Raw genomic sequence first — 63,701 nt, 5'->3', positions numbered from 1 at the left:
ACAGTATACTACTACAGAGGGATCTGGATAGATTGGAGGCTTGGGCAGATAAGTGGCAGATGAGGTTTAACACTGACAAATGTAAAGTTATGCACATGGGAAGGAATAATGCAAGTCACCCGTACATACTAAATGGTAAAACACTCGGTAACACTGACATGGAAAAGGATCTAGGAATTTTAATAAACAGCAAACTAAGCTGCAAAAAACAGTGTCAGGCAGCTGCTGCCAAGGCCAATAAGATAATGGGTTGCATCAGAAGGGGCATAGATGCCCGTGATAAGAACATAGTCCTACCACTTTACAAATCGCTAGTCAGACCACACATGGAGTACTGTGTACAGTTCTGGGCTCCAGTGAACAAGGCAGACAAAGCAGAGCTGGAGAGGGTTCAGAGGAGGGCAACTAAAGTAATAACTGTAAGTTGGATGGAACCGGCACTCAAACAGTAGGAATTCACGTGGAACTTGAATATTGTTGATATTAAAATATTTATTAAACAACAAATAATGTATCCTATGTGCACTAGGTTAAAATTCTAAAACATCTAAAAAGCATATACAGTCATGTGTATCGATCAGATGTCTATAACTGGAACACAAGAATCTGTAGACTCCGACACAGAGGGATGCATCCGTATTTCCCAGATTATATTTGGCTATTTGGATCGCAGCCGTCCGTGACAGAGCAAAACAGAGTAAATAGTATAAGTGTGCCCCAGATATAGTCAAATATATATAGTTACCATCCAGATTTCACAAACTTATGCATATCAATAAAATCTTATGCCACCTTATAGGATATAGAATATAAGATATTCGGAGTAAGTCCGTAGTTCACACCACGTGTGAATAGTCTATTTGTAAGGGACGTCTCAAAGGTCTGAGTACGCCTATGTATAAAAAAGTCAATTGTCCAGAAAATAAGTAGCTTCCGTACTTATACCGCCTGTTATTCCGTGGTTTAGTACAGCTTCACTTAGATTATATCTTTACTCACTGTGACCCCATTTGGCTCACTGAATGGATTCCGCGGAAAGGTTACTTCTCGTGGCGTTGCACGCTTCAGCCTTTCTCCGCTTGATTTGTATCCGGTCAGGTCTTGGTTTGAATCCCGTCTCTATTCTCGCGGGAGACCTGTATCAGGTATTTCACTTTCGTGAGTCCTGCAGTCAGCCTTGGTCTTACGTGAGCTCAAAGTGGGTAAATCTGTTCGTTCTTTAGTACATGGCCATGCACCGCTGAGATAGTTGCTTCACAGGTGATACGCCCAGACGCGTTTCGAGAGGAAGAGATAAGATATCTCGAAACGCGTCTGGTCGTATCACCTGTGAAGCAACTATCTCAGCGGTGCATGGCCATGTACTAAAGAACGAACAGATTTACCCACTTTGAGCTCACGTAAGACCAAGGCTGACTGCAGGACTCACGAAAGTGAAATACCTGATACAGGTCTCCCGCGAGAATAGAGACGGGATTCAAACCAAGACCTGACCGGATACAAATCAAGCGGAGAAAGGCTGAAGCGTGCAACGCCACGAGAAGTAACCTTTCCGCGGAATCCATTCAGTGAGCCAAATGGGGTCACAGTGAGTAAAGATATAATCTAAGTGAAGCTGTACTAAACCACGGAATAACAGGCGGTATAAGTACGGAAGCTACTTATTTTCTGGACAATTGACTTTTTTATACATAGGCGTACTCAGACCTTTGAGACGTCCCTTACAAATAGACTATTCACACGTGGTGTGAACTACGGACTTACTCCGAATATCTTATATTCTATATCCTATAAGGTGGCATAAGATTTTATTGATATGCATAAGTTTGTGAAATCTGGATGGTAACTATATATATTTGACTATATCTGGGGCACACTTATACTATTTACTCTGTTTTGCTCTGTCACGGACGGCTGCGATCCAAATAGCCAAATATAATCTGGGAAATACGGATGCATCCCTCTGTGTCGGAGTCTACAGATTCTTGTGTTCCAGTTATAGACATCTGATCGATACACATGACTGTATATGCTTTTTAGATGTTTTAGAATTTTAACCTAGTGCACATAGGATACATTATTTGTTGTTTAATAAATATTTTAATATCAACAATATTCAAGTTCCACGTGAATTCCTACTGTTTGAGTGCCGGTTCCATCCAACTTACATTTATACTAATCAGAATCAGGGGGCGTTTCTTTGAACTAGTGCACCTGTCGTGATAAATCAGAGTGAGCCATCTGCTTAGCACTTTTTTGTAAAGTAATAACTGGAATGGGGCAACTACAGTACCCAGAAAGATTATCAAAATTAGGGTTATTCACTTTAGAAAAAAAGACGACTGAGGGGAGATCTAATTACTATGTATAAATATATCAGGGGGCAGTACAGAGATCTCTCCCATCATCTATTTATCCCCAGGACTGTGACGAGGGGACATCCTCTGCGTCTGGAGGAAAGAAGGTTTGTACACAAACATAGAAAAGGATTCTTTACGGTAAGAGCAGTGAGACTATGGAACTCTCTGCCTGAGGAGGTGGTGATGGTGAGTACAATAAAGGAATTCAAGAGGGGCCTGGATGTATTTCTGGAGCGTAATAATATTACAGGCTATAGCTACTAGAGAGGGGTCGTTGATCCAGGGAGTTATTCTGATTGCATAATTGGAGTCGGGAAGGAGTTTTTTATTCCCCTAAAGTGAGGAAAATTGGCTTCTACCTCACAGGATTTTTTTTGCCTTCCTCTGCATCAACTTGCAGGATAACAGGCCGAACTGGGTGGACGAATGTCTTTTTTCGGCCTTATGTACTATGTTACTATGAATGTGTGAAGGCCAAGTCAACACTTTGAACTCTTTGTCATGATCCTCAGACCATTCCTGAACATTTTTTGCAGTGTGGCAGGGGCATTATCCTTCTGAAAAAGGCCATTGCCCTTAGTGAATACCACTGCCATGAAGGCTGCTGCTTCTTCTGTACATTGTTAAGGTAGGTGGTATGTGTCAAAATAACATCAACATGGACTTGAGCATGACATTGCCTCTGCCAGATTGTCTTCTTCCCATCCTGGTGCCACCTCTTCCCCAGGCACTGTCCAGTCTGTTGATATATATTTTGTAGGTACTAACTTCTGCATACCAGGACCTACTCTTTTGGAGATACCCTGCCCCAGTCATCGAGCCATCACAATTTGGGCCTTGTCAAAGTTACTCAGGTCCTTACCCTTACCCATTTCTCCTGCTTCCAACATATCAACTTCAAGAACCAACTGTCTACTCCCTGCCTGCTATATCCCACCCCTTGGCAGAAGCCATGAGATAATTAAAGTTCTTCATTTCACCTGTCATGGTGGTGGGTATATAGATTTCATCTTAGTAGTTAACATCTAACCATGCTGTTTTTCCTGCTACTCATGGCAACATAAAAGAACCATGGGAGGATTGCTTGTAAATCGAATGTCTTGCGACTGACTGATCTTAATATACATATGGCTGTCATTACAAGACCCGAACGTTGGGTTGTTTCTTATGCACGAACCAATCACGAATACGAACGGCACTTGGAGGGAATCTAGAAAGTTCCATAAAAATGCTCAAAATAACAGAATTCTAGAAACTTGCAGTCCATCTGACTCCATGTAACTCATATCTCTTTAGCTGTATATCGTATAACGTTGCCGAACGTGGATAAACTTGTTATTATTACGCACCAGTAAGTGACGGGGTACAATGAAATCCTGTCTGATTATTGACGTAGCCGTGCGGTAGAAGAAGAGACACGTCAGGCATTTCTTCAGGGACTGAATAGATGGGTGGGGATCTGGAGACAGTAATGACAGGTCTAACATTCAAGCTGTCGGTAATCCGCAGTCATTCTTCGGAGAAGTTATAAAATAAAACTAAAGCATAAAACCACATCCCTATCTAATAACACACAATGAAATCCTATATCTGGCCACCTACTAAAGAATTGTTCAGTTGCCTGGATTCATACATGCAGGGTTTTTCTTGCAGTTTTTTATACGATGGGTCTCAAAAGTGTCCAATAATGACTTAATGGGGTTCTCTCTGGGCTGCACACTGTGTTTCCTGTCAATATGTCTGATGGAATCGTTCTGAACAATGCCTCAATGACAACGTGTACAAAGCCAGAGGCTTGGTTCACATCTGCTTCTGAGGCTTCATTCCAAGCCTTTATCGCAAATTGTATAACTTCTGTTAGAAAATATAATGCAACTTTTAGCATGATTTTTTCCAGTAAAATGATGGCCACCATGCCAGTAGCCAGTGGATCCCATTTGAAGTCAATGGGATTAGACAGATCTGACACTGCTGTCATTTCAGGTTTTCTACGCTATGAAAAAATAAAGGAGCCATAATGTACCAAGCCGTGCGTAGACTTTTATGGAGCCTTACTGTACATCATCTGACTTTATACACAAGCATATGGAAGTTTCATGCAGAATATGACAGAAAAAAATGTGTGCAAAATTCCATCGGATGCAGTGGCGTAAATAGAGAAGTAAGGGCCCCATAGCAAGGATCAAACCAGGCCCCCCACACAGGACAGAAGGGTTTCTGTCTAAACCCTTTTCAATGACCCTTGGGCCATTTTTTGAGAGTCCCAAGTTTTCACCTCCAGTAGAGAGAATCCCAACTAAAACTGGGCCCCCTCTTGCCCTGGGCCCCATAGCAGTCACATGGTCTGCCACTATGGTAGTTACACAAGAAAATCACAGAAATAAGGTAATAATGCACTTAATAAAGTAGATACAAGCATTATATATGGACAAAGTCCTCACTCTGACATGATAAAATCTGAGACACTTAGCCAATATATTTTGATCAAAACACATCTGTGCCCGCCTACCAAGCGCCAAGGTGGTCTCAGGTCAGGCGGGTCCTACGCTAAACCTACCTAAGCCATTGGGATTCTATGTTCAGGAGCGCAGACCCCGCACATATGGTGTGCTCTTCCTAGTCACCTCCATGTGCATTAGGTAGGTTTAGCGTAGGACCCGCTTGACCTGAGACCACCTTGGCGCTTGGTAGGCGGGCACAGATGTGTTTTGATCAAAATATATTGGCTAAGTGTCTCCGATTTTTTGTCCATATATAATGCTTGCATCTACTTTACTAAGTGCATTATTATCTTATTTCTGTCATTTTCTTCAATAATATGGCCAGGGACATCCGCACATTTATATATCATACCGTGCAGGATGTTTTTATCTTAGTTTTTTCAGTGATTTTTATGGTAGTTACACCCCTGATCGGATGCCATAATATTGGGCTACACTACCCTAGAAGCATTGCTCCTATAGAAGACCATCTCCATGATATGGCACCATCCGGAAACACAAACTAGTGACACCAGGGCAAAATCTACCAAGTCTAGAGTTTCATACGCCAGTCCACTGATTTAAGATAACTTTGGTACATCTTACTAGTGACTGGGGCCTGGACTTTTAGGAAAGATCGCCATGCGAATATAGTCATAAATGGCAGATTAATTCATAAAATTTTAGAGGGAAATTTGTTGGTAAAGGTCAGTAAGGTTTCGTCGCTGGGCAAAGTAGTAACGGGCTGGGATTGGCTCTGGGCTGTTGCCGTGCTTGGGCAGAATTTGCCCAAGATGGTAACAGGTTTGCTATTGGTTGTAAAGGTGACCAATTGTTGCTGGTTCAGGTAGAAGTCTCTTTCTGACCCAGCAACAAGGGGCTGATTGGTTTAGATGTTCGGGACATGTGAGGTTTTAGGTGTATAAATTAAGGGGTGGGGGTGGGGGGTGAATTTGTCTTACCTCATCTGGAATCTTAAGAGGGCGCCGCCTTCCCTCTGTTTTTGTATTTGTCGCCGGCCTGTTAGTTAAACTGGATAAAATTGCTTAGTGATAAGCTAATTGGTGAAGGGGCTCAAGCCCTTACGGCTGAAAATGGCATTAAAATGCCGCAAATGGCCTTTCTACATTGCAACTTTCCGAAACAGGGGTGTAGTGTGGGCAGGGCCATCGACCACTTTTCTGACATAAAAAATGACTGAAATCTATGCCAGCTATGAGCTGGCGTAGATTTCATTCTAGGCGCACAGACTGGAGGAGGATGTTTTTTTTTTCTGGTGTTTTTGAGGGGTTTCACAATTATTATTTTTTTTGCTGCCATTTTTCACAAGTCTAAACACAAGACAAACAGGCTTTTTTGTAAGGGCATTTTTTTTTTACCCTTGATATGAGTTTTTTTTCTTTTAAACCACAGCATGCTCTGTCAGACTTATTTTCCCTCATTGCCTGGTGTTTTAACTCAAAGACCTCCATTGTTTTTTTCTTTTGCAGCGTCAAAAAAATGCATGTGCAATGTGTGCTGGGTGTTTTTTTTTTACCAGTGCTTTGTTTCCCATACAGCTCTGCAGAAGAAGTGACATTGCAAGGGCACATACTTTACTGTAAAGAAAAAAAAACGCTAGGCATGTAAAAAATGTCAGGTACTAAAACACTAAATGACAAAAATGACCCACAAATATCAAAAAAATGCTACAAAAAATGCTGATCAAGTCAGGATTTTTCAAGGTCTTTTTTTTCAGGCCAAAAAACACCAGGACCAAAACTGTGTGTAAAGGGACTCTTTTTGTTAGAGTACGTTCACATATGTGGCAGGCTGTTCCAGCAGAGAGCAACCTGTCGGATTTTGCCAAATTCGGCATTGCCAGATTCTATAGTTCACTGCCGGATCAACATTTAGTATAATAAGGTCCTTTGATCCCGCTGCTTTCCAGCATAAATGCCAGGTTTTGGCATTTCATTCAACAGTTTTTGTCTGCCAAGACCTGGCATTTGTGCCGAATCAGGCATGCTGCAGTTCCGAACATTTCCTTAGGGCTCATGCACATGACCATGTTTTGCGGTCAAACAAAGCGCTCATTCGCAAAACACGGATCCCAGCCGAGTGCATGCCATCATTTACGTTTTAACTTTAGTAGAAATGTCCTATCCTTGTCCGCATAACAGAAAAGAATAGGACATGTTCTATCATTTTGGGGGGCCATGGAACGGACACACATGAATATGGGTCTGCATCCGACCTGCAAAAAAAAAGGCGGATCGGATGTGGACGAGCCCTGTGCATGAGCCCTGAGGAAGATACACTAGGTCCTCTAGACTAGAGCTCAAGATACTCTTTATAACTGCTCTCCACTCCTCCTTTCTGGTTCTGGTGGCAGCAACCACCATTGCGAGGTTGGCCGTGACATGGACTATACGTACACACAGTATATTCTATGGCTTGGACCGGCTATACTAACAGTTTAGAATTCTTCCTCGCCATTTTACATCATGCGTGAAGTAGTTTGTGATCCTCTCCGGAGCTGCGCTTGTGTCACTGTTTACCTTCGTACCGGTCATTATGATGTCATTGTCAAGCTATGCTCCAGCATTCACTGCAGGACAATAGAGGGACAGGTTTGTGCGCTCTGTGAAAGGAGCGAGATGAAAGAGACTGAGTGTTGTCCGGTGTAGCACACAGGTAACTATGTGTACAGGAAAACAATGCTGCACTTGGCACAGTCATGCCCCGTCAGGGTTACCAAGGACTTGCCATTCTCCTTTCATCCGCTCCTCCAATAAATCACTTTACAATCAACGCCCCTGGTTTAATGGCCTCTTCCTGCATACCAGCTAGGCCACCTCACTTTGTCATGGGGTATTACCACCGTCCTCAGCCTAAACCAACAGGAAAACCATTCCCATTTCTTTCTGCTATGCACCACGCTGTGTGTTTCCTAAGGTCTATATGCTGTGAAAAGCACCATTATTGTGTATGTGTTATAATGGATGGATGTAGCAGTGCTGAATGGACCTCATTTTACAAGGTGGTGCGTGTAGTTCTGAGAGATATTTGAAAAAAAAAAACATGAATTTGATGGTTTTATAAAAGGAAAAAGAAAAACTGCCAGAAAATGAAACTGTGTGAAACCATCTTTTTAGAAGCAGCTAAAAAATGGCCATGAATGTATGAATTGCTTTTTTTTTTTTTTTGTGTGGCTTTTTTGAGTTTGTCAAAAACGTTGTCACGTTGCAGAAGTCTTTGTAGGCCAACAAGTTTTTTCCTTTCTTTTTTTCTCATTCCATAGTAAGAACTGATATTTGAAAGGAAAGAGAAATTTTTTGCAGACCTGAACTGTGCCAAAGTATTGTTCTGTGACTCCCTATGAGCCAGGCTGCCGCACCCAGGAGTATAAGGTTATCAGTCTTTACAGGAACAAAGACGTGTTATCTGCATCACTCCCAGCACAATGATCCCGGTATAAATACACTCCTCAACGCTGAAATTGTAACACCAAGAAGGACAAGACGTAAGGTTATGCAAATCAAGGAAGTAGTAGCAGTCGCTAATATCTGCAGATGATCAAATTTTCAACACCTAGCTCCAATCTCTGGTATTGGAGGGAAAGCTGGGGGTCAGTGTATAAAATCCTCCTGGAAAGCCATTTTTCTTTAGCCACATAAAATCTAAAAAATTCGATCAAGTCATCTGGGATGATTGCACGATGCCTCCCCTTCTTCAATGTGCCAATTTTTCACACTTGACGCAAACGGAGAAGTACAAAATCCTTCAACGGAGAGGCCTTGATTATCACTCTGGCAAAACGCTACGCACCTAGGCCAAGATTCGGCACTGTTCAACATTGCGTGTCCCAGTGGTTGGGAGAACAACGAAGAAGAGAGAGAGAGAACCTCTGCACTGACGGATCGTGTAACGATCCATTCTGTATTGCAAGTGAAATTGGGTGTCAAATCCCAATCCTAGGGCAGAAAACAGGGCCTACAGAAACCATCACACGGCTTTTGCACTACATTATCCTGTGAACCAGACGTCCAGCTGAAGGTGTTCCATTGACCTCACGTCACTGCTCTCACGGCGGGTTCACACCAGAGCGTACTGAAAGTATGCTCTGTATGCGCGAGTGTACGGGCGTTTACAATCGCGGGGCGGACACAAGCGAACGCCTGGAAGTCTATGTTCGGGAACGCGCGACACTACGCCCCAAAGAAGCTCCTGAACTTCTTGGGGCGTCGGGCGTTTTACAGCACGATCGTACGCGCTGTAAAACGCCCAGGTGAGAACCATGCTGATAGGGAAGCATTGGTTTCTCCTTGTTGAGCGTTTTACAGCGCGTAGAAACGTGCTGTAAAACGCTCAGGTCTGAACCGGCTGTCAAAGGCTATCATGGTGAACAGCATGGTGAACCACTTTTGTCTCGGATACAATGAAATTGGTCTGGAGACCACGATGGCAACACCATGAAGAGGCCTTCACAAGGGAACATCCCGGCATTACGGTATGGGGTGGCATAATGTATGGTAGTATTCATTAGCCATTAGTTACACTCACAGCTTAGCACAACATTGATTTGGTCATAGAACCAGTGGTGCAACCATTTCTCCAAAGTGTCTCAGGAGACGTTTTTCAACAGCACAACACCAGGCCGCATGTTGCTAGTGGTACAGTGAGCAGCCTTGCGTGGTCTAAATGTGCTACCACGGCCTGCAGCGTCTCCAGACTTGTTTCTCATTTAACACATCTGGGATGTCTGCCAGCAGCAGATCTTGATGATTTGCGTGCTCAAGTGCATTCAGCATAGCAGAACATTCCTCAATCAATAACCTCACTCACTGAGTTAAGTGCAAGTATTTCTGCTTGTGGCGCTCGTACTCATTACTGAATCGATGCTTTGAATATTTGTTTCCATTTCTTATCGTTTGCATATCATTAACATATCTATCCTGTGAATTTCCATAATTCCACGACTTTTCCTTCTCAATGTTGCAATTTCAATGTTGAGGGGCGTACATTTTCTTTTATTGTTTGGCTTGTGCAGTTTCCATGTAGTCTGCCTTATCAGTCTCCGGAGTGTTATTTGGAAAGAATAAATGCAGAAACCAGTTCATAAACGCAGAATGCACATAGCGCTATTTTGATATCCATCCATATATAACCCAATGTTCCTGCCCAGTTCCATAGTGAAGCTGAGCACTAGACCCGGAGAGGTTACACAGGCTGTAAAAAAAAACACATGCACGTGAAACAGGTTCAGCTATAATCCCACACATCTGGATACTGCTGGGGTGGTTTCTGGAAGTAGAAAAAAAAAAAAATCATTAAAGGGGTTGTGCAATTTAGGAAAACTATTTTCATATACCCTCTTAGGGCCAGTTCACACGACTAATTTTGAAGGAAAAAAAAAATAAAATACACAAAAAGCGTGCTTTTTTTTTTTATCCAATGGGTTCAATACAAAGCTGTATTCTCAGCTTGAGGATTTTGAAACAGATGTGCGCAAAAATGTGCGTTAAACACAAAAAATGCCTTGATTTTCTGCTTCCTATTCATTTCAATGGGAGAGTCAGCTCTGATTCTGCCCCAAGACAGAACATGCTGCTTCTTTTTACCATGTGTAAAAAAAAAAAGTGCTGCTTCCCATTGAACTGAATGGGCAGCTGTTTTGAGGAGTTTTTTGGAGCCGTTTTTTAAGGCAGAAACGCTCCAAAATCAGCACCAAAAAACTGTGTGAACTGGGCCTTAGGAAGTTCTGATTTATAGGAGGGGTTCTCCGTTTAGGATCCTTATTTCTTGGCCAGGGTGAAGAGAAGATGCAAAGAGCACTTCTGGAGGACCTCGCCTCCATTACAAAGATAGCCATTTATTTGAATGGGGGCTAATTCATTCCTCCCCACGGGGGGTGCTGTAGGGACTCTGAACACTTCCAGATTTTCCACATATTACAGCTGATCGCTGGGGGCTCCAGCACAGGGACACTTGGGGACATTTTTTCTCTAAGACCAACGCAGGCCTCTGCATATATTTGGCACTGCTGGCACCCTTGCCGATCCGCTGTTTGAAGCACTGTGTTCTCTTCTCTGTTTACCTGCTCTCCATCGATATTGCAGCGATGAACAGGTATAATTAAAGCTCCATCATATTCATTTTGATGGGATGGGTCCGGGTATATGACAGTAATCTGCCAAATTAAAGGGGCAGAAGCAGTTCTACTCTGAAGAATGTGACCTTAATTGCAGGAAACTTGGCATGCAGTTACCCTGGTGCTCTTGGAGAAAAGGTGCCAACCCTTGGTTCGTCCCATTCTCTTTGCTACTGGTTCATGAGACCCAGTGTGGTGGAGAATTGGCCTAAGGAGCACAAGCTCCCTTGACAATGATCTGTAATACACATTACACTAAAGGGGTTGCCCAAATTTTACTCAGGATAGGTTATCACTAGCTGATCAGTGCGGGTCTGATAACTGCAACGCCACCAAGTAGCCGGAAGTTCGCAGCTGAACTGCGGACATAAACTGTGTAGTGGAGAATGCTCATCACTGCAGCACAGCTCCCGATGACTTCAGGCCATCACTTAGTAAAAGTTGTGCAACCCCTTCAATGAAGGCCCAGTTTGATATTTTGATGCCTCCTAAGGGGGCCCCTTCTTTTCTATGCATATAACTAACAAATCCCATTTAAAAAAAAACATTAAAATGGTTTTGATCTATGGTAGATTCTCCTGGCAGTTTTTGTAGAACATTTGACGCATTCCTGTTGAAAAGCCACTGGTCTACGACAGTGGTCTCCAATCTGTGGATCTCAAGTCGTTGGGAAGCTACAACTACCAGCCAAAGATTAAATCGGGCACGCTGGGAGTTGTAGCTTCCCAACATTTCGAGAATAAGAAGTTGGAGACCACTGGTCTGGTTTCTGACCAACGCAACTGGCAATGCATCAAATATTTGGAAACTTTAGCCAGTCTATAAGTGCTGTAGGCGATAATTAAAATATCATTAAAAAAGGTTATATGAAAATTTGTATTTTTATTTATTTTTAAATAATTTCCAGTGTAAAATCTACCAGAATGACCAGCAGAATGTAACATAACCAGTAACTGGGGCAGTATGCCTAATATTTGCTAGGTACTTTTCGTCAGTGTTGTGACTAGTATAAAAGCATCTCTAAGCAAGCCTGCAAACTACCTACAGTATATACATTCATCGTGTTATAGGCGATAATGCTTTTACCTACAGTTTACAGAATATCTGTTCGGAGATCCTTACATACATACAGATTTAGAAAATCTACATTACAAAATGTAACAGTATACAAAAACAACAACCACCACAAGGGGTGTCTTGGGGACAGCCATCAGTCTTCAGCTGGTTGCCCATGCCATCGGTATCGTCAGCACATCGGCCTTCTCCCTTGTTACAAGATACATTAAATGCTTTACTTTGTACGATAAGTGCAAAACTTTCAAAAGTTCATTTAACGTCCGCGTTGAGCGTCAAGTCAATGTTTCGTGCAACGAAAAATCTGATATTAGTCCTCATGAGTCAGATTTCTCATGCAGTCTGTGTGTAGTTTCCAAGTTCCCTTTCTTTGTTGGTGAGCAATGGCGCAGGCACAGTGGTGGGACTTGGGGCAGAAGGTGGAGAGGCACTGTCAGGATACAGGACTGGATTGCTCAGGTGGTTCTCAATAAGCAAACTGGATTAAAAGAATAAAAGAAAAAAAGACAAAAGATTTTAATGGCTCATCTTTTCACCAGATATTGTATGTTGGACCAGAGCCATAACAAGTAACCATGGGGCCCCACAGCAACGTTTGGAAAGGGAACCAAACGCCACAATGACTATCAATGGGTGTAGGAGCTCTCAGTGGCTGAGCCTTACCTTTGGGACCCAAGAGAAATTAGGTCCTCTGACTTCTAATTACAGCATAGCAACTAAAGTTGGCATTACACTGCCCAATAAAACATCCCCTGGTGCTCGTTGGCACCTTCCTGATTACACAGGCTGATGCATACAGAATTCGGGAGGAATTAATCTTTCCTCCTTCATTTTGTTCTGATCATGATCGGCAACACTGATTAAACAGGGAGATGTGCTGCCAATAATCGAGCATTTTTCATCCTGAAGGATGCCCAGCAGCCGAAGAACGAGCGATTGCGAGCCAACCATCGCAGACGAGTGTCCCTATGAACTCTTGTTCTCAGAAATTCTGATAATCGTGCAGTCTAATAGTCCCTTATCCACAGGATAGCTAATAAGTGCTTGATCACTTAGAGGCTCACTGCAGGGACCACCACCAATCATAAAAATGGGAGTCTCGTGTCTTGCCATTTGGAGAGAGCAATGGTCAAGCATGTGTATTGCTGCTCCATTCATTCTCTATGGGGCTGCTGAAGGGAGCCAAGCACTGTACTAGACAAATTGAGTGGAGGTGTGCAGCCGGGCCCGTCGCTCCTTTCAAATGACGGGCTAAAGACCCCTGCGGTGATCAGTGGGTGTCCCACCAGCAATTAGATGCTTCTTACCCAAGATAGATAAGTGTTGATTATGGGACTACCCCTTTACAAACAGTTTGGCAGTTTCCATGCCAGTAAGGGCTCGTGCACATAGCAGAACCCAGCGCGTTGTGTCTGTATGCATGGGGATATTCCTTTATAGAAGCAATGCCTCTGGGGTAGAATCCTCCATACATATGGTATGTGATGGAACATGCCACAATTTTCTTTCAGACCACGCCTCTACGTAAGCCCATGAGTGTATGGAAAAGTAATTCACCCATGTGCACAAGCCCTAAAGCTCAAAGTCCAATTAAAACATGCCTACTATTTAGGTCTTACTATCTCTATGCAATTTTCCCATATTGCATCATTCTTCTGACTGACATGGCCTCCTCCACGGCCAATTATTCGTCAGAACTTTTGGTCATGTATGGCAATAGTATCCAAGGATGAATCACATGCTTGAAGTTTGAATTCAATCCCACTGCTCTTGACAACATCTGAAGATGATGGCTGTGCATCAGTGACCTGTGGTCATTTTCAGTTGCAGGTGATCACAGTGGAGTGCCCCAGAGACATTAGGTGGCAGTGGCAACCCAAAAGAATTGACAAAATACAAGTTTGCTAAACTGAACTGACATTTGCAACCTTTTAGAAGAGGTAAATGTAAAAAACCTTGAAATACATAGGATGAGTTTGGACACAAAAATAAAAAACCATCACCACCATAAAGTACATATAAACTACATTTCTTGACATGATCACATGTGTTCTTACCTGCCCTCAATCTGCTTTGGCATATTTCCAGTCACACCATTCCCTTTGCCCGTACTGGGGTGACTATTCTGCTCTGTCTGATGAGTGGACACCTCAGAGTTCTCCAGTAGCGTTTGTGTAGTCACCTCTGCTGGAGGGTCTGTTCTTGTTTTGGCGACACTACTTTCTGACACTTGGTCTTCCTTTGGTGACCGGGTCCGCGTACTTTGATGGTCCACCGACGTCTCATTGTCCAGGAAATCATGGCTGGTGATGGCCACTGTGGACACTCCATGGTTGGCTTTAGCACTGGTGCTCGTTCCCATGGACTTGGAGAGAACCTTCAGCTTGTGGGAGCTGGATCTATGGTGTTTCTTGTGCTTTGGTTTAGAGTTGTGTTTGATGAAGTACTCACAGGACTCCTGCAGGACTCTTCTGCTCTCGGCGACTGGGCTAAAACAGAGAGACTCACATCAAAACCCAGCAAACAGAAAATGTAGACATTTTTCTAGTAAGAGCGGCAGAACAATGGTCTGTGTAATAGTCACAGATTCTTAGCAGTAGGCAATGAGACAGGGTGAGGTGGGTATAGGAAACATATCTACCGATGTACCATAGCTTATATAGCACCAACATATTCTACAGCACTGTACACAGATTGTGATCATCCACATCAGTTCCTGTCCCTGGTGGGGCTCACAATCTAAATTTCATATTCAGGCACAAGCACGAATGGTGTTTAACCTATAGGGTGTTCTATTTTTTATTTTTTTTGGAGCGTGGATGGCAATCACAGAACTTGGAGAAAACCCATGCAAATACTGGGAGAACATACAAACTCCATAGAGAGGATGTCCTTGGTTGGATTTGACCCAAAGACCCCAGTACTAACCATTGTGCCCAAAAATGAGTGGATAACAAGGTATTTACTTGTAAGATGTTGTAGGTAAAAACAGAGTTACAGTGTACAATTGAAAGATCCAAGGGCACCCTTGGTGGCTGGAGGAGAAAAGGTGGAGCTTCCAACCCTGGAAAAAGGTCCTTTGCTGTAAGAGCAGTGGAGCTGTATAATACTTCAAAGAACACAACATAAAAACTGTATTTCTATGCAGCAATTATTGGTATGGCAACACGACATGGTTGTCCCTATACAGTTTTCATAAGTTGGCCTAACATTCCCTCATTACATGGTGTGTCATTTTAAAGGAGTTATGTCATCAATAAAACAGTCTCACCTGAGACATGGGCACTTAATAGTTGAACATCATGGTCTTGGTCCCAATCTTGCTAGGTGCCCACATTCTTAAGATAAATGATGTTTTGTGCAAATGAGTCCCTAGGAGCAACGAGGGCGGTGCTGCTGCACCTTGTTGCTCCCAGAGGTTCTGCTCACTGCCCTTCATGTCGTGCCTCCACCACTGACTGACAGATCCTGGCAGTAAGACATACTCATGCCTGGCCCTGAAGTCTTGTTCAGCGCCCAGATTGTACAGGTATGAAGGCCCATCCCTGTACAGCGTGTGCACTGAACGAGCTCCCATTACACTTCAGGGCCAGGCGCGAGTATGTCTTCACTGCCTGGCCCCATCAGTCAGTGGTGAAGGTGCAACATAAAGGGCAGTGAGCGGAGCCTCTGGGATGGCACCCTTTTTTCTCCTAGGAGCTCATCTGTATATTATAAGAAAGTCAATGTTCTCAAGAATGCAGGCACCTAGGAAGATGGGACCAAGACCGTGATGTTCAACTGTCAAACGCACATGTCTCGGCTGAGATGGTTTTATTGAGACGTATCTGATCACAGAACCCCTTTAAGTGCTGCATTAAAGATGTGATCACCCAACACACAAGTGTCTGCTCGTTCGCTGGGTGATCCATGGCATGTTTACATGGAGCATGGATCGGGTGCACAAATATTCGTTCCAGATCTAAGGCCCTTAGTTAAGGTGCCTATACAGCTGTAAGCCGGTCGAACCCACCAGAAGAATAAGGCATGTTGGATTTTAACATGCCATTGCCAGGTGTTTGCACAGTGTCTAGAAGCAGCTTTTTGCTTCTCCCCTTTGAAAACACATTCATGCTTGACCGAGCCAGTTGTGCACGTGTATGGAGGAGGTCGGGAAGAATAGTTGTCCGGCCAAACTAGTGTTCCAACGCAGCCATCTAAGGTGTATAGCTACCAATACACTAACAAAACAGGATCTGGAAAATGTGTGAACCTAAACATAGGATCTTCACCAACAATAGATATATGTCTCATATTGACGATGTAAAAAAAAAAAATTTAAACTAATTTTTCATTGATACACTTCCAGACCTTGTATAATGAAGTTTCAGTGTAATCCTGAAATTACTCTAATTTTCATCTCTGGTATCTAAAAGACTTTAAAGTTCTCAGGATCTTCTAAACGTAGAGTCTGAAAACAAAACAGAGCTCATGCCATGTAAGAATCCTACCACAACCTCCAGGTAAAAGGATTAGGTTTCAGCCGAACATGGAGAAACGTCAGAGACAAACAAAATATGTGCTGATTAGACAGACCGGGTGCACATTACTACATGAGGTTTATAATTTCTGCTCCAGGCGGACATGTCCCCTGCTGACATTAGCTGGAATATGAAGCAGAGAACGCACACAGGAAACACTAGCTGCCTGTGTATGAAGCTTCATTCAAAGACCGCCGCAGGAATTAACCGCAGGTCTGCCGACTAAAGCTGGAGGTCCAGAGGACAACCGGCCAAGAAGGTGCTGAGGGAACAAGCAAGCCTTGTGCCATGCAGAACGCGCCATCTGGCATGAGGTCATTTCCTAACGTACGCTCAAAAATTAAAAATGACTCCGAGATGGGATACAGTACAGGCATACATAAGAATCCAAGAGGAAGAGATTATCTATTTAAGGTGGACCTACACCGTAGATGCACAACCAAATATCCTGATTTAGGTGGGGTTGGCTGATCATTTAAAGGGGTTTTCCGGGGTTTCCATTCTGTTGACTTACCTTCAGACAAGGTCATCAGTATCTGATCAGTGGAAGTCTGACTTCTGGCACCTCCACTGATCAGCTATTGGAAGGCCTCTTCCAGGGTCTGTGATGTCACATCCCTCGGTCACATGGCCATTGTGAATGGGATTGAGCTGCAGTACCAAGCACATCCGCTATCCAACGTAAAGCGCTGTGTTTGGCTACGGCTGATTGGTGGGATGCTGCGAGTCGGGTCCCCACGATCAGATATTAATGACCTATCCTTAGAATAGGTCATGAATATGTAGATTCTGGAAAAAAAAAAACTCTTTCGATTTTTTTTTTTTACTATTTTTGTATTTTATTTTAGATCACCTGCACCAGGACGAGGTCTGTGGCCTGTTCACATTCTACCAAGCACAGTGCCCTAAAATATATATAGCGGCTGTACTTGGTACCGCAGCAATACCATCCACTGGAATGCAATTTTAGCTGCACAAATGCTGTGTGCTCAATGCATGCGACATCACAGGCCGAGGAAGAGGTCGTGCTAGTCACCGGTGATGCTGACCCCCACCAATTGGATACGGAGGACTTATCCTGAGGATAGCTCATGACTATGTAAAGATTCATTGGAAAGAGCTGCTCCAGTTCTGCAGGGCCTGGCATAACCATGTATAACATAGTCGCCCATTCATTTAATGGGCGCTGAGTAAGGGTCCATTCACATGTCCGTGGAATGGGTCCGCATCCGTTCCGCAATATCCGGAACGGGTGTGGACCCATTGCATCCATTCCTGCCCCAGAATGAGAGAGCACACTATGTGCTCTCCGCATCTCCAGAGCGCGGCCCCGATCTTCCGGTCCACAACTCTGGAAAAAAAATAGAACATGTCCTATTCTTGTCCGCAATTGCAGACAAGAATAGGCAGTTCTATGGGGGACGCCGGCCGGGTGTATTGCGGATCCGCAATACATCACGGACGTGTCAATGGACCCTAATGCTGCATTTTCGGCAGGGAAATGTATTTTTGACAACAGCCGGACCTGCGGCAATAACCGCGATCACCACGGGAGCTGGACTGGCGTTTGCCCAGGTAGGACAACTCCTTCAAAGGCAACAACACTGACAACCATTGTATTCTTAATTTGACTTTGCACTGAAGATAATCATCAAGGAGGATGTTCTTGGCAGACGCCGGAATAATATTTCTATTATCTGCATGTAAATATGTATTCTGCTTTCATGTGGTTGAGATGATACCGGCCTGCTGACACTCCAAGCATTAAAGGATCACAGCCGCATAATTCAACCCACTCAGTCCTCTTTAGGGGCAGTTCAGATGGAGTATTCCGACAGGGAATTGTGCACAGATTCTGCATTAGAAAGCCGAGGAGGTGTAAGCTCAGAAACCACCTCCCATTGTTTTCAATGGGAGGCACCAAGTTTTTTGCTGTGACCGCACCAAGAAAGGACGTGTCCTTTCTTGGCGTTCTTGTATACCGTCCTCCCATTGAAAACACACTGCCACCCACTGGCATTCCGGCGTGGAATATGTGCAACATTCGCAGGTCGAGAAATGCAGAGTGAATTTTTGCCGTTTTTAGCTTCATTTCACAATTTTTATGTATCCAGATGTCACTTTAGACTCTACAGTGAATGATGAAATTCACAACAGTGTTTTTCTGCATGGCGTTTTTTGTATTGTCTTTTTTAATGTTTTCGTCAAAATGCAGCACGTTCTGGGTATGGTGCTTCTATCAGACTCTCTATGGGAGTTGAAGAATGTCTGGAAAACTCTTGTATAAAAATTTCTAACATAAAAAGGCTGAAAAAAATAAAAAAGAACAGGAAAAAGAACAAACGCATGCCATTTTCTACCACAAAAGAAAAAACAAAAAAAGCCACAAAAACACCATTTGTGAAGGAAGCCTTAGGGCTAGGTTCACACTAGCGTTAGACATCTCTGGCAGGCTGGAGATGTAGGGATCCGACATTGCCAGACGCTACCTGACAGGGACGGACTGGCCATACACCCTGCAGGATAACTTCCCGGTGGGCGGATTCCCAGGGGGCTGCCTGAACCCTCCTCTCGGCCGCCATTGGCAGTTTTAGGGGGTTTATTTTGTAAAGCTGATTCAGTACTTTGTGACTACTTTAAGTTGCTAGTCCTCCCCTGCTACCCACTGGCTCCATTAACTATATAATGGGGTCTGGCGGAGATGCTGAGAATTACCTGGTCAAAAACGCATATTTGCCAGGTTGTGGCAGGATCTCCACCGGTTCCCATTATAATTGATGGGGGCAGACAATAGCACGGTAGCTTCTGGCAATGCCACAATACAGAGAGATCCAGAGCAGGGAACAGCCTGCCACATCTCACAACGCTAGTGTAAAACTAGATCTAGTGCGTTTAAATATTAGAGTCACACTATAATTTTGTGAAAATTACAACAAAAAACAAAAATTTTAATACTCTTAGGGATAGTGCTCCCTGGTCAATGGCCACTTGTTTGCTGCATTTACATGCAGCAATGATCGCTGCTGAAGGGATGAATGATCGTTACTGAGATTGGTCATCCCCATACAGTTTAATTGTTTTGTGGCAGACAAGACACCACAGTTTACACAGTACGGTCAATAAAGAATTATAACATGGAGCAGATCGCTCTACTGTTAGAATTGATGACTGCCTACTTTCACACTCGCGTTTGGTACAGATCCGTCATGGATCTGCACAGACGGATACGTTCAGATAATACAAACGTCTGCATCCATTCAGAACAGATCCGTTTGTATTATCTTTAACATAGCCAAGAAACACCATCGATAGTCTATGGAGGACGGATCCGTTTTCTATTGTGCCAGATTGTGTCATAGAAAACGGATCCGTCCCCATTGACTTACATTATGTGTCAGGACGGATCCGTTTGGCTCAGTTTCGTCAGACGGACACCAGAACGCTGTAAGCGGAACGGAGACGTAACGGAGGCAAACTGATGCATTCTGAGCGGATCCTTTTCCATTCAGAATGCATTAGGGCAAAACGGATCTCACAAACGGAAAGCCAAAACGCCAGTGTGAAAGTAGCCTTAGGGCTCTTTCACACTTGCGTTCTTTTCTTCCGGCATAGAGTTCCGTCGTCGGGGCTCTATGCCGGAAGAATCCTGATCAGGATTATCCTAATGCATTCTGAATGGAGAGAAATCCGTTCAGGATGCATCAGGATGTCTTCAGTTCCGGAACGGAACGTTTTTTGGCCGGAGAAAATACCGCAGCATGCTGCGCTTTTTGCTCCGGCCAAAAATCCGGAACACTTGCCGCAAGGCCGGATCCGGAATTAATGCCCATTGAAAGGCATTGATCCGGATCCGGCCTTAAGCTAAACGTCGTTTCGGCGCATTGCCGGAGCCGACATTTAGCTTTTTTAGAGTGGTTACCATGGCTGCCGGGACGCTAAAGTCCTGGCAGCCATGGTAAAGTGTAGTGGGGAGCAGGGGAGCAGTATACTTACCATCTGTGCGGCTCCCGGGGCGCTTCAGAGTGACGTCAGGGCGCCCCAAGCGCATGGATCATGTGATCACATGGATCACGTCATCCATGCGCATGGGGCGCTCTGACGTCATTCTGGAGCGCCCCGGGAGCCGCACGGACTGTAAGTATGCTGCTCCCCCGCTCCTACTATGGCAACCAGGACTTTAATAGCGTCCTGGGTGCCATAGTAACACTGAACGCATTTGGAAGACGGTTCCGTCTTCAAATGCTTTCAGTACACTTGCGTTTTTCCGGATCCGGCGTGTAATTCCGGCAAGTGGAGTACACGCCGGATCCGGACAACGCAAGTGTGAAAGAGCCCTAAGACAGTCTTTATTGTATGACGAGTCCTTGCTCAGTATAACTGTATTCCAAAATAAACGGAAAAAAATAAAATAAAAAAACAAACAAAATGCAAATATAATAGAACTATTTCTTACTCTTGTTTTTTGTTTCGGTGAAAAAAGTTGGCCCATTCAGAGCAGGTTTTTTTGCTTCCAACCCAGAAAATGGCAGAGATCCCCACGATTAAAGTCATCACATATTTGGTTAGAAACAAGCCAAGGTCTGGTCTGGACAAAGTCTTCAGCTGTAGTGAAAGAAGACATAGTTACAGATCGATATGACAGACTTGGTAAACTGTAAATCTGCCCTAACTACACTGCCGATGAACACGCTGATCGCCACTCGTTTGCATCAGACTATTACACAAGCTGATGCAAAGTGGATGGGGGAGGAATGATCGTTACTGCAGTCGTTCCTCCCTCATTCATTGCTAATGATTAAACCGGGAGAAGTGATGTGGATAATCGTGCACTTTTCATCCTGATGAAAAATGCAAAAGCAGCTGACAAACCTGCATTTGCTCGTTTAGTAGCAGTACGATTAATCTGGAAAGAACATTCCTATGGACACTTGTTTCCCATATCTGGCCCAAAAATCTTCCAGTCTAATAGACCATTAGGGTTATCTCAATACCTAATTTTCCTAGGATTAAATGTCCTATAATGTCATAAACTAGTTGTCCGGGCTTAAAGCTGAACCCCGACATATCCCCTTCTTCCCCCACTCAGCCCCTCTGACATGAGTATTGGAGCATTTTATGCTCTGATGCTCGCCCTTGCCCTGCGCTGAATCGTGCAAGGCAAGGGCTTTTTCTGGAGATCCGGTGATGTACCAGGCACTCCGTGGGCATGCTAGGTGGAGGTTTCCGCCTAGCAGTGAGCCTGGTGACGTCACTGGCACTAATAGGTGGGCTTTAGCGCTGCCCTAGCCTAGCCTGTAAAACGGATAGGGCAACGCTAAAGTCCGTCCATCAGTGCCGTGACGTCACCGGGAACACTGCTAGGTGGAAGCCTCCGCCTAGCAGTGTAAAAATGTAAATAAAAAAGCCCTTGGCCTGCGCGATTCAGCATGAAATGCTCTGAACCCGGACAACCCCTTTAATAGAAAAATGCTAAGAATTTTTTTTTTGCATACATTCAAAAATTGCATCTGCTCTCCCGTCTGTATTGCCCACCCATGTACCTTTAAGCTCATCGGCTGCCATGTATCATTTACACTACTAGTCTTTTCTTACATGGAAGAGTGACCTTTTGGGCACCCATAGGCTCCAGAGCTGTGTGGACTTGAACCACCCACCACAGGAAAAAAAATAAAAAATAATTAATAAAATCACAAAGATTGATAGTAAAAAACAAATTACCTGATGTGGGCAAGGAATATGGTACTCCTTGCAGTGGTCTGCAACCCAAGTCATTTCCCAAGAAGATCTCGAGAAGAGCTCGTAGACAGAACAGCACAGTAATATTCCCAGAGGAACAAGGTAAGTGCCACTGAACACACCAATGCGGATCATGAATTTTTTCAGTTTCTCTTGGTTCCTCTCATCATGCTGTATCACTTGCCGCACGTTGTTTAAAGATATAATCCCAGCAAGGAGCAGAGAAAGCCCAACGAAGATGCTAAGACAAAGAGGCAGGAGCACAAAATAGGTAGACACGTTTTGGTCGTAGAGTCCAACGAAACAGACGCCGCTAATATTGTCTCCTTCCACCTTGTTCATGGCCAGAAGTACAATGGTAAGAATCCCAGGAATGCCCCAGGCCACTGCGTGAAACCACATGGACTTCTGCTCTATGGCCTCGCAGCTCCACTTCTGACCTGCTGCCAAGTACCAAGTTATGGTGAGCATGACCCACCATATGGTCCCGGCCATATTGCAGAAATACAGAAGCATGAAAATAACAGTACAGGCTTTGTTCTGGGAACCAAGGACCACCGTGTCTTCGTCTGCATAGTCTTCATGCGCCTCGTTGCAGGAGACAGCGTTCCCCATGGCGAACCCAATGAAGTATATGAGTGATACTATGCTGTAACAGACGGAGTAGAAAATGATTGGCCTCTCTGGGTAGCGGAATCTTTTTACGTCGATCAGAAAGGTGAGGAATGTGAAGAGCGTGGCACAGAGGCAAATTATGGAAATAATGCCAATGAAGTTTTTGGCAAAGTCCAAATCTTCTTTTTTAAAGTACATGTTGGGGCACGGTGGTGCACAGTGATTTACCCCCAGAAACTTGTAGCCAGTCACTTGAAAGGTTTTCAAGTGTCGTGGACACCAAAACCCATAGTCTTTTTGGATTTTTTCTGCTGGTGTCAGTGTGCTTTGTTCCTTCTCAGGGATCTTTGGTACACTACAGTCTTCTAGCCTGGAGAAGAGAAAAAAATAAAAATTTAATTTGATTAAACTTTTCCATAACTCCTTTAAAGAGTCACAGTACCTTGACACAATGTCATTTCATTTAATAGAAAATGGTGTAAATCGCAAGTCTAAATCACTTAATTTAAAAAACATGCCTGCATCCACCTGAAAAAAAAAGCTGTAAAGTCATGGTCACTAGGGGTGTCGCTTTCACCTAATTTGCAGTCTACTGCCTGTTAGGCAAGATCGCTCCCTGGTAAAAGAAACTCAAAAGACAGCTGAGAAGAAGTGGGACATGTCAGAGCTAGCTGGGATCCTGAGCCTAATAAAAAGAACTGCTTCTACACTGCTTCTGAAAATCAAAAAGACCTCCTCTGTCTGCAAGTGTCATTTATCCCTCATTATCTGTTCTGTGAGCTCCAGAGCTGAAAACAAACATAGTGGGATGCAATGTAAAGGATAGTGCCGACAGATTCTACAGGAGAGAGACACCCCCTGCTCGTAAGGCCTCATGCACACGGCCATTTTTTTTTTGCGGTCCACAAAATGGATTTCCGTTGTTCAGTGATCCGCGACCGTTTTTTCTTCCGTGGGTCTTCCTTGATTTTTGGAGGATCCAGGTCATATTTTTTTCACGGACTGGAAACACGGATCACGGACACGGAAGCCAAACGGTGCATTTTCCGATTTTTCCACGGACCCATTGAAAGTCAATAGGTCTGCGAAAAAAAAAAAAAAAGGAAAACGGAACAACGGCCGCAGATGCACACAACGGTCGTGTGCATGAGGCCTAATAGAGAAATGCACCTAGCTGTGCAGCTGAAGAGTGGAATACTTAGGCTGAAAGACATTAGGGAAGCCCCTAAAAGCCCCATTTCCTTCACAGTTATGATTGTACAAAGATGCACAGCCATTACGCAAAATGTTTTTTTAAACCCAGGTATGATTTAATGATCTATTGTTTTTCGCAGCCCACCACTCACCTGTCACACTCTAGCTCCGGAGGCCAAGTAATGTCAAAAGTGTCAATCAGGGTCTTGCAGTCGGAGTAAACGGTCTCACATACGGCCCTGCAGGGCAGCACGATGTGCTTGGGTTCTGTACATTCGGGGACGAAAGCCATGCAAAGAAACCTGCTCACTTCTGGAGAACACTGGAGATTCATGAGCGGAATGAAGGGCTGTAGAGACACAAGCGTACATGGGTCATTAGAGAGGAGGGTCACACGATTTACACCTTGCAAGAAATGTCTACAGAAATGCCCCAGTTTTAAAGGTTTCTATATTAAAAAAAAAAAAAAAAAATACAGAGCAGAGAAGACCCGAAATGCTGATTCTTAAAGGGGTCGTCCAGTTTAAAAAAAAAGATACATCAAACCTGGTGTAAAGGAAAACTGACTTAGTTGCCCAGAGCCAGCCAAAAGTTTTCCTTTACACCAGTTCTGATAAATGTACCCAAGTTTTAAGAAAAAATACTGTAGAATTTTTGATTTATGGAAAATACAAACATTTCATAGACATAGTAGAGGAGCCACACAAAAAAAAAAATAAAAAAATTGTTGTACATCTGGAGAGGAGACTGGAGATCCCCATTCATCATAACATAAGCCAATGTGACATCTGCTGAACACCTGGCGCCAAACACGGTCTCAGGGCAGATCACTTGTGCTCTTTGATGGAAAGTCAGCAGTGGTTATGCACATTTAGTGGAAATAAACAGAGCTGTGGAATTGGAGTCCAAGCTGACTTTTGGTGGAGTGAGTCGGTAGAAATGTACTGACTGAGGCTTAAAAAAATATCTGCTGATATTAATATTGAATTCATTAACTTTCATAGGAATGTAAATTAAATATATAATTTTATGTTCTATCAATCCAAGGCCCTTATTTACCAAAATCAGCGATAAGCAGGGTGTTCTAGTGGTGATAATCAGTTCTAATCTCTCCTGTGTTCTCTCCGGTCCTTATACTACAGGGGGGCCCACGAAAAAGTAGCCCACCTCCAATATCTCCAAATTAAACTGCCTAATAGTAAATCTGTCTTACTTGTCCATAGCCACCAATCAGATCTTAGCTTTCGGTTTTCAGAGTCCTGTGGGAACTGAAAGCGGAGCTCTGATTGCTGCTATGGACAACTAAGACTAATTTACTATTAGCTTGATTAGGAGATATTAGAGGCGGGCTACTTTTTGTGGGCCATCCTATATAAAACAGTGATGAGCAGGGTGTTCTAGTGGTGATAGATAATCAGTTCTCACCTCTCCTGTGTCTTATACTATAAACCATGATGAGCAGGGTGTTCTAGTGGTGATAATCAGTTCTCATCTCTCCTGTCTTTTCTCCTGTCATTTATACTATACACAGTGATTAGCAGGGTGTTCTAGTGGTGATAGATAATCAGTTCTCACCTCTCCAGTGTCTTATACTATAAACCATGATAAGCAGGGTGTTCTAGTGGTGATAATCAGTTCTCACCTCTCCAGCCCCTTATACTAGGTATCTTCATGCTGCTCCAAGGCCCATAGTCACTATGCCTGAAACTATGCTGCACATGCTCAGTAGTGAAGACCATAGGAGGAAGTTCTCTACTGGGTATGCTAGACAGAACAGGAATATGGTATCAGAGAGGTTGTACCATGAAAAGAATTCTTCATTTTTAAAACTAAAATCTGAACACTTTTGTAACTGTGTGTAAATCAAAATCGAGTAAAGCCACTGAGTCAGGCTACTTTCACACTAGCGTTTTCTGCGGATCAGTCATGGACGGATCTGTTCAGATAACACAGCCATCTGCATCTGTTCTGAACTGATCCGTTTGTATTATCTGTAAGTCAATGGAGGACGGATCCATTTTCTATTGTGCCAGATTGTGTCAGTGAAAACGGATCAGTTTCGTCAGACGGACACCAAAACACTGCAAGTAGCGTTTTGGTGTCCGCCTCCAAAGCGGAAAGGAGACTGAACTGATGCATTCTGAGCGGATCCTTTTCCATTCAGAATGCATTAGAATGCAAACTGATCCGTTTTGGACCGCTTGTGAGAGCCCTGAACGGATCTCACAAACGGAAAGCCAAAACGTGAGAGTGTGAAAGTAGCCTTATTTATATAAAATCTATCTGTATAAACGCCACCTGCGGTTTGTTCTTTTCCTTATTTTTCTGTCCACCTTGCTTAGGTGGTCGCACATGCTCATGTCCTTTCTTGGTGCAGTGTGCAGACAGCTGCCGCTTGAAGTCATTCAATGGAGCCAAGCCACATGCAGGTCTGTAGCATCCAGAGTGAGCAACCGCAGAAGAAATAAAATCTGTTGTGTGAACGGTCCCCAAGTTCTATCTAAAGTAGCCCGATTACTTATGGTGAGAAGAAGCCATTTTAGTAGGAGAAATTCGTTATTACTAATTATTGGCCATTTATGAAGAAGAAGCGGAGGATCGGGACAGAGAACCGCCCGTCAAACGAGCATTTGGTCGATGCGTATATCATGGGTAGGGCCAGCTTTAGACTTTTAATGGGGTAATCGAAAACTTAGGGGCAACCTAGACTGTCCACTGCCCCAGCAGTGGTGTCATACCCACCACTGTTATGTACTGGTATCACTGGTGAGGCTAGTCATTGGCTACAGAGGTCACATGCTGGTAGGGCACATCACCGCTACTGACCGGCAGGAGACCACTGGAGCATCAGCGCTTGAGCGGAGGGGGATATGTAGCTTCCATGTTTTAACAAGTCCAATCTTTTGTACCCCAAAGAGGTAAGTAGCACCGGAGCTAGTTATCTCCATTTCCTTACTAAAGTAAACCTGTTTGGGGAGGGGGTTTCATAGGTTTAAAGGGGTTGTCTACTATACGGGTCTTATTAGGACATTGGGATGTTAGGTCAATAAATATGAGTCAAATCTGGCAGGAGGCACGCTTCTCCGCCAGCGCTTTTAATCTTTCGAAAATGCTCATAGAACACAGAGGTGACTGGATTTTTACAAAATACTCTATTTAAGCTGGAAATGGACCCCAGTGCACAAAACACACAAGCCTTTCATAGTTAAGAAACCCACAAGGTCCTCGAGACGCCACAGCAGAGACAGATTCATCACAAAGTAAAATATACATAAAGATATACTTGTAAAAGGAGGGAAAAAATGCACAACGTTCTGCCGTCATTAACATTAAATGGGGTTTATTGCACACAACGTTCATTAGAAAGGACGCTCTATTGGGTCATGTCTTAAAGGGGAGTTCCAGTTTCATATAAATACAGCAAAAATAAATAATTTTTGTCCTGCAGGTCATCAGGGTCTGACCTGTAGGGGTCTGTCTCCAGGAACTCCAAACGATCAACTTTTTGAAGGGGTCACTAAGTCTCTTTGCATAGTGCGCTAAACACAGCGCCATACATTACATAGTGGATGTTATTGGTATTGCAGCTCAATCCCCTTTACTTGAATGGGACTGAGCTTCACAAAGGTCAGGACGGACGTGATGTCGCAGGCCTAGGGAGAGGACACAGTTTTATACAATCCTGGTTATCCCTCTCCTGTCCTGATGGTTTACGGTTTTCTACGGAAACTATATTGGCTGGTAAGTCGAAAACTATATCCAGAAGACTGTCTACGAGGGATAAAGCTGTAGCATAAGGACCATAAACATAAGACGAATGTCGGATGAACCCGATTTTAGCATGACAGGCTGACCATCAAATGGGGGTGTCCCAACTCTCCACCAGTGGCAGATGTTGGGAAAAAAGAAAGGTTGGGCATGTTGGAGTTGAACATGCCTGATCCTTTGTTCTCAAGAGGGAGATGAGCTGCAGCCAATGGTGTCTTGTAGCCACTTATTCCATGTTGAGAATACATGCATACTCGGCTGAACCAATTGTCTATGTGTACGGGGTGAATCAAGAGAGACACAGAAACTGGAGTTAAAAGCTAGTCTTTGATAAATGACCCCCCCCCCCCCCCCCCCCCAACCTATCTAAAGCCTGCCAGATGTGCAACAGGAGAACTTCACTTAAAAAGACTAGAGAAGGTTGCCCATTATCACCTCTCCTATTCAACCTAGCCCTAGAACCATTGTCCAGGAAATTAGCGAAACATGGGACTATTTCAGGGATCAAAATCGGGGAGTTAAGGATGACACACGCACTATATGCAGACGATCTATTACTATTTTTTATCTCAACCCCAAAGTCTTTGAATTATTAGAAAAGTTTGGCAAACTTTCAGGTTTTAAAATTAACCAATCCAAGTGCGAATTACTAGATTTGTCCCCATCGGCAAGTCGGAGTGTTGTAGCAAGGGAATTAAATGCGGTGGTAGGGACAATGCAAAAGATAACATACCTGGGAATCAAAATAGGGAAAACTCCTGACCAACTTTATACTCTAAATTATCCCCCGCTAATTAATAAGATTATAGCAGAGCTCAAATCTTGGAGGAATTTACCCCTTTCATTCTTAGGACGCTGTCACCTCATAAAGATGATGAGTTTTAGCAAGTTGCTTTACCCAATGCAAACGCTCCTAATATTGATTAAACATACTGACATACAAAAGCTTAATAGAGAGGTCAGACAGTTTATATGGCAAGGAAAAAGGCCTAGAATTGCTCTCAGCAAACTAACTAGATCTAAAAGAAATGGGTGAGTCGGCATGCCAGATATCAGGAGATATAACCTAGCGAGCTTAATGAGACATAATATAGACTGGTTAAAAAGGTACGTCGCATTATTCTTCAGTAATGGACTTTGAGATGGAAATGGCAAAACCCTGGAGCTTGAACGCCATATTACACACAAAATACTCAGATATCCCAAAAACGGTCAAGCACAGTGTGTTACTGAGGGACTCCATAGCTGCATGGAAGGCAACAAGACAACTATACCACCTACCTGTAACTCTATCCAAACACATGACACTTTGGTCGCACCCAGAATTCAAAGCTTTCACAATAAACAATTTATTGATTGGAAGACGCAGGGGATTAAAGAGGTCAAACACCTCTGGCATAAGGGAGAACCCAGATATATGAGCTTCGAAGAGATACAGACACTATATAGCATTCCGAAGTCACATTTTTTTAGCATATCACCAACTGATGTCTTTCCTGAAGCCCAGAGTGCAGAATATCTCCAATGAGAAGAACGCTAACCCTTTTGACTCCCTGATAGGAGCAGGTACATCGGTGCCTTCGCTAGCTCAAATATATGGGGCGATGACAAATGGTATCACGACAGGGAGATGGATGCCTATTCCAAGGGTGGGTCAGGGAATTCCCAGAGATGTATCTCCCAGGAGACATAGTGGAAGGATGGGACAAAGTGTGTAGATGGATAAGCAACGAAATATGGAGGGAGACACAATACAAAATAATGCATAAGGCAATATATGGTTTCCATACCCCTAGGGATCAAAAAGTTGAAACCGCGGGCAGAATCACACACTGTCCAAAATGTCGCCTGACAAACACTGACGTTCTGCATGGTCTATGGTCTTGTCCGAAGGTGAGAGAATTCTGGGAGACACTTGCACATGAAATTAGACGCAAAATGAAAGTGAAGCTCCCACTAGAGCCAACATTGATTCTATTTCATAAGCAAAAGGACACTAGCAAAGAGAAATTTCCCTCAATATTACATATGGTAATACTAGCAGCTAAGAGGACTCTCCTAAGATATTGGCTGACAGAAAATATCCCTTTGATAGCGGAAACCCTAAAAGATATTTAAAAAAAAGTCTCAGCCTAGAGAAAACAGAGACAGAATACCAGAAAACCAAGTTAACGAATGCATTTTTTGGGGAAATGGAGACCATATATTGAGGCCTTTCTCTCGGAGGAGACAAGAGAGGTGGTACGGCCATTCCAATACACGGAATGGTTTTTGAAACTGACTTCATCAGATACCTGGCACTCGCTGTTCTTAGAACAGTAACGCCATTAGTTTTATATTTGCAGATTGATGGAAAAGGTAGCTCGAGTAATCTAAGGTGCCATACAAGTGCAAAAACTTGCATTCATAGGATAAGGAAGATAGGTAGCATGGGGGGGGGGGGGGGGGGGGAGTTCCAAATAGTTATTGATTAAAACAGTTTCATCAATAAGGTTATGCCGAAGGTGATCGATGCTTTAACATTGATCAATAAAGCTTACTCAGTGAAGACATCATAGTAAAAAGGTACTAGAGATATAGGTGTATGCTGTATCTTTGAAAAATGTGATGTAAAAGGAAAATTGGAAATAAGAAATTTTGTCATAGACTTCTGTGATGTACCATTTGTGGAAATTTATTATTGAAAAGCCGAAATAAAACAATTTGGTTTAAAAAAAAAAAAAAAAAAAAAGGGAGGAGTTGTCCCATCTGAACATTTATGGCGTATCAATAGGACATGCCATAAATGCCCAACAGGTGTGGGCACCACCTCTGGGACTGGCTCCCATTTCAAAAACTGAGCCCTGCCGTGAATGAGGAGCACCCCATGCATACGCACTGTCCACTCCATTCACCGCTATAAAAATGTCCAAAAATTGCCAACCCAGGGCACTTGCCGATTTTTGGAAGTCCCACAGAAGTGAATGGAGAAAGCCGTGCGTGCGCCGCGTGCTTTCCATTCTCTGTGGGCCCAGTTTTTTAAAGGGAGGAACAGGTGGTCCCCAGAGGTGGGACTATTTATGGCATGTCCTATTGAAATGGCAAAAATGTCAACCTGGAAATACCCCCTTTAAAAAGGGAGCAGCACTGCGGCTGCCGTGAGGCGGCAGTCACAGGGTTAACCTCCAAGGCTTCAGGGTAAAAACGTCTGAAGGTGACAGCCTGGCATCCCGCACTTATTCAGGAGATGTTTGACATACAGGGAGTGTAAGAGAATCAGGATTAGCAGTATGGAGGGCAAACAGGAATCACGCCGACAAGCAGGCACACGTCAACATCTCCATTGTGATGACTACAATAGAGACTATTATTAAATCTCCAAAAACAGTATTTAAATAAAATATTAGCTGGAAATCTCATGGGGACAATTCCCGCCGGTCATTGGGTGGGAGGTGTACAGGGGAACGCAGAGGTTCCCACAGCTACAGTTATCAGCAAATACTTGGGGGTGGGGGGTTATTAAAACGAGTGCAGAGAAAAGTAGGAGAAGTCTCCCACAGCCAGCAATCCGGTGAAGATATTCTCCAAACCTCTGGTCTGAGCTACACCGGCAGTTTTAGCTGGCACTAGTTTTGATAAGTCTCCCCATCTGTATCTGCTTAGGCAGTGATTTTTGAATCCCCCTCCGCGGCCTTCTTCTATTAATGGACACATTAGACTATTGCTGTAGGCACGCTCCTCTAACATTTTTTCAAACGAGCACCTGGATCTGAATATTTTTGTAATTGCACGTAATTAAACATTTTGTATAACCAGTGAGCTATTCAATAAAATGTATCTGTATAGCGCCACCTGCTGTTTGTTCTTTCCTCATCTCTTGTCCACCTCACAGAGGTGGTCGCAGGCACTCGGTTTAAATCTTCAGCTGCCACCAACCATATCTTCTTTGAGAAGCTGTGGGAGTTCTAGGGAAAGAGCCGCAGGAGAAAGGACATACCCACTGAGCTACCAGCCTGAAATAAATCTAGCAGAAAACCGGAGCTATAAATGGGGAGATCTCTGGATCCATGTGAGGTCCAGGGCTGGTTCTAGCTTTGTTAGAAAGAGATCGTCATGGACTATATGAGGTCTGATTTTCTATATTTCAGATTTTTTACATCATTCATGGCATAACCCCTTTAATTCATATCTTCACAATTCATGAAGTGAAGATCAGATACTCAAGGTAGGGGTCCTGCTTCTCCATTTACAAAACTCCCAGAAACTATCACAAGCCTGACCATACCTAGGGCCCTTTTACATGCGCCGACCATAGCAAGCACCGGTCCCTGACTTTAAGATTTCTACCACAGGTTTGAATGCTGCACATATGGATGCGGATTAGCTCCATTTAATGGGGGTTAATCTCCTTGCGGACACCCACTACAAATTCCGTAATGGCAGTGGGGATTCCAACTGAGGGTCAATGGGACACTGGTCTCCTGCTGATTTTGAGTACGTGCCAAAATCTATCATTGAGACATGCCCTTAAAAAGTTCTCTGGGCTACAGATATTGATGACCTAATCCTGTGGACAGGTCATCAACATCAGATAGGTGGGAGTTCAATACCGCTACAGACCCGCCGTCTCTAGCTGTCAAGGCGCCAAATACTAACATTGTAAAGAGCGGCAGCAGAAGGCTCTGTATACTGTGTAGTTTCTGGCATCGAAGTACTGCAACTCGGCTCCCATTCACTTGAGCTGCAGTACCTCCGCTTGGCCTCTACATGGTGTATGGAGCTCTCTTCCCAGTTCCGTACACTGTATAGTTTACGGCACCATGGTGCCAAGTGTCTGCCCCTCACTGATCTGATATACCAGCCATATACAAGGAGATATGAGCGATGTAGACATCTAGATCCAAACTGCGCAGGAAAGGTAGTGGGCAAATTTCCTATAAGGTCCCCAACGTGGTGGAGATCCCATTTATAATCCATCACTTCCTTTTCGATCAATGTGAGCTTTCTCGGTAAGGTCTGCCATGTCACAATTCAATCCCAATCTGTGGATTATTCTTCCATGCGAGAACATTGTCGCCGAGAGCGCAAACCTTGCAGGCGAGAAATAAGGATATAACTGGTTTGTAACATTCGTTGGTGGATGCGGTATCACACGAGCACGGAAGACAATATTTCATGTTCTCGGATGGGTTTATATTAGATTAGCTGTATGTGACTAAAAGCATTAATGTAGCTTTCAGGAGTTCCTAAACCCTCCCTCGTGAATACGGATCTCCATAATCTGATCTAATCTCTACACTCATAAGCATTTATGTAGTAAAAGTATGACCTGTGCATGCTCTAGAATCCCCAGTGTCCATGGGCGGAGGGCTCCCTATGTACAGTAATAGGAAGAAAGCAGTCAATCGGCGGCGAAAAAAAACAGGACTCCAGGCTCACACAGCTCATGTATGTACGGTATGTATGTATATTTTCCATAATAATATGACATACAGTTAGCTCCCCCTAGGGTGGTCGCAGGCAGAAAGAATGTCAAAATTAAAAGTGACTGGGAGTTCTTTTCCTAACGTGCCAGGAGTCTGTGCAAATATTTAAAACCAAAATAAATAAAAATTACCTTCTGGAGCCCCCTCCGATTCAGCACCGCTGGGCTGCAGGTATGATCAGGGGCGGACTGAGAACTTAATGAGGCCCAGGAAAAAAAAAAAAAAATACTAAAAGTGGCCCCCCTTTTGTTGCTGGGGGTCCAAATTAATGGAAGACAGGGCCAGCAATACCATATTGTGGTACATTATACCACCCCAACAGAGCCAAATACCACAGTCCATCACATAATACATCCCCATAAACTTCCACTGGTCGGCTGCGAGGAGGGCTCAGGTGGCCCCCGGGCATCGGCCCACCGGGAAATTTCCCCGTAAGGTCTATCGCCAATCCTCCCCTGGCTATGATGTATTCTTGGGGCCCAGGACTGTAAGCCATTTCATTTATTTTTTATTATTTTATTTTTTTTAACTGGCCCACAGCAGATTGGGAAAAGTAAAAAAAGAAAGCCATGTATATGCAGGTATATGGCCCCCAATGTGAACACGTACATGTGAAGATCAGCACACAAAGCAGATAGTAACCATGAAAATCAACAAGAGACATGGCAGGAGAGACTGACGACAGCCAGCAATCTGGACGGGCCATCACTAATCAGTCCAGGCTCCTCAGGCCCACGGTCTTGTCTACAGGCTGCAGTTATCCGGCTCATCAGATAACATGTAGCTCTAGATCCATCTAATAAGCAGCACTTAGAGGGAGACTCCAGTCAGGCCGGGGAGTACGGTGTAAGTGGAGGATTTCCAAGCAATCAGGACAATGCGGTGGAGAATTAATCAGCGTTATCAGCAGCAGTAACGACAAGGTGGGGCAAACTAACGTCATACCTGTTCAGCCTGTATTACCCCCCCCCTACTCCTCCCCGAAAAACACAGCGTGCCAAAGAAAAAAAAGTGTCACATTGGATGCGAGCAAGAAGACTGCACATTAGCAAGTCATAACAGCACCCGGGAAAGTTGATATCAAACCATCCCTAGCTCCTGAAACCTGTCCGTACATCTTGGCCTAGATCAGATGATATGGCCGGGAGCAAGGAGACACGTCGCTGGGGAGGAGATATTTTTTTGGGGGGAACGTAACTTCATATAAAAAGGAGATTGATTTCAAAAACATGGAGGAGCTCAGTGTAATTCACACCACAACCCGACCTGCAGCAAGAGCGTTCATGATAAAACACATAATCACTGTGCTATTCAGTTACCGGCAGAACCTGTCAGACGTGTACATGCGGCTGCCGACATGTCCTTATAAAACACCCAGACTTTGCACTGAGGATTTTTGCAAAAACAAGGAGAAACGTGTCATCTGCTTGCAAAATAAAACCCGAGTTAATGGAGACTACGTAGCTGGAGGACAGTACCGGTCAACGGATTACCAGTTAATTGTAAGGTTCCACCACATAGCGAAGCCCGGTACCGAGAGCGCCACCATCCTCATCCGTCACCCATGGGTTCGCAATCTAATGTCCCCATCGCACACAGACAGTAGGGTCAATTTGACATAAACCCGACTACCCAATCGTATGCTGGAGACATCTGTAGCACCAAGATGGCAGGCACAACTGGTGGGATTCAAACCTAGGACCCCAGGGATGCGACAAAGCTACAAAAACTGAAATGGCAAATAGATTTCATGATGTAGTCAAATAGCAAGCTTAAAGGGGTTGTCTACTTTACACAATTAGCGGGTCATTTATCAACCAATATGCCACTTTTTGGCGTATATTAGGCGCAGATTTTGTTGAAAGGCGTTTTGTGGCAAAATCTGCTGCATTTCCCCCTCGTACGCCGTTCACGCCATTGTCGAGCAAAGGGGGCGCGGTGGTTTTAGAGGGCTGACCCATCTCATTTACCATTTTCTATGCCAGTTTTTGGCGTAGACAATAGCTTAAATCTTCACCAGCAAGGGAGCTGGCGTAGGTTTCAGCTTGTTGTACGGCGCCGGAACGTGTGCCTAAGTTATGGCTGGAAATAAGTGTCCGGCTGAAAACTGGCGCTTAGGCTGGAAAGCAGCCGGATCCCCACCGGATACCATTATAGTCCATGGACTCTGCCGGTGAACTCTGGCAGGCTGTTCTCTGCCAGAAGAGCCTGCCGGGTCCGTTTAACGCAAGCGAGAACCTACACTAAGAAGGGTCCAACCAACGATAAGGGTTCCCCAGCAATAAGGGCACATTTACCTAGCGGACGGCAGACATTTTGGAAAGAGCAGACGTGCATTTGCTGTGGAACCGGTAGCAGAAATTTGAGTCGGGCCCTCAGCTTTCTGATCCGGATTTGCAGTTGTAACTACACTTGTGGTTTCCGCGCAAAACAAAAACACGGCAAAAGGGTAGCATTTCATAAGGACACTTATTGAAGCATCTTCAGACGCCGATTTCGCAGTGCGAACCTCCCACAAGACTTCAATTTCGCTACAGCGCCACCACAGGGGAAATTAACCATTACGTCGCTCCTACTGAAATCCGGAAGCAACGCATATGGGGGCAGGGGGGGTGGGGGGGTGCGCGCTTAATACTTCTGTAAGGGCTCCTAAAACACATCCGTGTGTCCGCTCTGCAAATTATAGAACAGGAGGCCTTATGCTGCATCCTTTGCAAAAAAACAAAAAGCTTAAAACCGCTGTGTGGATGAGGCCTAATGATAAGTATCAGTGGGCGATTCTGAGCATTTCTGATTAACCCCTACATGACTATATCTGACTGTAGGAAAATGTGCACACGTACGGTATATCCAGCGTTCATGCACAGGACATGTGCCTCAGCAATGCTCAACCCTCCACTTTCCTTCCAGCCTGGGGCAATACATGCAATGCCAGCCAGCAAGTAGTCACACCCTTACATAAAGCGAGGATACCTCCATGTACAAGTTCCTTACAAGCTGGACGGATCGCCATGATATGAGGCGGTTTTTGTGTGCGATAACGTACAGCGGCACGCAGTAAAATATAAGCAGCATCCAGTTTAAGGATAGGGCTACACCGTGACCTGTGGTCCTGCAATATTAAAAGGGGTTGTCCCGTTACAGGAACTCCTCCCCCTATCCAAGAGGGTCCAACTGCTGGGGCCCTCAATAATTACAAGAATGAGGGGCTGCGTTTCTCCATCTGACTGGAACGGCAGTCATTCGTGCGTGTCTGGCGACTGTCGGAGATAGCCAAACGCTTGTACTGGACCATAGAGTTGAATAGAGTGGCGGACACACGCGTGTCTGTGCCACTCCAGTCAAAAGGAGGCACGCAGGCCCCTTCTCATGACAGTGAAGGGGACTGCGCATAAATCCAACAGGGTTCGACTTCTGCCGACTACTGGGTTGTGGCACTTTGCAGGTTGCAACATGACCACATTCACCATCATCAGGTACGATGCAGGACTCTGCAAACGTATGCGGTTTGACTTCAAGTTGCCACGTAGCCTAAAAGAAGTTTAATAGGGCAACATTTCACAATGCTAAAGGCACAGCAAGTCTCTACAACCAGGGATGTACACAACATGTCGAAAAGCATTGGGTCACGCCTATTAATCATTGAGTTCAGGTGTTTCAGTCATTGCCATTGTCACAGGTGTATAAAATCCAGCCCCTGGCCCTGCAGTCTGCCTTTATAGACATTGGTGAAAGAAGGACTCGTTCTAAAAGAACTCACCGAATTCTAGCGTGGTCCTGTAATGGGACCTCTGTAAAGGTCTTTCCTTTTAGATATTCCACCATTAGCTGCGAGTGGCAATATTATAAAAAGTGGAAGAAACCACAAGCAACTTAGCCATGAAGTGGACACCACGTAAAATTAAAGAGCAGGATCGGCACGTGCTGAAGCACATTCACTAAAAGGACTTGTGACTATAGGCGTAAAACAGTTGCAAGCCCCTTTTTATTTTTAAACCGGCCGTACAGTATTTAGTCGCATGGCTGGTTTTAAGTTTTGTCCACCAGTTGGGCATGACAGGGGCCGCGCCAGCCCAGGCAATTTTACTAACATTTACGCCTGGAAACGGGCATAAATGTTTGCAAAAAACTACGCCAGTCAGGGGCTGGTGTCGTTTTTTTGCCATACGCAAGGACTGCCACAGCTGCGCCTAATTTTTGACGAGGCACACGCCTCATAAATTAGACGACCAACATAGTGCAGAACAAGTTAGTAACCAGTTTTTGGTGTAAAAAGTAAAAAAAGTCGCAAGACCCCTTTTTACAGCTACAGTATTTTAAGTTTTTGTTGCACAGGTGTTTTTACTCCTTCCTCATCACTTGTGAGTGGTGAAACAAAGCTGGGGGCTGGAAAGGCATAGGCCCTGGCAAATGTACTAACATTTACGCCTGGAAACAAGCGTTAAAGAGAAGTGAGAACTATTTCAGTCAGGGACTAGCCCATTATTTACTTCAAACACACGGCCTGCCAGAGGTGCACCTAATTTATGACGAGGCCTGAGCATCATCATAAATTAGGCACTTCCTCAGGCATCGCAGGGGGTATCAAAGACTGGCATAAAAAGCCTGACCCCCCCAATAACTGCATAGTCCAAGCCTTCTGTGGCGTTAACATTAAACTGTGCTGTGACGGGAGCTGTATGGTATGGGTGCCCATGGCCAAGCAGCTGCCTGCAAGCCTTACATTACCAAGCACAATGCCAAGCTTCAGATGGAGGGGTGTAAAGAACATCACCACTATGGAGGAGATGAAACGTCCTCTGCTGAGTGATGGATCATCATTCTCCATTTGGCTGTCTGAGTTTGGCGACTACCAGGAGGACGTTACCAGCCTGACTGCATTGTGCCAACTGTAAAGTTGGTATGGGGCTTCTCTTAAACCCATTAGTTCCAGTGAAGGGAAAACTCAGTGCTTCAGCACATTAAGACATATGGGACAATTGTAGGCTTCCAACTTTGTGGGCACAGTTTGGAGAAGGCCCTTTTCTATTACAGCAGGACGGTGCCCCAGTGCACAAAGCAAGTACCATAAAGGCATGGTTGGGAGAGTTTGGTGTGGAAGAACTTGACTGGCTGCACAGAGCCTTGACCTCAACTCCATCCAACACCTTTGGGATGAACTAGAATGGAGATTGCAAGCTAGGCCATGTCTTCATCATCATCTCAAGTTCTTACAGACAACGTCCAAAATCTTGTAGAAAGCCTTCCCAGAAGAGTGGAAACCTTTTTATCTGCCGAGTGGGGATCAACTTTATATTAATGCCTATGGATTTAGAATGGGAGGTCATAAAAGCTCCTGTAGGTGTAATGTGTAGGGGTCTCAATACATTCGTCCATAAAGCACAGGCATGGCCAACCTGTGGCTCTCCATCTGTTGTAAAACTACAACTCCCACCATGCCCTGCTGTAGGCTGATAGCTGTAGGTAGTTTGGGCATGCTGGGAGTTGTAGCTCTGGGTGGCGAACCCTGATAAAGTGTATCTCCTATATGGCATCCATAGGCCATTGCCTAGGGTGGCAGGGGTCAGGAGCTGCAAATTTCTGCACTCTTTTTTAAAGTCTGTAAAACCAGTCCGCGAATAACAAAATAGGTTCATCGAACCAACAGGCAGCGACAGCAGACATCAAACCCAAATGCATCAGATGCCAAGCGAGTAGCTTACTGTAGTGACCGGTAACTGCTGCCATATTATGGAGTGAAACACTTAAATGGCATTTTTCAAGAGAAAGCAGACCCTAGACGGAAATGGACAGAAAAGCCTGCTACAATTGCCATGTCCTCACTGTAATGGAGCCATTACTCTTAGGCCTTGTCTACACTTCCGTTTTCCACGGACATGTGCTGTGCGCATTTTCCGTGGACAGCACACATACCCATTGATTTAAATGTGTCTGTTCACACATCAGTATGATGTACTAAAAAATATAATAATAATAATAATAATAATATCACGGAGGCATGCACTACCTTGGCCCGTGATGAAGACCAAACATGCGCATTGAAGTCTATAGGTCCGTGAAAATCACGGACACAACACGGTTGGCATTTGTGTTGCATCCGATTTTCATGGAAGACAGATAGGAAATGCTTTTTAAATGAAATTTTATCTGAGCAATTTCCGTTACTGATGACACAGAGGGTAAAAACGGACACACGGACCATCCACGGATTAAATAAGGAGGCTTTTTCATCTACGTAAGGCCTCTTGCACACGACTGTATGGCTTTTTCAGTATTTTGCGGTCCGTTTAACGGATTCGTTGTGTTTCCGTTTCGTAGTTCCACAAAAGATCTCCGTATGGTTTCCGTATGCGATCCATTGTTTGCAGAAACATAAAATTTTTAATCATTGATGTAATGTACAGGAATGTGTACACATGGGCAAAGTGGGCATGGATCCACAAAAAACGGATGACATACGGATGTGTTCCGTATGCATTCCGTATTTTTTGCGGACCCATTGACTTGAATGGAGCCACGGATCGTTATTTGCGGGCAATAATAGGACAAGTTCCATCTTTCAGCGGAACGGATATACGGAAACTGAAAGCATACGGAGTACATTCCGTTTTTTTGGTGAAACCATTGAAATAAATGGTTCCGCATACGGACCACAAACAGGCCCCTTTTTTTCCCTTTTCCATTCCGTTTTTGCGGATTCTAAGGCCTCATGCACACGACCATTCCATTTTTTTGCAGTCCGCAAAAAAACGGAAGCCGCCCGTGTGCCTTCCGCAATTTGCGGAACGGAACGGGCGGCCGTCAATATAAATGCCTATTCTTGTCCGCAAACGGAGCAACGGGCCGCGGAACGGAGCAACGGATGCGGACAGCACACAGAGTGCTGTCTGCATCTTTTGGGGCCCCATTAAAGTGAATGGGTCCGCATCCGAGCCGCCAAAACGGCGGCTCGGATGCGGACCCAAACAACGGCCGTGTGCATGAGGCCTAATACGGATACGGAAATGTGAACAAGGCGTTGGGCTACATTCACACATCAGAAGCTGAAAACCCAGTCTAAACAAGTGAATGGGGTTGATGACTGGAAAAATCGATGAATTTTCTGCAACAAATCTGCTGCGTGTGAACTCACCCATAGGGAAACAGGACTATGCACAGAGGAAGGGGGGTGGGGCCAGGCGGCGAGGGACCAGTTAGCAGTGCACCAGCACAACTGGTTTTTGGGTCCATGCACCGCTGTACCACTTGTCACACCATGACAGCAAGAACTTTTATACATAAGAAAAACTAAAACCTAGCGCGAGGATCAAGCTCTGGTATTAATCCGCAATAAGGAAGAACATATTGCGGCCGGCTCTACCTTCATAAAGACCTTAAAAGTCCTCGGAGAAAATGGAGATTGAACTCTGCAGATCGATGCTCTGCACCAGATAAACATGAGCACATTCCTGAACTGTATGAGCCCCACACGAGGGCTGAGGAACGGCTTTAGTAGATTGTTAACTATGTAGTGTAGAATGTAACAGGCCGTGGTCAGGGACCAGAGCGGGACTGTGCAAGGGACTGACCCCAATCCAATGGCAGCAGTCCTGGATGAGTGGTGAGGAGGTTTCTAGAATATCCACCAATGTAAGGCCTCATGCACACGACCGTTGTTTTGGTCCGCATCCGAGCCGCAGTTTTTGCGTCTCGGGTGCGCACCCAATCACTTCAATGGGGCCGCGAAAGATGCCGACAGCACTCCGTTCCGTGGTCCGCAAAAAGAAAAATATAACCTGTCCTATTCTTTTCTGTTTTGCAGACAAGAATGGGCAGTTATATCAATGGCTGTCCGTGCCGTTCCACAAATGGCGGAATGCACACGGACGCCATCCGTGTTTTGCGGATCCGCAATTTGCGGACCGCAAAACACACAACGGTCGTGTGCATGTAGCCTTATACACACTGGGGTTCATTTATCAAGAGACGTGTGACTATTTTAGTCGTAAAAATAGTGGCAAGTCCCTTTTTTGAAGTTTTAGGACAGCTGGGCGAAGCGGGGGGGGGGGGGGGGGGGGGGGGGTGTTGGAGACCCTGGCAAATTTACTAGCATGTACGCCTGGAAACAGATGTACAGGTTAGCGAAAAAATATTCCAGCCTGGGGCTAGTGTGGTCTGTCAGGTACACAACGTGCGCCTCGTCATAAATTAGGCTTATCCTCTGGCAGCGCAACAGGAAACAAAGATCTGCTGGAAAACACCAGTCTTTGTAAATGTGCCCCCCCCATCTCATACAATAAGTGTATCACGCCAAAGGACAACTTTCTAGTATATTTGGGATCACAATTATGGGGCTCTCCGTCGTCCCTCCGTCCATTCAAACAACAGTAAAAAAAAAAAAACAATTCTGAAAACATGAAATTCTATGGGGCTATTCACATGGCGTTTTTTTTCTCAACGGCCAGTAAACCGCGTCCGTCATAAAATAGGACATGTCTTATTTCTGGCCAGATGGACGCCATTGATATCAATGGGCCCTTTTTTTAAAGGCCTTTTAGACAGAAGAGCACAACAAAAAAAATAAAAAAAACGTGTTAGGGCTCGTTCACATCATCTGCCTTTTTTTGCGGAACGGGAGGCCTATTATAGAAATGCCTATTCTTGTCCGCAAAACGGACAAGATTAGGACAGGATAGGACAATTTTTGCGGGGCCACGGAACAGAGCAACGGATGCGGACAGCACACAGAGTGCTGTCTGCATCTTTTGCGGACTCATTGGAATGAATGGTTCCGTTTACGGACCGTATGCGGAACGCAAAATACGTTTGGGTAAACGAGCCCTTAAAAACAACAAAACGGTCAATTTTTAGAGGCCTTTTTTCATGGATGCCATAATGGAAAACCGTGATTAAAAACGGCTCCTGCATTGTATGAGGGTCTGTGAAAAAAAGGACAAAATAGGATGTCCTACGTTGTTGACGGGCGTTCTGAAAACGGTCATGAAATGGAGCCATTTTTCACTGTCATGTAAATATACCCTCAGGGCTCATGCACAAGATTATGTATCTTGCAGTCTGCAAACGCCAGACCCCAGCCGTGTGCAGGATGCATTTTCCTAACAGAACCGTCTTCTCATCTAGAGCAGGACATGTCCCATCATTTGTGGAAAGGCCACATGGATATTACATAGATGACATCCGTGTGGGTCGGTGAACAATCCTCAACAAAAATGCCGGACACAGACCCAAAATATGGTTGTGTGCATGCAGTCTAAGGGCTCATTCAGACGGCTGTATGTGTTTTGCGGTCCGCAGTCCTAGGATTAAAAAAAAAATGCCTATACTTTTCTGCAATTGCGGAAAGGAATAGGACATGCTCTATTTTTTGCGGGGCCGCAGAACAGCACCGCATCTTTTGAGACCCCATTGAAATTAAAGAGTCCACACCCATTGCGCAAAACTGCGAGAACAGATGTGGACCCATTCATACGGTGGTTTGAATTCAAAACAAGGTCATGTTACCAGTGGGGTTCCACAGGGATCTGTACTGGGACCAATTTTGTTTAATATCTTCATAAGTGATATTGCAAAAGGCCTCGATGGTAAGGTTTGTCTTTTTGCTGATGACACAAAGATATGTAACAGGGTTGATGTTCCTGGAGGGAAACGCCAAATGGAAACGGATTTAGGAAAACTAGAAGAATGGTCAGAACTCTGGCAACTGAAATTTAATGTGGATAAGTGCAAGATAATGCACCTGGGGCGTAAAAAACCAAGGGCAGAATATAGAATATTTGACACAGTCCTGACCTCAGTATCTGAGGAAAGGGATTTAGGAGTAATTATTTCAGAAGACTTAAAGGTGGGAAGACAATGTAATAGGGCAGCACGAAATGCCAGCAGAATGCTTGGATGTATAGGGAGAGGTATAAGCAGTAGAAAGAGTGAAGTGCTCATGCCGCTCTACAGAACACTGGTGAGACCTCACTTGGAGTATTGTGAGCAGTACTGGAGGCCATATCTCCAGAAGGATATAGATAATCTAGAGAGAGTTCAGAGAAGAGCTACTAAACTAGTACATGGATTGCAGGATAAAACTTACCAGGAAATATTAAAGGACCTTAATATGTATAGCTTGGAAGAAAGACGAGACAGAGGGAATATGATAGAAACTTTTAAATACATAAAGGGAATCAACAAGGTAAAGGAAGAGAGCATATTTAAAAGAAGAAAAACTACCACAAGAGGACACAGTTTTAAATTAGAGGGGCAAAGGTTTAAAAGTAATATAAGGAAGTATTACTTTACTGAGAGAGTAGTGGATGCATGGAATAGCCTTCCTGCAGAAGTGGTAGCTGCAAATACAGTGAAGGGGTTTAAGCATGCATGGGATAGGCATAAGGCCATCCTTCATATAAGATAGGGCCGGGGGCTATCCATAGTATTCAGTATATTGGGCAGACTAGATGGGCCAAATGGTTCTTATCTGCCGACACATTCTATGTTTCTATGTTCTATGAATGAGCCCTGAGCTCAGGATTTTCAGCATGAAAATCAGCTTGGAAAGTTTACGCGTAAGGCTACTGTCACACTGGCGTTTTGGCCTTCCGTGAGTGAGATCCGTTCAGAGTTCTCACAAGCGGTCCAAAACGGATCAGTTTTGCCCCAATGCATTCTGAATGGAAAAGGATCCGCTCAGAATGCATCAGTTTGCCTCCGTTCTGTCTCCATTCCGCTCTGGAGGCGGACACAAAAACTCTGCCTGCAGCATTTTTCTGTCTGTCCTGGGATGCGGAGAGAGACGGATCCACCCTGACACACAATGTAAGTCAATGTGACAATACAAAACTGATCCGTTCCCCATTGACTTTCAATGGAGTTCATGACGGATCTGTCTTGGGTACAGAGAACATAATACAACGGGATCCGTTCACGACGGATGCATACAGTTGTATTATTGCGATGGATCCGCAAAAAACGCTAGTGTGAAAGTAGCCCAATACGAATATATATCCTTAAAGTGCCAAGAAAGAAAGTAGATGAGGAGTTTAAGAAATCTCAGAAAAGGCTGAAAAAAATAAAAAGTGTGACTTAAAAAGGGGTTGCGTCACTTCAGCAAATTGCATTTACAAGGCACTTACTAATGTATTGTGATTGTCCATATTTCCTCCTTTGCTGTCTGGATTCATTTTTCCATCACATTATATACTGCTCGTTTCCATGGTTACGATCACCCTGCAATCCATCAGCGGTGGCCGTGCTCGCACACTGTAGGAAAAAGCACTAGCCTATGTGAGCTCCCACGGCCCGGCCACCAGAGAGGCTGGCACTTTTGTCTACAGTGTGCAAGCACGGCCACCGCTGATGGATTGCAGGGTGGTCGTAACCATGAAAACGAGAAGTGTATAATGTGATAGAAAAAATGAATCCAGACAGCAAAGGAGGCAATATGGACAATCACAATACATTAGTAAGTGCTTTGTATTAACTTTCTCTATATGATAAATGCAATTTGCGGAAGTGAGACGACCCCTTGAAATTGTCCTGTGGGCGTTAAATGTGCAGCCGGTCAATTCATGCATCGGATATCCACCATAGCAATACGCCATCACTTTCTGATCAGTAGGGGTCTGGCTGTCGGGTGGAGGGGCCATGGCGATGGTTTAGCACTGGGGTTCCAGCAAAGCGTTCTCCCTGCATGGCACCAATGCTGATCACCCGGTTTTGCCAGGCACAAAGGGATTTATGTAAAAAAGGACGACGATTTGTGGTTTTAATGGAGGTCTCGAGGGGCATTTTGGTTATAAGATGAGATCTCCCGCAGTCCCATAGAGAATAAACGGAGCGGCACAGAGCATGCTCGACCAACTGCTCCATTTATTTCGGGAAACGAGGCCCCTGTTAATCGGTGTGGGTTCCAGCAGAGGTCAGATCTATCCCGTAGATAGGGAATAACTTTTTATAACTGCCATACCCCTTTAATTGCCCCAAGTTAGGTTTGCAACTCTCCAAAGTGACTGCATATAAAAGCGATAGGGAAAGGACCAGAAAATAGAAGACCCAATTCTCGTGACCAGCGTGCATGAAAATGGTCAGCAGCGCCCGTCACGCCAAGGCTGACAAGTTATGGAAACGCTGCAGGCAACAAGAACAATGAGTAAAACGTGTGAGCAACGAGAACACAAAGGGTTTCACGACCTGTCATGGAAAATAAAGAGTGGGTGGTATGGGGGGGTGGGTGTCGCAGTTATTTTACAGAATACAATACACGCGCTTATCACTAATATATGACCTTCGCGGTGATGGCCCTGAAACGGACCCAGAGACGCCAGTAACAGATCTTTTATTCAGGCCGCGTAAACTACCAAGTGATACGGTATCTGAGCGAGTTCCTGCGCCTGATGAAACCTGTGAGCTTCGCCCTGGAAATGCCATTGTTTTCTATGGCTCAGCGCCAGATTAAAGAATGCCGTTTCGTCTTGCAAAGCTTTAGTCTACGCGGCCAAACATTCCTAACAAGACAAGCATTATAGAGAGCGAGACAAGAAAAAAAAAAAAGACTCAACTGAGAGATGGGAACGAAACGACTTCCAAAAGGCTCCGTGACAGGCCGGTCAAAATATTGACTCCAAGATATGGACAAGAGCAAATTTCCTGGTATTTATCACTCAGAGGGGGGAAGAACACTTCTAGATAACAGGGGCTTTTATACCAGCGGACTTCATGTGGGAAGGAGCAAGTTAAGAAGAAATAAAGATGTCTCGGAGAGGGACCAAATCCTCCGGGATTTTTGAATATGATATTTTTGAATATGATACTATTTTTGAATATGATACTATTATTCCTAGGGGCCTCAATGCTGAGATGGAGGTGTTCGGGTTCTTGTGAGGGCCTGTCCGGTAGGGATAGGACATCGCAGTTTGGTCGTGTACCGACACTGTGATCTCCCCTCCCTGCCGGACGGTCTCTCCTAAGCTACAACAAGCCACAACAATAACAGAACGACTTCCAGTCAATTGACCCGCAATTGGTCACAAAACGCAACAGAAAACGCATGCAGCTCAATGCGGTTTGTGTGCGTTTATTGACAATCTGTGTGTTACTTTAGTAGTCCTCTCCAATCACCTAGATTTTAATGGGGTGTGTATATATATATATATATATATATAAAGATATATTTATTGTTTTATGTTTTCATTTTATGTAATGAATTGTTGAATATGTACAAATATAAATGCACAGATGAACCGCTCCATCGAGGGTGAATCCACTCCGTTAATTATAAGATGGGGGCGGAGTTAACCATTTATAAAGAGTGAGGATCCGTTCACTCAGTAGGCCACTGAGGAAGGGGCGAGGGACCCCGAAACGCGTCTGGCGGTTGTTAGAGTGAGCGTTGATCCACCGCAAGTCAAAGAAAAAGAATAAAGCCGGCAAAGAAATGAAGACAAGTGGACTAAGCAGCGCCGCTGTGAAAGCTGTCGCACAATACTGACGTCACACAAGTAAAGCATCCGGTCTCCTTGGATACCCGGTCACGTGGGACGCTACGTGTAGGCGGAAGCACACCACGTGGGACGCTGCGGGTGTGCGGCCTTTCAAACCACCGCTGCAGGACTAGCAGTGAAGACCGGTAAGACCGAGCTCAGACTGAGCAGAGACATTACGTGTATGTATTGTGGAAGGCAGCGGTATTGAGCCGATCACCATAGGCCATACCCAGCAAGCAATTTGGCCCCACAGGTTAAGACTGTTACTGGGGGTTACTAAGTAAGAACTGTGCAGCATTAATCCGCTATTTTTGGATACTTACCGGACATTATTGTGGCTGTGGACAGTATTACAGATGTGCTGCTAATTTCTATCAGCTGCTATTCGAATTGTGGTATTTCCTTGTGTGCATTATATAGATTTGTATATGGTCTATATTTTATTTGTATTTTAGGGGTATGTTCTTAACATTTTACCACAACATAGTGGAATAGATCAACACAATAAAGTGTATTATCATTATACCGCTTGGTGTTCCCTTTTGTAGTGTCCCCCCATACTTGTTGTATACATTCTATTTCCCACTTGGTCCTGAGGGTGGGACCTGGGGGTGAGCACCATTTCCATTTAGAGAGGAGGTGAGCCGCTGTATCTTTTCTAAACATACTGTACATATTTAAAGGGGTATCCACCCGCTGTGAATGGAAAGCATACCACTATTTTCAGAAGTCCCATAGCAGTGAACAAGGAGGACGTCTCAGAGGTGGGAACCACAGCTAGCGGACACTTTTGACATAACCTAGTCATAGGTCATACATAGAGTTGAGCAAAGCAAGCTTCCGATGCTTAATCCGAAGTCGCTTCGTTCAAAACTTCGGAATACTGGATGGAGATTAGTCTCCCTACAGTATTAGAATGTATGGGCCCCGATGAGCTGAAGTAAGTTTTTCATGAAGTCGCGCGTGACTTCGTTGAATAACTTCGGTAGTTGATTTTTAAAGTGGAAAACCAGTAACAACTACCGAAGTTATTTAACAAAGACACGCGCGACTTGGTGAATAACGAACTTCGGCTCATCGGAGCCCATACATTCTAATACTGTACGGAGATTAATCTCCGTACATTATTATTCGGAAGTGACTTTGGATTAAGCACCCAAAGCTCGCTTTGCTCAACTCTAGTCATAAATGTCCAGACAGGACAATCCCTGTAAGACCTGGCAGAATGCTGCCACTCGGCTATCACAGGGAAAACCCAATAATACAAATGCAACTGTGAACCAAGATAATAGGCTCCCTGTAATTTACTGCCACATAGGTTATATCTGCAAGACCCAACTAAGCACTAAGTATGCCAAGGCTGGCCTTCCCGCCTGATAAGAAAGCGCAGACAAATCTTTGCACTATAGTCTGGCAGACAGACTATGAAAATGAAGTATTTCGCCTAGACAGCCCAAACAGTATAAAGCTGCTGGAGTTATCTGAGTGTTTAATATTGATAGATAACTGACCAATCAGCTGTTTGCAGAGCGCCGCAGCCTCTTCCTAGGTCAGTGATGTCACGTTTATTGGCCATGTGACCTAGGTGCAGCTCAGTCCCATTCAAGTGAATGGAGCTAGGCTGCAATACCAAGCACAACCACTAGGCAGTGGATGCCATCGAGGAGGCTGTGGTGTTCACGGGAGCGCCGAAGCCTCTTCAAAGAGCTGATCAGTAGGGGTGCCAGGCATCGGACCTCCACCGATCACCTACCCTGCAGATATTGATCACTCAGACATCCCCTTTAAATAAAGTGAAACACAGCCGACACTAAAAACTATGACTTTGGTGCAGCCCCAATAATATGCACATTCAGGTTGGTGCAGGTTACTCCAATGGTGCAGAAGAAGATGAGCAGCTACCATACAGCTCCGCCGCCGCTCATCTCCAGGCATGCAAATTCATCCTGTCCATCCCATTTTGTAGATGACAGAGTGCAATGTCTATAGGACACTTACTGGTTTAGTGATGGATGTTAGATCGGTAGGGGTATGACCACTAGGACTCCCACAGTCCCCATCCCCGCACATCAGCAGTGGGGAGCACTGGTATGGACACGAGCACACTCACTCCATAACTAGAGATGAGCGAACTTCTGTTTTAAGTTCGGCGTCTAATGTTCGGCTTCCGGTTAGCGGAGGATCCCGATATGGATTCCGAATTCCGTTGTGGTCCGTGGTAGCGGAATCAATAATGGCCATTATTGATTCCGCTACCACGGACCACAACGGAATTCGGAATCCATATCGGGATCCTCCGCTAACCGGAAGCCGAACTTTAGACGCCGAACTTAAAACAGAAGTTCGCTCATCTCTATCCATAACCCTTTAAGAAGCCATGTAGATTACAATTGGTAGAGATGCTCATGGAGTAGGTACTTCATAGTAAACACTTACCTCCATTCGACTTGCTGCGATTGCTTGGTCGTAGTGCTCCAAAAGGTTTGGAAAGAACGTCATATTGTAGGACATTCCTATACATCTAGGCACCATGATGGGTTCACAAGTGAACAGACTGTGACCTTTTACAACAGGCAGCAGAAAGGCGTACAGGACGGTAACCCCAAAACGCCACATCTTAGCGGACAGTGGAGCCTCAAAAGGGAGTGATCACAGTCCACAGAGTCCAGGCTGAACGGCACCAGGTTAGGAGACTATGAATGGCGACGTATCCTTACAGCGACCATTCCCTGGAGGTAACACGAGGCCAGGCAGGGGAATATTGCAGCAGTTATGTCTGGTGAACATCCTGGTTATAGGGGAAAAAAACAAAACAAGATGGAGGTTAGCACCGGGGACAACAGACATAAAAAATATGGAAGCTGTATAGAAGAATGAATCAAGAAAATAGACATACAGAGGTGACGACAGGCCGAGTGACACTATAAAGTATGAGTGACGTCAGCAACCCTGGATACGCGTATAAATGACGTCACCCCGGGGGTTGCTTTAAACGAGGACTACGACCTCTCAGTTAAGGAGCCCTTAGGGTACGACTAGAGATAGCGCCACCCCCGTCATTGTACCCCTCAGATGCCATGTTTATACATGATCGCGGTATCCGAGTGTAAAAACTGTGAAATGAACATTAAAAAAATGTAATCAAACTTACCGCGTCCATTTGCTTGCGAAGGGCCGGCCGCCGCCATCTTGCTTGAAGATCTGGCGTGAAATCTCACGCGGTGGGAGATTACATAATCTCGCCGGCCGACGGGATTTCAGCTGAGATCTTCGATCAAGATGGCGGCTGGCGGCCCATCGCGAGCAAAAGGAGGAGGTAAGATTATTATTATTTTTTTTTTTTATACTATTTCAGGTTAAATCGATTCGCTTACACGAAGCACGAGGAAATTTGGCTTCAAGGAGAATCAAATTTATCCTGAAATTCGATTCGATTCGCTCATCTCTAGGTACGACCACACAGTGCGGTTATGTATCGCACAGCCTTACAGGCCACAACAGACCCCAATTAAATTAATGAGGACCCCACCGTTTAGTCAGTGGGCATCGTTAATGGCCACGTGGCACTCAGAATACTGAAGGGGTTTCCCCAAGTGTTTTTTTTTTGTATCTGATCAGTGGGGGCCCGACATCTGTAACCCCTGGCGATAAGGTAATTGAGAAGGCGCCAGCGATCGCAGTAGCACCACTGCCTTCCCTCAGCTCACCAAGGACAGTGCCGTACAATGTATAGTGGCTGAGCTTGGTATCGCGCTCAGCCCCATTCGCTGAAATGGGGCCGTGATGCGTATAGGCCCCGAGACCAAGATGTCAAGCTGAGAGAAGGTTATGGGGCTCGCAGTAGCGCCACTGCCTTCTCAAACAGCTAATCGTCAGACCCCCACCAATCAGATACTGATGACCCCTCTGGTCATCAGTATCTGATTGGTGGGGGTCATAAGTAAAAAAAAAAAAAAAATAAATATTGGAAAAGCCCTTTAACAATGCAGACCGACTAAGCAGTGTGGTCCTCAGTTTAATTATGGGCAGCTGTAGCCAGTACGACTGCGCAGTACCCCAACGCGCAGTGCGATCAGCCCAGAACGAGCACCAATCAACGATATACAAGTCAATGTCGCTCACTTTTACACGGCTTAATGCACACCGAAGTGAGGAATCGTTCCTACAACGTTGTCCCCATTCACTTAGCCCATTGCCCGGAGCACGTCATTGGCGGTTTTTTGGTGCCACATGAAAGATGTGATCACCCGACTAATGGGTGTCTGAGCGTCTCATGGGTGGCATGATTGGGGATAAGTGTTTTTCGTTCCCAATCATCATCCCATGCGTAGAAGGGCCCAGCTCTAGTACAGTGGACTGCACTACTGAAATGATAATATCCCAGGAGCCGGGCAGTCAGCTCCCGCTGCTCCCAATTTGTGGCTCCTTATTTAACTGCCGTCTATGACAGGCCATAAAGTAAAACCAGTTTCCCGGTCTGTGATCAGAAGTCATGGCGGCAGAATGGCAGTAATTCTGCAGTCCACAATCATTCATAATCACAGTCCAAACACGAGCGACCGAGTGCGAAATATTTTCATCCTACTATTAAAAATCTCCTGCCTAGATTAAGTCTACAGACAAGTATGGCGGCTGCAGCAGATCCCCGATTGCACAACTACCGGAGATTTTTGCTTGTTCAATCCTATTGTTTTCTTACTAGAGATAAGCGGCGTCAAACTTGCATGGCAGCCAGCTATTCCACTTCTACTGGAATAACATGCATGCTCCGGTAAGGCTGAGCATGCACATAACATCTCTCTCCCGATCCTCCCACACACATGCATGCTTGGCTCACATAGTTTAGATCAGACAATGCGAGGAGGAGTCACACAGATAATAGCAGTATATTAGGAAATGAGCGATCACAAGACAGAAAAACTAGAGCTCTCCCCCATAGACTAAAAGTCTATGGGGGAGATTTATCAAAACTGGTGTAAAGGGAAACTGTCCCAGCCGCCCATAGCAACCAATCAGATTCCACCTTTCATTTTCCAAAGGAGCTGTGAAAAAAAATTAAAGGTGGAATCTGATTGGTTGCTATGGGCAACTAAGCCTGTTCTACTTTACACCAGTTTTGATTGCTTTTGTTGATTACGGTATGTTTCCTTTCTGGGGTCTGCGGCTTTTTTTTTTTTTTTTTTTAACAAGACATGCTGAAATTTTCTCTATAGGGCTTGACAAATACAGGTTCTCAATGTAGTAATATAAAACCACCACCAAAAACTGTCCTTTTTTTCTTAGGCCCCTTTCACACGGGCGAGTATTCCGCGCGGATGCGATGCGCGAGTTGAACGCATTGCACCCGCACTGAATACCGACCCATTCATTTCTATGGGGCTGTTCACATGAGCGGTGATTTTCACGCATCATAGAAGTGAATGGGGCTGCGTGAAAATCGGAAGCGAGTGCGGATGCGGTGTACGATTTTCACGCACGGTTGCTAGGAGACGATCGGGATGGAGACCCGATCATTATTATTTTCCGTTATAACATGGTTATAAAGGGAAAATAGCATTCTGAATACAGAATGCATAGTAAACTAGCGCTGGAGGGGTTAAAAAAATAAAATAAAAATTTAACTCACCTTAATCCACTTGATCGCGGAGCCGGCATCTCTTCTGTCTTCATCTTAGCCGTGTGCAGCAACAGGACCTGTGGTGACGTCACCGTGATGGATCACGTGATGACCGGAGTGACGTCACCACAGGTCCTGTTCGTCCACACAGCTAAGATGAAGACAGAAGGAGATGCCGGCTCCGCGATCAAGTGGATTAAGGCGAGTTAAATTATTATTATTATTATTTTTTTAACCCCTCCAGCGCTATTTTACTAAGCATTCTGTATTCAGAATGCTATTTTCCCTTATAACCATGTTATAAGGGAAAATAATACAATCTAGAAGTTCGGGGTACCAAACATGCGCGATTTTTCTCACGCGAGTGCAAAACGCATTACAATGTTTTGCACTCGCGCGCGTGTTCCCGCAACGCACCCGCACCTTTTCCCGCAAAGCCCGTCTGAAAGAGGCCTTAGGGTAAATAAGTAAAAAAATAAAAATAAGCTTTGCCTTCTCGGAGGAGACATTGTTTACCGGCTACTTTCACACTAGCGTTAATATTTTCTGGTATCGAGATCCGTCATAGGGTCTCAATACTGGAAAAAAACGCTTCCGTTTTGTCCCCAGTCAATGGGGACCAAACGTAACTGAACATAACGAAATGCTCCAAAATGCTTTCCGTTCCGTTCTCATACCGGAGAGCAAACCGCAGCATGCTGTGGTTTGCTTTCTGTCCTGGGATGCGGAGAAAGATGGATCCATCATGACCCACAATGCAAGTCAATGGGGACGGATCCGTTTTCGCTGACCATAGAAAACAGATCCGTCTCCCATTGACTTTCAGTGGAGTTCATGACGGATCCGTCTTGGCTATGTTAAAGTTAATACAACCGGATCCGTTCATAACGGATGCAGATGGTTGTATTATCAGTAAGGGTACTTTCACACTAGCGTTAAAGTTTTCCGGTATTGAGTTTCTTCCTAGGGGCTCAATACCGGAAAAGAACTGATCAGTTTTATCCTAATGCATTCTGAATGGAGAGCAATCCGTTCAGTATGCACTTCAGTCACTTTTACGGTATTTGGCCGGAGAAAATAGCCAAAATTCCGGAACACATTAATTTCCATTAAAATGTATTAATGCTGGATCCGGGACCAAGTGTTCTGGAAAAACGAATCCGGAAAAGTGCGAAAAAAATAAATACTGGATCCATTTTTCCGGATGACGGATCCGGTATTTCAATGCATTTGCACATGGATTTCCGGATCCGGCAGGCAGCAAGAATCCTCTAACGCTAGTGTGAAAGTACCCTAACGGAAGCGTTTTTTGCTGAACCCTTGCCAGGAAGTAACGCTTCCCTCACGAGAATTGCCTGCTCTGTTGTCCCGTGTAAAGGGGTTGTCTCACTTCAGCAAATGGCATTCATCATGTACAGAAAGTTAATACAAGGCACTTACTAATGTATTGTGATTATCCATATTCCTTCTTTTGCTGGCTGGATTCATTTTCCATCACATTATACACTGCTCGTATCGAGAGGTTATGACCACCCTGCAATCCAGCAGTTGTGGTCGTTTTTGCACACTATAGTGTGCAAGCACGGCCACTGCTGCTGGATTACAGGGTGGTCGTAATCATGGAAAGGAGCAGATACAGGGGCCAGGCCGCCTGTGGACCCCCCTGGCCCCTGCAGTCAGTGTTCCCTTACGTCTAAGGGGCGCGGGTGGGCGGCCGCGCAGCCATATCGCGCCGCTCAAGCTGCTTGAAAAATGTCCGTCATGCGCCTCCTGCCCCGTCTGTCTGCTCCTTCCACTTTATGAATGAAGCAGGCAGGCGGGGCAGGAGGCGCATGACGGAGGGAGAGATGTCATGCTGCGCACAGGCAGCGGCGCTCTAGTTCGGCTGCCCACTGCCGGCCATGTGAGGAGTGGTGGAGTGTTGAAGCGGCCGCCGCTCAGGAGACTTGTGGAGCAAAATGTCCTGCAGCAGAATTAACTCCAGAAGGTAGGAGCTCCCCCCGGTGTGTGGACAGCGCCGGGCACTGCACCGGCCCCGCCGCAAGTGTCCCTGCCTCCTCCCTTCCACCCACTAATACATTACTTTACTAGAAGGCACTTATGGGGATATCTGTGGATGACACATATATAGCATAAGATGCTATATATGTGTCATCCACAGATCTCCCCCACAACAGTGCGTCATCCACAGATCTCCCCCACAACAGTGCGTCATCCACAGATCTCCCCCATAACAGTGCGTCATCCACAGATCTCCCCCATAACAGTGCGTCATCCACAGATCTCCCCCATAACAGTGCGTCATCCACAGATCCCCCATAACAGTGTCATCCACAGATCGCAGTACAGAAGGATTGCCATCCAAAATCGGCCTGTCCCGCACAAAGCGGTACTGTTGGGTGGCATGTCGAGTGAATGGTAGGGGAGGTAGTGGGGGGTGGGGGAGGTGGACCAAAAGTTTTTAATTAATTGCTTCACACACCTGTGTGGGCAGTATATTAGGGGAGTGTTTGTCCATTGTTTCACATCCCCAGAAGAAGCCAGATTACTGGCGAACCGGCGTTGGGTCAGGAGGTGGCTGAGAGATTGACACACCACTCAGGGTATGCTTATCTGTTTCTTTTAATCACCAAGTCTGTTTATCCTCACATTTGTCATTGCTTGGGGCTTATTGTCTTGAGGTGTCTTGGTGACTAGCATCTGATATTTTTCCCTGACTCCTGGTGTGCGTTTCCCACAGGCTTCCCTATAAGATTTGAAAAATACCATAAAAAAGTTAGTTACAAAAAAAACAAAAAAAAAAAAAAACAAGAAGTGTGTGTGAAGGAGACCTGTGAGGAGTTTGGGTGTAGCTCCTGGTGCCTAATACAAACCCTGTAATAGGGCCCCTACCTGTCACGTGCAGTTTATAGCATCTTGTGTGGCAGAAGGCCATCAGAGCCCACGTGCGAGTACCACCTCTTTTAGGCTAGGTCTACACGACGACAATAAGTCGCGCGACACATAGGGCACAACTACACTGCAACATTGATGTCGCGCAACAATTTTTATAATGATAGTTTATGGTGTCGCACTGTGACAGTCGCAGAAAAATTCATTTCGAATGGATTTTTTGCGACTGTGGCGTCGCAGTATGTCGCAGTGCGACACTATAGACTATCATTATAAAAACTGTAGACCTAGCCTTACTACCACACTTCCGTCCTACCTCTCCCTCCTCTTCTGCCGCCATTCATTTTCATACGTATAGCTTTCACAATGCTAATTACATCCACAGCCGAGGATCAGCCCAGCATTAGCCCCAGGGAAACTGATAAGGATCTGACAATCCCAAGATTAGATCTCAGCGTCTTCCCTTCAGTCCACTTTGCCAATGACTGTGGCGACGACGCAGACGAAAAACACGTGAGGCTCCAGCTGGGTCCTGTCATTAACAAGCAAATATGACAACTAGCAACACACTGACCAAAAATGGCCGCCGACCTGCTGCTACACTGGGCTCCCGCAGCCATGTAATATACCTGTATGCGTTTCTGTGGGTCTATAGCCATAGCCAGGGATAAAGCTTTTCTTTAGCTTATCTACACTTCTTGTTATTGTAAAGGGTAAAAACGCACACGACCATAATCGGCAAAATCGCAGATTCACAAAATACGGATGAGGTCCGTGTGCTGTCCGTATTTTATTTGCAGACCCATTGGTCCGCAGCTTGCAGGCTAATTTTCTGGAACGGACCTACGGATGCAGAAAGAACACGGATGATCCGTTCCATAAAAAATATAGAACATGTCCTACACTTGTCTGCAAAATGCAGACCGCATTAACCCATGAAGTCAATGGGTCCACAAAAAAGGCGGATGCAACATGGACAGGGTCTGTATTTTGCAGACTGCAAAATGGATAATGGTCATGTGCCCGGGACCTTATTTGCACACGTGTGCCATCCATGTTTTCCATGGACAGCATACAGATAAACTGACTTCAATGGGTATAATTCAGGCTTCCATTTATTTCTGCGGACAAAAAAACAAAACAATGCTTTGTTCTGTTTTCTGGACTAAACGCGCACATTAAGGCCGAATGCACGCGGCCGCGAGCGGTCCGTGGTATGCCGGCCTGGATTCCTGCTGACAGCAGGAGCGCACGGTGTCATTGGTTGCTAAGCGCAGACCGGAAGGACGGATCCGGCATTGCAGTATTTTTAATGCCGGATCCGGCACTAATACATTTCAATGTAAATTAATGCCGGATCCGGCAGTGGAATTTTGGACGGAGATAATACCGTAGCATGCTGCGGTTTTATCTCAGTCCTGAAAAGTCAAAAAGACTAAACTGAAGACATCCTGAACGGATTGCTCTCCATTCAGAATGCATGAGGCCTAAAACTGATCAGTTCTTTTCCGGTATAGAGCCCCTAGGACGGAACTCTGTGCCAGAAAAGAATAACGCTAGTGTGAAAGTACCCTAAGGGCGGTATTACACTGCCTGATCTTCAGGCAGCACAGTGTCACTGGATGATAATTATCCATTGGAGCTCGTGGATTACACAGGCCGAAGCAAACTTTGAATGAGGGAGGAATGATCGTTACTGCAAAAAAATAAAATAAAGACTGACGAAAAGGGTCCCTCACTGCTGATTTTGCCATTAATCCGCAGCAAATCTGTGGCAAAATACACACATATATTACATGCAGATCTGTGGCGGAAATTACCCTAGGCACTGCAAAGGGTAAAATCCACAGTGGAGAGCTGAAGCATAAGGCCTCATGCACACAGCCGTTGTTTGGGTCCACATCCGAGGCCGTGATGCGGACCCATTCACTTTAACGAGGCCGCAAAATATGTGGACAGCACTCCATATGCTGTCCGCATCCATCGCTCCGTTCTGTGGCCCTGCAAATATATATATTTTTATATTATAAAACATGTTCTATTCTTGGCCCTTTTGCAGACAAGAATAGGCATTTCTATCATCGGCAGCCCGTTCCGTTCTGCAATTTGCCGGCATCCGTGTTTTGCGGATCCACAATTTGCAGACCGCAAAAGACACTGCGGTTGTGTGCATGTAGCTAAAATCCAGAAGGTGAATACGTTTACATTGTGGATTTTTTTTCGCAGCCACACACACACACTGACTGCTGCGTTTCAGTCCATTGCGGGCGTACTCCAAGGGCTGTTTCACACGAGCGAGTCCATTGCGGGAATCACGCTCCGTGTGTGAGTGCGATCCTCCGCTCTTGACTTGCAGGAGCGCACGGCATTATCATGATTTATAATGCTACGTGTCTCTGCATGGCCTTTTTTCCACAGAATCATAGTGACCTAAAGCTGTCAGTATGATTCTGTAGAAATAAGGCCATAAATTATAACAATGCTGTGCGCTCCTGCAAGTCCAGAGCGGAGGATCGCACTCTCACACGGAGCGTGATTCCCGCAATGGACTCGCTCGTGTGAAACAGCCCTAAGAGCTTCATACATAGTTCTTCACCATTTTTAATAATGAATTTCGAGTGCTGTTCATATTTTTACACGCCTTTTAGTGGAATTTTTTCACATTTTTAGGATAGTGTCACACAGTTTTTTGAGCTGAAGCCAAAAATGCATCAAAAAAGTCACAAAACAAAATGCACTGTATGTACTGAGCTTTAAATTTCACTATGGCCTTTAATGTATTAATAATCGTAATAGTTTCCACACCAAGTGCCCAATTTCCATCCACAATTGAATTTTCTCCACACAATAGCCCAGGTTTACTAATCCCATGTCTTTTTCTGCAGCAGATTTGTCACAGGGGCTCCGGCTGGATGATAAATGTGGCGCAGGGACGGACACTTTTCTCGGACACTTTACGTACTATTGGCTGACAAATCTTGACCAGAAATGCATTTCTCCACAAATCCCGCTGATTGGGTAAAAACAGGATGAAGGTGTCCACAGCAATTCTCCCAAGTCTAATCTAAATTAGCCAAATTAGTCAAAGCAACTACAAAAAAAAGGCAAGAAAGAAGCGGCAATATGGTGACAGTATTTCATTTTGCCAGGGGAAGCCATGGTCAGCTTCTTATTTACCTCAGTGACTATCTGCCTGGGCCCGGGGGCTGAGGACAAACATTTGCACATCGTACAGATGAACCTTTTGGGCAACATCCCCACAGGTTGAAGCCACAGTGGACCCCAACAAAATGGCGCCCGCATTTTCATGTGTCCATGCAGCATAAGAGGACAGCTCGGCCTACGCTTCTCTTCATGGCGTTCTCCCACCGTCGCACTGATATCACGCAGGCACCAGTTTTTTTGTTTTGGGCTTGGCAGGATTACTTGTGAAACTTACATAAGTTACTTCCCCCAAGGCAAGGAGCAGCGAGGCGATTGTCAGCCCTGTCCGTCTTGACAACTTGATACCCTGCGTCTAAAACAGGCCTCAATTTCACAGTTTTTTGTTAGGATTTCAGAGTGAAAGGACTGAGAGGCCATATTTACCACCATACTATATATCCAAGATATGTCTGTATCCAGGAATCTACCTCAGACAGGCCTATTTTCACTTAAATTGGACTGAGTGGCAATACCGGACATGGCCCCTAGAACAAGGGTGGCGCTGTCAGTAGAAGCGCAATGGATCCGGATATTGCAGCCATGATACAGGACGTTCACATTCATCCATGTTATGGACTAAGCGAGGAAAACAAGAAAGGAGGGAGTAAAAACTAAAATGCTGGCCACCAGCAGAGCCGCCCTCCTCCTGTCCTTAGGACGTGACAAGCAGGAGTCGCAGGGACAATAACCACACACATCCACACCTGTGAAAACACTTGGCTGACCTCAGCGCAAATGTGTACATTACATGACTGCAAATACGCCAGAGAAAAACCTGCAAATCCGAAGTCTGAAGAGGAAATCAACACCTCGCTAGAATAAACCAGATACATACAGTACATGTGCATAACACGGATAGCAAAAAACGGACTCACGGATGCATCACTGACCACCTTCTCACGGATTTGAGCACGGACACAGACGTGTGAATGAGGTTAAAGGCTGGGTTCACATCACCGTTTCCATTTTCCACTCTTATCTATCATAATAGGGGGGGGGGGGGGGGGGTGTATTTTAGGCACCCGTTTATGCACATTTTGCATCTGTTTCAGACATTTCTGTCTCAGATTAGTTTTTTTTTTAAAGAAAAAAAACCTTCATGCAGGCTGCTCTTGGCATCATAGCCCCATTCACTTCTATGGGGCTGTGCCGCTGCCTTCTCAAACAGCTGATTGGCGGGTGTCGGATCGCCGCCGATCAGATACTGATGACCTATCCTGAGAGTAGGTCATCCGTATCAAAATCCCAGAAAACCCCTTTAAAAGGGTCAGTCCAGTAAAAGTGCCCCAGAAGATGTGGACGATAACCAGTAACCAGACTTGTTCCCATTACTCCCAGTCACCCACACATTGCACAGAGCTGTCAAGTCTGCGAATACACAACGTGTCACAGCTCCGAGGACAAACTACCCACCTGCAATGAGAATTGATATTATGCCAAGACGGCAAAAGAAACCACGGCGTGAGAAGGGCGGTGATCACACAGGGCCGTGTCAGGTCATGGGTTAGGAAATGGTCCAGACAAGACTGTTCAGTGTTTTTGGCACCATTCAGTATTGGGCCTCATTCACATTTCCGTGTCTGTTTGATAACCATGGAAAACCTGTCCGTGTTTAATCGGCGAAGAATCCATGTTTGGTCTAAGTGTCCGTTTTTTTTTTTTTCCCTCTGTGTGTCATCTGTATGCCACGGACACCACTCCTACCAATTGTCCTTGACAGAACACGGATATCAATAAGCGTGTTTGGACCACATTACGGACCAAAGTGGTACATGTCTCCATGATGTCTTCACTGTCCATGGAAAAACACTTACGTGCGAACACATTAAAAGTCAGTGGAGATGTGTGATGAACATGGAGAGCACACGTCCGTGATTCACTGCAGGGACCGGGTTTACCAGGCCTTAGGCTACATGACGACATGTGTCACGCGACACATAGGGCACAACTACACGGCAACATGTGTCGCGTGACAATTTTTATAATGATAGTCTATGGTGTCGCACTGCGACGGGACAGTCACAGAAAAATCCATCTTGGATGGATTTTTTGCTACTGTCGTGTTGCAGTCGCAGCATGTCACATCTTGTAGCGCGACACCATAGACTATCATAAAAAAATTTGCACGGCATTGGTGCGACAAAATGTTGTGCGACATGTCGTCGTGTAGCCGTAGGGCTCATGAACACGAACATATTTTTCTTCCGTTACATTTTTTCACAGGTCTGTATGCGGAACTATTCATTTCAATGGTGCTTGAAACAAAAACGGAAATGACTCCATGTGCATCCCGTGTCCGTATGTTCGTTCTGCAAAACAACAGAACGTGTCCTAGTCTTGTCTGTTTTGCAATGGACCTGCAAAAACAAAAAACGGATGCAACACTGACGTCACACAGATGTCATACGTTTTTTTTGCGGACGGCAAAATACATATGGTTGTGTGCATGAGCACTTAGGATAAATTCTCACAGGGCAGATTGTTTGCAAAAACATCTCCATTCAAGGACAAGGAACAGATATTCAGCCACAGAAATTTCTTGGCGATGTATGCCTTCAATATCTCGTGCACCTCTATGGCCCCCGGCGGGCTGGCACCCCGTGACGCCACTGGCACCTACAGGAGAGCCATGTTCACTTACACATCAGATATTGTTAGTGGATCCCCCAATCTCTCACATAGCTGGATTTTACCTTGTCTGCAAAAGATAAGCGGCAACAAAGGTGTCCGACAGCTGCTTATCTCTCAGTCTAATATCTGATCACATCATATAATATCAGATAACAATGTAAATAGAGAACCTGATTGTTCTGTGGGAGATAAGCAGCGCCAGCAGAGTCTGGCAGCCCCCTCTCTCTAGTACAAATAATAGACTTGCAGAGCTGAGATGGAGCCAGGGTCTCTAGCTGTCATTGTAGGTCATCAGATCTGGCGCAAAAAAATAAATAAATAAAAAAGTCGCATTCATTTGCAAATACCAATAGGAGCCACTTTCACTGATTTCTATGGGAAGTAATAGCCATGAGTCGCATTGCAATAAAGTCGCAGCATGTGACAACCCCCCTCAAGAATGCAACACAGCGGCCTCCCCCGTGACCCTAGTGCACCTGTTTCCAGAATATAACCCCCTCCCCCAGCCTTTCCCATCTCCTCTCTCTATCTCTTTATTGCCTGCTGATCTGTTCTCCATGTATAGCCCCCCGGCTGCTCCCATTATCCCCCGCAGAGAGGCCGCCTCCTCTCCCTGTCATCGATCGGGACGGCTAGATCTTACCTGCCTGGCCGATCGATTCTCCGGCGTCACCGTGCCAATGTAATCCACCTTGTGTGAAGCTCGGGCGATCACCCGGATTCCCATCCAGCCTGCGCCCGCCCCGGCCGAGAGCGATCCTCTGATCCCACGATGTGCGTAGAGTTTCCTGAAGTTCACTTTGAAGCCCGCCCTCTGATTGGCCGCAGCAGCCCCCATTCTACCTGGCGCGCCCCCTGATTGGCTGCTCCGTGCCCCCTCCTCGTAGACACGCCCTCTGATTGGCCGCGCCGGCCCCCACTCCTTTCTTCACTGAACTTTCACTGCTGATGCTGATTGGCTCCAGTCCTTACAATCGGAGGCTTTAGTTTATGGGAGGCTGACGACAATCAGTGCTAATGATTTATTCATCATCTGCTCAGTGAAAGCTGTGACCTCCCTGCTGGGTGTCACGAGGAGAGGCAACTGGGACCTGCTGCACTCACAGGCTGAAAGCCAAAAACTGGCCAAAGATCTAGTCACCTGCCCTATATGGATTATTATTAAAGGAGATCTGCATGACATCCACACATAATGATCAATAAAGGGGTCTGCCACCTTATGGGATGGCTGGGGGGCAGGGGCGGACTGGGAACTTAAAAGTGGCCCTGGTAAAAATACTAAAAGTGGCCCCGTTTTGTAGTTGGGTCCAAATTGATGGAAGGCAAGTCCAGCAATACCATAGTGTGGCACATTATACCGCCCCAACAGGGCCAAATACCACAGTCCATCACATAAAACTGCCAGTGGCACAAAATACATCCCTAAAAACGACCACTGGCCGGCCCCCTGGGCATTGGCCAACCGGGAAAATTTCCCTGTAAGGTCTATGGCCAATCTGCCTCTGTCTGGGGAGCTTGGTGGAGTACTGTGGCCCTATGTTTTCCAGCTACGTTCCCCAACCTGTGGGCATGATGAGAGTTGTGGTTCTGCCGCAGGTCTGAGACAGCGCCACTCTTGTCCAGGTACTGCATCTGGTATTGCAGCCATTTTAACTTCAAGGGGACAGAGTTGCAGTACTATGTATAAGAAATGGGATACAGCACCCACCACAAGGGAAGTCCAGATATACTAGATGCGCGCCTCCAGAGCCGTATCCAAAAACGCCTTCATTAAATCCAGAATAGAAGAAGAGGCAGGCTGAGAAAGGCTAAGGTATAGCCGAAACGTCACACTTTTGGGTTGCTTGTACTGCTCTTCTTAGATTAAAGCACCATTTTTCTTCACACCGTTGGATGCTTCTTCTATTCTAGAGCTGCAGTACCAGACACAGTCACTAGACAAGAGTGGCGCTGCTGCTTCAAAAATCTTGAAGCCCTCCATGTGCACTCCGTATTTTTCTCACCGCCATGAATAGAAAGGGCTCTTCTCCTACTCAATATGAACCGGATTAGGACAGGTTCTATAATCTGCAGAACGGCCACATGGGGATCCACCAAAAAATACAGATGTGTGGAAGGAACGGTTCAGGGCGCTGTGTGCAAAAAACACGGGCCACACACCAATGGAAAATGTGCATGAGGCGTTAGTGTGGGTTCACATCACGTTTCTCCCATCCATTTAACGTATACAAAAAAGGTTTACGTTAGACGGATGCCTCAGTCTGATGCCACACAGCGACATCCGTTCACCATGTGTAAAAAAAATGTATACTTTTTTTTACCATTGTAAGCATATATGCATATTTTTACCGGACTGTGCAGGATACAAGAACCTGGTGTGTTTCATTTTTGTATCCTTTTTTTTTTGTACCGTACACGGAAAACGGAGGCATAAAACGTGATGTGAACCCAGCATTAGGCCTCATGCACACGACCGTTGTTGGGTTCCGTGTCCGTTGTTCCGTGATTTTCTGCGGACCCATTGTCTTTCAAAAGTAAAAAAA

The 63,701-nt window shown here is 45.1% G+C and overlaps 1 protein-coding gene across 1 annotated transcript; it reads right to left on the bottom strand.

The window, feature by feature from the left end:
* Nucleotides 1-11,844: 11,844 nt before the first annotated feature.
* FZD6 (frizzled class receptor 6) lies at nt 11,845-61,942 on the bottom strand. The gene is made up of 7 exons (XM_040432498.1): nt 61,802-61,942; nt 49,251-49,602; nt 24,265-24,461; nt 22,286-23,288; nt 21,021-21,169; nt 14,105-14,536; nt 11,845-12,525 (listed from the first exon to the last, which is right to left on the bottom strand). The coding sequence occupies exons 2-7, from the start codon at nt 49,428-49,430 to the stop codon at nt 12,381-12,383; spliced, it is 2,106 nt and encodes a 701-aa protein (XP_040288432.1). The 5' UTR covers nt 49,431-49,602; nt 61,802-61,942; the 3' UTR covers nt 11,845-12,380.
* Between the last annotated feature and the right edge of the window lie 1,759 nt (nt 61,943-63,701).

This window comes from Bufo bufo, chromosome 5 (assembly GCF_905171765.1).
Source record: "Bufo bufo chromosome 5, aBufBuf1.1, whole genome shotgun sequence".
Classification (NCBI taxonomy): Eukaryota; Metazoa; Chordata; class Amphibia; order Anura; family Bufonidae; genus Bufo; species Bufo bufo.
Note: the sequence above shows the minus strand (reverse complement) of the source record. Positions and strands in the feature narration are given on the sequence as shown.

What these genes read in the sequence shown, in the direction of transcription:
- FZD6 (XM_040432498.1), bottom strand. Translation starts at nt 49,430, where the DNA reads ATGTGGCGTTTTGGGGTTACCGTCCTGTACGCCTTTCTGCTGCCTGTT. An exon ending in ATATTCCTTGCCCACATCAG is followed by an intron (nt 21,170 to 22,285) that starts GTAATTTGTTTT and finishes CTTTCACTACAG; the next exon opens with CTGAAGACTTTGTCCAGACC. An exon ending in CACCGAAACAAAAAACAAGA is followed by an intron (nt 14,537 to 21,020) that starts GTAAGAAATAGT and finishes TCTCTGTTTTAG; the next exon opens with CCCAGTCGCCGAGAGCAGAA.